This window comes from Rhopalosiphum padi, chromosome 3 (assembly GCF_020882245.1).
Source record: "Rhopalosiphum padi isolate XX-2018 chromosome 3, ASM2088224v1, whole genome shotgun sequence".
NCBI lineage: Eukaryota > Metazoa > Arthropoda > Insecta > Hemiptera > Aphididae > Rhopalosiphum > Rhopalosiphum padi.
Window position 1 is genome coordinate 69517512 of NC_083599.1, and position 69737 is coordinate 69587248.

The 69737-nt window shown below is 30.3% G+C and overlaps 7 protein-coding genes across 7 annotated transcripts; 3 read left to right on the plus strand and 4 right to left on the minus strand.

The window, feature by feature from the left end:
• The first annotated feature begins 2126 nt into the window (after positions 1-2126).
• On the plus strand, positions 2127-4682 carry LOC132925523 (E3 SUMO-protein ligase ZBED1-like). The gene is made up of 5 exons (XM_060989915.1): positions 2127-2169; positions 3098-3493; positions 3602-4017; positions 4078-4497; positions 4575-4682. Exons 1-5 carry the CDS (start codon positions 2127-2129, stop codon positions 4680-4682), a joined length of 1383 nt encoding a protein of 460 aa, XP_060845898.1.
• A 696-nt stretch (positions 4683-5378) lies between these two features.
• On the minus strand, positions 5379-21161 carry LOC132925524 (uncharacterized). The gene is made up of 6 exons (XM_060989916.1): positions 21098-21161; positions 20887-21009; positions 14090-14218; positions 13434-13693; positions 13180-13342; positions 5379-5509 (listed from the first exon to the last, which is right to left on the minus strand). The coding sequence occupies exons 1-6, from the start codon at positions 21159-21161 to the stop codon at positions 5379-5381; spliced, it is 870 nt and encodes a 289-aa protein (XP_060845899.1).
• Positions 21162-22153: 992 nt separating this feature from the next.
• Positions 22154-24168, minus strand: LOC132925525 (uncharacterized). The gene is made up of 3 exons (XM_060989917.1): positions 24080-24168; positions 22888-23991; positions 22154-22818 (listed from the first exon to the last, which is right to left on the minus strand). The coding sequence occupies exons 2-3, from the start codon at positions 23945-23947 to the stop codon at positions 22154-22156; spliced, it is 1725 nt and encodes a 574-aa protein (XP_060845900.1). The 5' UTR covers positions 23948-23991; positions 24080-24168.
• A 5920-nt stretch (positions 24169-30088) lies between these two features.
• On the minus strand, positions 30089-31045 carry LOC132925527 (KRAB-A domain-containing protein 2-like). Its single transcript, XM_060989918.1, has one exon. It carries the CDS (start codon positions 31043-31045, stop codon positions 30089-30091), a length of 957 nt encoding a protein of 318 aa, XP_060845901.1.
• A 654-nt stretch (positions 31046-31699) lies between these two features.
• Positions 31700-33122, plus strand: LOC132925528 (protein CIMAP1D-like). Its single transcript, XM_060989919.1, has 2 exons — positions 31700-31956; positions 32693-33122. Exons 1-2 carry the CDS (start codon positions 31700-31702, stop codon positions 33120-33122), a joined length of 687 nt encoding a protein of 228 aa, XP_060845902.1.
• Positions 33123-37340: 4218 nt separating this feature from the next.
• LOC132925529 (uncharacterized) lies at positions 37341-51467 on the plus strand. Its single transcript, XM_060989920.1, has 2 exons — positions 37341-37732; positions 51148-51467. Exons 1-2 carry the CDS (start codon positions 37609-37611, stop codon positions 51465-51467), a joined length of 444 nt encoding a protein of 147 aa, XP_060845903.1. The 5' UTR covers positions 37341-37608.
• Positions 51468-60480: 9013 nt separating this feature from the next.
• On the minus strand, positions 60481-62271 carry LOC132925530 (SCAN domain-containing protein 3-like). The gene is made up of 2 exons (XM_060989921.1): positions 61405-62271; positions 60481-61335 (listed from the first exon to the last, which is right to left on the minus strand). The coding sequence occupies exons 1-2, from the start codon at positions 62269-62271 to the stop codon at positions 60481-60483; spliced, it is 1722 nt and encodes a 573-aa protein (XP_060845904.1).
• Positions 62272-69737: the final 7466 nt, after the last annotated feature.

Sequence of the window (69737 nt, forward strand, 5' to 3'; positions counted from 1 at the left end):
ATTGTATTCATTTTAATGTCAAGTCAAGCATTTTTAAATAAATAAAGTCTGAATTAATCTTTTTTTATTATTCAAAAAATTGAAATGTCTAATAGCATAAAAGTATGAATATAGTATTTATTTTCAGAATTATTCTAAGTCAAAGAAAAATCATGACCCTTTATAGTTTAGTGGCATATATTTCAGCCACCATATACAGACCTAGGTATTGATATTACAACAATAGTTATTCAAACAAAAATATTATAATTAAATAAAAGAATATTAATCAACCACTAAACTAAACATATTTAGATAAAAATAGTTCTGCTCATGTACCGTCATTTTACAAGTGGCTTCTATAAATGCCACAGTTGCATTCATTTGTGATTCATTCATATTATGCTGCCCATCTACCTACAAACAAAAGTGGCTTCTAGAACAACCACTAACACATAAAGGGTTAACTGGTTGATTCCATAAAACATTTTTTTTTATTGATAAGTTTATATTTATTATATGTATTATGTTTAAAATTAGATTAAAATAAAATAAATTTAAAATAAAGTAAAGAAACTATCTATTTTTTATTGTACTTGAGAATCTACTAATTTCATTTTCATATTAACCTGAAATTAAAACCCACATTCAGTTAATATAATATATAATAAATTTTTAATTATTTAAAAATAAATAAATAACAATGTATGTACATATTGTACTTATAACTTTTGGAACCACTGAAAAGTATCGTTTTCGACATATTTTTGAATAGCTCCTTATAATTTTTCAAAACAATTTTATTGTTGTTTCTTTTTATTGAAAGTATAAAATACCTTTAAAACGATAAGAATGTTATTAAAACTGATTCAATTATCCGGTACTTGGTGATTTTAATAAAAGGTTAATTTAACATTAGTAACATAAGAACTGGTTTAGGATTTTCAATTTTGATTCCAATAAGCGGTTGATTCTATAAACCAGTGACCACATTAAGCGGAACTTACTGTAGGTACTTTATAATTACAATCTTTTGTATTAATTGCCTAGTAAATTCCAACTATTCTTGTGAATTATTATTATTCGTTTAGCAATTAGTTTTACTATCGGTTGTTTTACGCCCCAAGGGACCTCCTAATACCTATTATAGTATTATGTTGTTATTTATTATTGTTATTATTACGAATTAGTAATTACTATTACTATTACTATTCTGAAACGTCAGAGCACGTAACACACTCATCGCAAAAATGTAATATGCCGATCGTTCTCTTTGACTGCTAAAATGGTTGACACGAAGTCTTACGGCCTGAAAATTTGGCGCAGTTAAAATACTAGTATTTATAATCAATGGTAGATTACTATTGCTATTTACTATTACTATCTGAGATGTCAGAGCACGTAGCAGCGGTAAACAAACGAGTAACGACGGCGGTCGTTTTATTGTAACTACGCTGTTTTACTATGTCGTCGTCGATATCCTTCACTATTACCTATTTTTAATAATTTAATTTACGAGCGAGTTTTGAAAATTTTTAAATCGTTAGTTTACAAAAAAACATGAAAAATTGATAGATCATAGATCTAAGATTTCCGCGCGTTTCGTGATTCGTACTAGTGATGGGTCGTTCCTGATCAAATGAACGAGTCCAGTAGAGGAACGATTAGGAACGATTCCACCCGAATGTTCCTACTCGTTCCTTCGTTCCATTTCGTTCCTACATTCCATCCGTTAAATATACATCTACCGTGACTGAGACCGAAACAAGACGTAATATTGTACCGAATAGTGAATACTGATAAAAATTACAGATAAGAATCCTTCGTTATCTCGATTGACGATTATCGAATATTGATTAACACCACGAACATAGATAATAAAGAATACAAAAATAAAAACACTAAAACCTCAGATATATTTATTATTTAATAATATATCATATATTATATCTATGACTTAACAGTAATATAGGTAATCATAGATTAAAATATTATGGAACTATAAGTACTTACTACTTTACACATTCAAATTGAAAATTCAACGCCGGCGACGCGTTTACGCGTCATTCAAAATTATATGTGTAATGCCGATTGCCGGCAACGCGTTTACGCGTCATGTCCAATTCTACCGGAGAGCCACTTGTAAAATGCCTCTGACGCGTAAACGCGTCAGAGGCTTAAAAGAAGAAAGTTCTATTTTTTAAATACTGTTTTGTCTAAACTAAATTTATAGTTTTATGTAAAGTACTAATTCAATATCACTCTAGAATAATAATATATTATAGGGAATATTTAATATCATATGAAACATTAGATACAATATTTTATAAATGAAAATAAAGAATAATACTGTGTACAAATAATGGACAAACGATCAACTTGTAGATAGTGTACGATCACATAATAACAAATATAAAACAGATAACATTATAATATAATCTAGTAAAATAATTAAAAAATATCTATTTTCGTGGATTTAATTTAAACATGTGTTCAAACGCGTCACAGGCGTTGAATGTGTTATTAAATATATTCCCCTTAAATATTTGGTCTGTGCTCTTTGGTGACCGTTCCCTGTCGGCAAATTATGCAAAATACACGGTTTATTTATAAAACATATTATTCGTTATTTTTGTTTATTAGTTTATTCAATACACAATAATAATAGGCATTAATTTGGTCATTTTATTTAGTAACACGTTTTACATTTAACATTACTATTACAGTAACTTTTCATTTCACACGTATCACGTTTGTAACATTCTTTGATTATTTTATTATGTTTTTTGTTAATTTTATATATTAACCAGTAAATTAAAGGCTTGGACTTGAATCAAAAGACATTATTTCGGTAATTATAATATTTATATATAGTCAAATAAAACATTTTGAAAGTTTACCTTGTGTGCATAATATTATATTATAATGGATAAGAAAAAAAGTGATGTTTGGAACCATTTTATGATACTCGAAAATGAAAAGGCTAAATGTAGTTATTGTTCTATTGAATATTCATTTAAAGGGGAATCAACAGCTAATTTAAGTCGTCACTTAAAAAGAAAACATATAATACAGTATGAGGCAAAAAAAAAACGATGTGTTGATTTGGTTAGTGCAGAGCAGGACATTGATGAACCGGATTGTACCATTTCAGCCGAATCTACCATATTTCGTCCTTCAACAAGTACATATATTAAAACAAATAAAATTCGAAATTCTATTCCTCAAAATATTCAAACAAAAATTGACTCGTTCGTATCAAAACCAATTTCGCTTACAAAATCAAAACAAATTGATAACCAATTAGCTATTGTAATAGCAAAAGAGTTTCAACCGTATAGCTTGGTCGAGAATAAAGAATTCAAAAAATTTGTTAAATTATTAAATCCGGGATACACATTGCCTTCAAGAAAAACCATTTCTAAATGTATTATTCCTCAATTGGTAGAAAGGATAAAACAAAAAATAAAAGTTAATATTAAAAATGCCGAACATATTGCGTTTACCACGGACGGTTGGACTTCGGTTAACAACGATAGTTTTGTAGCAATAACTATTCATTTCATAGACAAGGAAGAATGTATTTTAAAAACACATTTATTAGGTTGTTATAATTTTATAGAATCTCATACAGCTGTAAACTTGTCCGATTTTATGAACAAATGTTTTATTGAATGGGAAATACAAGAAAAAATTAAAGTAGCAGTTAGTGACAACGCAGCAAATATTGTAGCTGCAATTAATTTAAATACAAAGTGGCGTCATTTACCTTGTTTGGCTCATAGTATAAATTTAATAGCACAAAGTGGCTTAGGAGAAATTTCAGAGGTTCACAAAAAGGTAAAAAGTGTGGTAGAATTTTTTAAGCGGTCTTCCCAAGCGTATACTAAATTAAAAAATACGCAAATTCAAATGGGTTATCCCACATTGAAACTAATTCAAGATGTCGCCACGCGCTGGAATTCTACATATGCAATGTTTCAAAGATGTATTGATTTAAAAGAACCTTTAGTTTCAACAATAGCAGTAATGGGCAATGTTAATAATTTATTGCAATCAGATTTTGAAATTATGAAATATTACTGTGATATTTTTAAGCCGTTTAATGAAGTTATCATTGAACTCAGCAGTGAAAAAGAAATATCCATATCAAAAGTTCTTATTTTAGTTAACATGTTAATATCTCATTTAAAAATAAAAAAACAAGAAAAAGATTTGCCTCAAAATATTTATCATATGGTTGAAAAAATGGAATCCAAAGCAGACAGAAAATTTCAAAACATTAATATGCAACGGATATTAACAGAAGCAACAATTTTAGATCCGAGGTTCAAGAAAAAGGGTTTTAATTCTATTACATCATACCAACAGGCATATCAAAAATTAATTCTTGGCGTAACATCAATAACATCAAATCAAACACTTCAAACTTCAAATGATAATGTTACCATGACTACTGAACCCGAAAACTGCCGACCTGAAAAAACCTTGGAAATATGGAAAGACTTCGATGCTCAAGTAATTAGAATTTAAAACTAAATATTTGATAAAACATGTACCCATTATATTATATTTTTAATTTATTTAAATTACAGGTAACTACTACGACTACTATTACTACGCCAAGAGCTCAAGCTATTTTAGAAATAGATAGGTATATGAACGAACCATTATTATCCAGAAAATTGGATCCGTTAATTTAGTGGAAAGATCATAAAACAATATACCCGAATTTATTTAAATTAATGCTTTTAAGATTATGCGTACCATCATCTTCGGTTCCATGCGAAAGAACTTTTTCGAAGGCTGGATATACTATAACAGACCGACGCAATCGATTGTCAGTTAAAAATACTGAACAATTATTATTTTTAAATAATAATCTTTAAATTTTTTTTAATAACTTTTTAGTTTTTAATAATTTTTTTTTATTGCATACGAGTTGTAATGTGTTTTATGTTATTATATTAGAGTTATTCATTTTTATTTAATAATGTTTGTAACAAAAATTATTATTAGGTAATAATTATTTAGATACATAAAGTACATCAAAAATGTGCGCAATACACGTTATAAAATTGTTCGGACTATAATATTTTATACAGATATAAAGTATACAATTTTTAAATCATAGGTAGGTATTTATAATATTAAAATTAAATTTTACTTAGTTTCCACATCACACCACGTCTTTTAAAGGTTTAAGCATTTCCTACCTACTAAATGTAATGTCACTACAGAAATTATTTTTAACTTAGCTTTTTATACACGGAGTTATAACGAAGTGTTTTTGTATATTATATACGTCTACACAGTTTTAAATTATAATAGCATAATTAATAATTATACATTGATACTATAATAATACGAGTAAGCGCTAGATACTCAGTAATCACTAATCAGTACGGAGACAGACCACTTTTTGGCTGTGTAGTAGTTAATAAGCGATCAGGTGCATGTTTAAACCAACTTTGAATAGCAGGTTTAACATGATTTTCAGTGGCTGATTCATAAAAGACTCTGACGACTTCTGAAATTTAAACAAAATAAAAAAAGATTGATATAAAATATAGGTACCTAAATATCATTTCAATTTACTATAAGTACTATGTTCAACCAAAGAATTTGTTGATCAAACATTGTTGTAATGAGCAACAATCAAAAATATAGGCCATGTCAACCCTCAGGTAGTACTTATGTCTAAGGCTATGTGATACTCAAAGCAAGAGAATCTGTTAAATCATATTTAAGTTGCTGGCTTTAGATCGAACAGACCATATTTTTTGCATAATATATTATATATATATACTTACAAATAGTGTATAAAACAGGGCTTCAAAACGGTTAAAACCGTTTTTGTTATTAACCGGTTTTATCGGAAAATTTATACGAACGAAAACAAAAACGGAACCACAATTAGTTATTTTATAAAACGAAAACGAAATAGTTAACCAGAAAAATTTTTAATTCTTAAACGGAAAAAATTAAATGTTTAATTATGAATAATAACATTTAATTTTACAGATTTTGTTAAGTTGGTCTGACTGTCGTGTTGTTGTTTGTAATAATATGAAAAATTATAGTGGTATGCACGGACCACGATTTATTAATATTTTAGTCTGGCTCACGCCTCAAAGATATATATAACTATATATATATTATAGTTATTGTGTATATCTGTGGTCTGGCTACAACTAATTTCCCACCACACTATTTATAGAAAATACGCTATCACTTTTAATGATAACCAATAACGCAGTCACGAACTAAGACACCGCCTTTTATTATTGAGTTATCGTCAATAATATTATTCGATAATAAATATTTGAATTTTCAATTATATTGTTCGTTATGACTTTACGAGTGTTATACGTTATACTTTATTCTGTGATCACTGATCGGTTAAGTTTAAGTTTGTTTTCGCGTAAACATTTTCAACCTTTCGATTATTTTTTTTCCTTCATAATTTGGGTCGACATAAAAAAAATCCGGTGTACTCATATTTTTCTAAAAATATTGATAAAAATCGTGCTTAATGTGGAAGGATGTGGTGAATCTTTAGTTGGGTTTCATGCTGGAAATATGAAACGTCATATCAAAAGTCAGCATCTTATCGAATATACAAAACTTATTGAATTAAAAAGTAATGTACAAAATGAACGTGTTGTAAAAAAATTAAGAATGTCCTCAGATATCGAAAAATCAAGTCATTTAATACAAACTAATTTGAATAATATGTTAGTAAAAAAAAAAAATATCTATTGAAATGACAAAACAAAATGTAATTGATGCATGTGTAGAATTAGTTACAATTAATGGCCGTCCATTTACATTAATAGAAGATAGTGGTTTTAAAAAACTATTAGAACCAATTTTAGAAGGATTCAATGACACATTTTCAATAAATTCTCAAAACATACGGAATCAGATTTCACCTACAGCACAAAAAGTTCGTCAAGAGATAACAAACATTGTAAAAAATAGACTTTTATCTTTGAAAATGGACTGCGTAACAAGACATGATCGCTCTATTCTAGGAGTTAATATTCAAATTATACATGATGATGCATTGATTTTAAAAACTTTAGCTATGGTTGAGCTCAAAATTAAGCACACTGGAGAAAACCTTAAAAATGAAGTTTTTTCTATTCTGAAGAGGTATAATATCCTCAAGGAACAAATATATACTGTTACAACTGACAATGGAGCAAATATGGTAAAAATGGTGGACCTTATAGGCAATGAACTTGAAGAAGATATTGACGAAGAAAATGGAAGTGAAATTGAAGCAGATTTAGTTGATTTTTCAAATGAAATTATAAACATTGAAAATGAATTAAATATGCATACAGATAACAAGCCAAATTTAACCACTTCTATACGTTGTTCTGCACATACATTGTAACTGTGTGTGCTGTCTTCATTAAAAACTCAAACTATACAAAACCAAATAAGTAGAGCCAGAAGTGCTGTAAAAAAGTTACGTACACCAAATGTTCTTAAATATATAAAACCATTAAAGTTAAGAAAACCATTTATTGATATACCTACCAGATGGAACTCTACATACGATATGTTAAAGAGTTTGATAAATTTAAAAGCTTTTTATTATGACCATACTGATACTATAGAATTAAATATTAGTGCTTATGATTGGGATTGTTTTTCAAAAATTGTAACTTCACTTGAACCAGCTAAAGTTGCTACTATAAAGCTACAAGATCATAAAATTACATTGGGAGACTTCTATGGTATTTGGATGCAGTGTCTTGCTGAAACAAAAAAAATTAATTCTACAATAGCAAATACTTTATGTGTAGCCATGGAAACTCGTGAAACTGTTCTATTGCAAAATGAAGTTTTTTCATCAGGTATGTTTAATTATCATTATTAAATTAATAAAATGATGAGACAATATTAGAAGATATAATGGTTATCCGTGGGAACAACTAAAAATTAGTTTTTTTTTAATTGCTCAGTTACATAATTTGTTTATTATTATTATTATTATTATTATTACTTAACAAGAGTTACTATGTTATTTAATTATTTTTATTATTATTATAATAAAAGAGTTATTATGTTATTTTTATTTTTTATTTTTTATTTTGTAGTATATTATTATATTATATATTATATAATATTGACAATATTATAATTAAAGATTAAATTTTAAAAATGTGTAAATTATTTCATAATCATGATAACAATTTGTTTGAGGTACCTACCATTTTTTTTTTTCAGTTTGGAATCGTGAAACGGGAAGGGAAATATGGCTGCCCATTGCTGCCTTCTCGCTCACATCGTTTATTATGACAAAATAAGTAATTATAATTTAATTGATGTGTAAAATAAAAGAACAAATAAATTGAGGGCCTCTCCCCCCCTAACCACCCTGGTTTTGGCCGTTCGGCCTACAATATAACACTTAACTACAATATTAAACTCTCGCGATTTGGGCACCTTGTCGCCCTCTTTCCAGCTCTTCCTTTCGGCTCATGATTTTCTCTACCATTTCATTCAATGTACATCCTTTTGGCCGCTTCTTGGACATTTCGACGCCGAGTCGAGTCCGCAGGGAGATCCTCTGGTTTCGATCCGCACACCATGTCCGTGACGTCCTCGGGTCTTGGTTGTCTACGGAGGAACTGAGACAGTTGGCTTCTTGCTTCGCTCCAGAAGGGACATAGGAAAATCGTGTGCTCTGCGTCATCGATTTCCGCCGTACAGTGGACGCAGGCTGGACTCAGTGCTCTCTTCCTTGACCAAAGGTATTTCTGGAAACATCCATGGTTAGTCAGTGCCTGGGCCATGTGGAAACTCACCTGGCTCGGCCCCTGATAACACCATCTGGCCAGGTCGGGAATGAGTCGTTTGGTCCATGCGGAAATTGGGTGACCTAAAAGCATGCTTGCCCGTCAAGATCACGCACTCGGACTTCTCCGGAGCAAGGGCGAGCCCATTTGTTGACATCCAATCGGCCACGTCGGAGAGGACTGGATTGACGAGTTGCTCAATGAGCTCGGCGTTGTGGGCGGTCGCAACTATCGCTACATCGTCGGCGAAAGCTATTAATTTAACGTCTTTGTCGACCGGTAGGCGAAGGATGCCGTCGTAGAACATGTTCCACAACGTCGGCCCGAGTACAGACCCCTGTGGGACTTCGCACGTTACTGCAACACTTGGTCCGTCTGTGGAATGGTTTCCACCATACAACAGTTTCCGATCCTCCATATAGGACCTGAGGATGCCTATCAGGTAGCCAGGGACGTAGGCTTTTTGTAGTGCTTCGTCGATTAGTCCCCAGGGTGCCGTGTTAAACGCATTCTTGACGTCAATCGTCACCTCCGCGCAGAGTTGCCTATATTGGACGGCGCCACTGTTCGCGGCGCGTGCCGTCATCAAAAGCTCTTCGATGGCGTCAATGGTCGAGCGGAATCGTCTAAAGCCGAATTGGAGTTTGCTAAGAGCTCCGGCTCTCTCTATGTGAGCTTCGAGACGGCACAGCAGGAGCCGCTCCAGTAATTTGCCACCGCCGTCAAGCAGGCTGATTGGTCGGAAGCTCGAGGGCTGATCCACCGATTTTCCCGCGCCCTTGTGCAGTAGCACTAACTTGGCGCGCTTCCATCTCCGGGGGAACTGTCCGTCAATCAAGCAGGCGTTGTAGGTTTCGAGAAACGTCTTTGGGCTTCGTTTAGCCGCCAACTTGATCACTTCATTGGGGATAAAGTCGGGACCCGGCGCCTTACCCGAGGGTAGCTTCCTAACAGCTTCGTTCAGCACGTCCACTGTAAACAGTAGAGTCGACTCCTCGTAGTAATCGATGATCGTGGTGGGGACTGTAGGGGAACTTGGCCCCAGTCCACTGCAGGTGGTATGGGGAAGAGTCCTCTCACGACGTTTGTCAGCGTGGGTTCTTCGATGACAGGAAGTCGACGGCCAAGCCGTTTTGTGACGAGTCTGTACGGCACCCCCCAGGGGTCGATGTCCACCGAGCCTCACAGTTCCGTCCTGCGCCTTTCTTATGGCGATCCTCAGCACCTTCCTGTCCTGGCCTGGTTGTACGCTTGGAACGAATCTTCGCGGCTGTTGGAGTTTGCCCTGCGACCCGCGCGCTGGTAGCTCCTGCGCGCAGTTATGGCCGCTTTGCGCAAGTCCGCGATTTCTTTGCTCCACCAATGAACTGCCTTCTTTCCTCTGACCGCAGATCTGACTGGCATTGCTGCGTTGCAGGCCTGTGTCAGAATATCTTGGAGGCGATCCGCATGTTCCTCCGTGGAAGCGTGTGGCGGAAGGGTAGGGGGTGTGCCGACGTGGTCCCAGTGATCGTTGATGGCTGCTGGGGATAGTTTCTTCACCGACCATCCGCCTGGCCGGGCCACTTCTGTCGGATGTCTAGCTTGCCCTGGTTTGTGCGCCGTGTAGACGATGTATTTGTGGTCGCTGCTTTAGTACGGACTAAATTCGCACTAGCGGTCGGTTGTCCGAAGATCGAGCGAGGGTCACGTCGATCACAGATGTGGCGTTCACTCGTCTATACGTTGGGACGGAGCCTTCGTTGCACACCGTTAGGTTTAACGCCGAGGCGAAGCCGGACAGCAGTGATCCTCTGGCGTCCTCTGTCGAGGAGCCCCACTCAGCGGAGTGCGAGTTAAAGTCGCCTGCGACGATGATGTCAAACCACGCGACGGGTAGGTGTTTGACCGATGTCTCGAGACCACTGAGAAAGTTGTCGAACTCTTCGATGGTACAGTTCGGTGTACAATAGCAGCTGTATATCAGTATATCACCCACCATAGCCCAGGCGTAGCCTTCGCCAGAGCCGTGATCCGAGACGGTGACCGCTGATCTGTTCGGAACGAAGACTGCGCATTTGCTGTCAGCGCTATCGATCCATAGCGGTGGGTGCCCTAACGGGCGATAATAGTCGCTGACAAGGACGACGTCGACGTTTAACTCCGCGATTGTTTGCAGGAGTAGCTGCTGAGCTGACCAGCAGTGATTAAGGTTCACCTGCAGAACCTTAATCCCCGGTGTTGGGTCTGCCGCTACAGGCATGACTGGGATGATGGTGGCTTGGCCGGTGCTTCGGTGCTCTGGCCTCGGTCCGACCCTCCGGACTTCACATCCTGACGCTGGAGTGTGCAGGATGCTATCAGATGACCCATCGCCTTGCATCTGAAGCAACTCCTGGTCTCTTCAGCTTTGCACTCGCCGGCCGTATGGCCGGGGGCAGAACACTTTGCGCAGCCTTGTTTCTGCACGAGCTCCCTGATGCGGCATGCAGCTCAACCTACCCTGAGCTTTTTGAGACGAGCTAGTTTGAGCCCGGGTGCCAGTGGGACCCTAGTTATGGCCGTTCTAACTCCATTTGTTCCCTCACGAATCCTTACGTTGTTGATTGGAATCAACTTACTCAGCATCGTGTGCCGCAAGCGTCCGCAACAGTTCCTCTTCGTCGATGGAGTCTTCAATGCCAATGAGCAACAGGGCTACGCTCGGGGAGGGACGCCTGATGTTCCTGGAGTCGCCATACTGACGTCTGAGCGCACCAGCGAGGTTGTCAGCGTGCTCTTTGGTGTGGGTTTCGAGAATGAGACCTCCCGACTTGGCTCTCCTGGTGGAAATCTCGAACTCGAAAGGCTCTTTCCGAATTGCTTCTTTAATTTCCTTCACCGCGTCTGCATACGAAAAGTTCGCCGGCTTCTACAGGACCACCGCCTGTGTTTTGGGAGGGCGCCTCCGCTTTCTGCTGTCTGTCGTCGTCGGTGGACGTGTCCGTTCCAGCTTGGATGACGGAGCGTCCGGTTTGGCTTTTCTTGTTGCCTTCTTGCCCTGAACCACCTTGAATTCTCCCTCGTCAACTGCAGGTGCGGTTCTTTTGGCCACAACTTGGGCACACCGTTGCTGTTTATTTTTGTTCCTCCTGGACTTCTTCTGTGTGTCGGGCATTTGGGTAATCGGCGAATTTGACACCCCGTGGATACGTGAGGAAATGGTCTCCCACCAGCAAGGAGTATCCGTACCGACATTTTTTTGCGTCCTCTTACGCTCCGGGTGTGGAACAGCTGGATCGTGGGTTTGAGTTCCTGCGTCCGGCTGTCGTGCCTTGTATGTCTGGGTTCCTACGTATTTTTGTTGTACCTTTTTCGTAGTCGTTTTGGGAGCCGTTTCTCGTGATTGCGATTCGTACAGCACAACGTTTAAGGCTCTGTTCACTCTCTTTTTCTTCACTGATGACCTCCAACAGGCCATGGATGGCTGAGGCAACGACTGGACTGTGTGTCTTGACGGAAGCAACTTCCAGATGAGCAGCCCGTTCGAATACGCTAGCCAACACACCGTCCTGCGCGATCATCCTTCTTCTCAGCGCCTTGATAGCCTCCCGCAGTTTCTCTTCCCCATCAAGCTCCCCCTGCGTGGCTTGCCGCCTAGTAGTTTCAGCACTGGTGCTGGTTGAACAGGTTGTAGCAGTCGTCGCGTGTTTGTTCTCGATCAATTCTCCGTCTGGGCCATAGTTCCGATGCGTGTCCGAGGACACGACTGTCTCAGCAGTAAATTTGCCGGATGAGAGGGCCATGCTGGGCACTCCCGGTAGGAGGGCCTCACGACGAGACTCAGTGCTTATGTTTTCGTTCATCATCATGTTTGGGTTTGTGACTTTGCCGCCACTGACGACGCCAGCCTCGCGTCGTCTGTCCTTGTTCCGTTGGTTGGCCTGATCTTCCGGGACAACAGGGGTCGATCACTCCCCTGATGGTGGATTTCCGGTTTCCGTTCGTGTCCGTTTGCTGATGTTAGCAGGTGGACAAGACCTGCTGGTGCCAACCAGTGAAGGTCAGCGCCGGCGCTGTAGATGGAACCGCTTAGCACCGACCAAGTGAATGGCCTGTGAGCCCCCCCACCACGTCAAGGTGAGTTCCGTCGGGGGTTGAGGTACCTACCTATAAAGTTGTTATATAAAAAAAAATTATATACCTATATTTTTAAAAGAACAAAATTAACCGGTTTTATTAATTTTAAAAACTATAAAATATGAAACCAATGTTAACCGGTTTTTAAAACCGAAAAGAATAGTAGACGAACTAAAACCATTAACCACAAAAAATCATTACGGTTTGAAGCCCTGGTATAAAATATAATTATTTTAATGCAATAAAGTTGGTAATATTGTAGATAGATTAATATAGGTTAACATACCTAGTAACACTTTAAAATAGTTGGTACTGGCAAACCCTGTTTTTTTTCCTTTATTACCAGTAAATGTAATAGATGTTGATATTTTGTTGCTTAAAAGTCTTATTAGAATATGACAGGTAACATCATTGATGCTTGAACCACCATACATTGATAGTTTCTTTTTCTGAAAATTGATTAAATCTTAGTTAATAATATCGAATGAACATATTATTGTGCATGAACACCATAATATGTACATACAAAATAATATTTACCATAAGAGTGTAGTATGCCTTATTGTTTAAAATCTCATTAATATGATTAAATTGTGTTAATTCTTTTAAAGGAAAATGTTCATTGAAGTGTATTTCAAATTCATCAATTTGTATTGATGTAATATTGGGCAGGCAATTATCAACTGAACGATCATTTGTTAGTAATTTATCCAACTTGTTTAAAATGGCGTTTTGATTCATCAAAAGTTTTTGAACTTTTACCTTTACTTCAGCTAAATCTTCGAGAACAGACAAATCATCTGAAAACATGGTTTAAAAAAATATATTCATAAAAATAATATATTATAATAATATAATTATAGAAAATTGAGCACCTTAGTAAAAATAGAACCTAACAAAATTCCACCATTGGAACAATAAATTTAGAACCAACTAAATGTAAAAAAGATAATAATAAAGATAAAACTAAAACCCAATAATCTACAAAAATAAAAATATAGTCAACTATTATATTCTTAGGTTTAAAAAGAAAAGTATACTAATGACAAATGTCCTATGCAGTTAATTTTAATAATAATTCAGTTAATATAAAAAAAAAACCACACATCATTATAAAATCAATACATTCATCACTCCGTTCAGAATCTAAAATATTGTGCTAGTGTTATTATTGTTGTAATATATATTAAACATACGTTTACATTGACTTCTAGTCTCAACCAATTCATGGCTTTTGTTTTTTGATAAAAATGTTTTATTATTGTCTAATATCACATTATCTAATTCAAAATTATCATTTTCTGCATGACTCATTACATCTGAACCTACAAACAAATTTTGGATTAAATACATAATAATAACCAGTGGCGCCGAGTCCTATGTCCAAGTGTTGCGACCGCAACACATGCTTTGGGTGGGTGGTGGTTCCCGTAAATGTTAGACTTAAAGATAATACCTAATTGGTATATCATGTAATATATTTAAGACTCAAGAGTAATAACTATTGAGTACAGCCACACTGGGATAGTGGGATATATTTTATATAGATCACAGAAAGTCACAATAGTGGGTAATGAACACGGTTTAGAATTGTTCGTTTTGTTCATTGCGTCCGCCGTCCAGAATCGTTGCATGTTGGACATTAAATCAAAGAGAATTGTTTTTTCTCTCTAGCATACGTGCACCATAGACAAAACGCTCATTTCTTTTATGTTTTTGAGTAATCTAAAAGTAAAATTACCCATTGTAAAAATTATAGAGAATAATTTTTTTGAGGGATGGTATGTTATATCGATTTGATTTGTCTGAATATTGTCACAAAACAATTTGAAAATCGTTTATATTTACATTTTTTATTTTTATTTCGAAAATCGAATACGAAGTCCAATAATAATAAAATACAAAACCGATATATTACGCCTTCAAAAATATTATCCTCTATAATTTTTGAAATCGGTGATTTTACTCTAAAATTACTTAAAAATAATAAAAACAATTTTACGCTAAAGCATTATATATTTTATGTTACGCTTGGGTCTAAGAGAGAAACAAAATATATTACACTGACATTCTCACAGTGAAATAATTAGAATTAGAATTATGAATATCAGAATACGTGTGTTCTATTTTGGATTTTGGACGATTATTAAGTCAATACTAATAACGTGGACTCGCGCTCCGTGCTCGTGTGCCGTGTGGTGTGTAACCAGTTTTATTATCTTTATAAATAATAAACTATAATACCATATCCCAAAATATCTATTTATACTCAATTATTTTACAAGGAAGTATAAATATATAGGCGTACAACTAATCTTCTTCTTCTTCTTTCTGTGCCTTCACAACTCTGTAAGAGTTTTGGCTGCCACCGTCACTGCTCTCCAATAATCACGATCTTGTATCATTTCCTCCCATTCTGTTACTTCTAACCTCTCTAGATCTTGTTGTACTCCATCCATCCATCGTTTCTTTGGTCTGCCTCTGGGTCTTCTGCCTGTTGGCTTGTATTCAATTGCTGCTCTGACTTCGTTTATTTTCTCTCGTCTCATAGCGTGTCCAAACCATTGTATTCTCTGTCCCTTTATATAACTTGTTATGGGAGGTACTTTGGTGATTTCTCTTAATTCTTTGTTTTTTCTTCTACGCCACCTGTTTTCTTCGGTATCAAAAAACGGTCCACATATTGTTCTTAAAACTCTATTCTCAAAACTTCTGAGTTTTTGTTCAATTTGTACTGTCGTCGGCCATACTTCACACCCATAGGTTAGCGTTGGTCTTACAATACACATATACAGACGTAATTTTGTTCCTTTAGAGAATAGTTTCGATTTAAAAAATTTTATTAGTGAGAAAAAGGTCCTTTCCGCTTTGAGTAAGCGACTAGTTATTTCAATGTTCCAGTCATTGTTACCGGTGATTGTTACACCTAGGTATTTAAAGCTATGTGCTTTCTCGAATACGTAATTGTCTACTTTAAGGTCTTCCTCATCTTTTTCAGGCAACGTTTCCATTACTTTTGTTTTCTCCTCATTTATTTCTAGGCCAATCTTTTTTGCTTCCTGTATGAGTGTTTTGGTATTTCGCACAATCATTTCCTTATTTTCACCTACTAAATTCAGATCGTCTGCAAAGCCTAGTACATCTAGCGTGGTTTTGTCAATATTAATTCCGAGTTTATTACTCTGTACACTGCGTATTACTTTTTCTAATGCTATGTTGAAAAGTATTGGCGATAGTGCGTCACCCTGCTTGAGCCCTGTTATCACTTCAAATTCTTCGGACAGTGTACAATCCACTCTAACTTGATATCTTGTTCCGGTCATACACATTTTTGTCAGTGATATGAGTTTCCTAGGAAAGCCGAACTCATACATTATATTGTACAAGCTGTCACGATGTATGCTATCATAGGCTTTTTTGAAATCCACAAATACTTGCCATATGTTTTGTCTGTACTCATACTTCTTTTCTAGAAGCTGCTCTATAGTTGCGAGCTGGTCTATTGTGGATTTGCCTTTCCGAAAGCCACACTGATAGTTCCCTATACACTCTTCAGCCAGTGGTTCTAGTCGTCTTAATAAGATTTTTGAGAAAACTTTATATACTGTATTTAGTAACGATATCCCCCTATAGTTGTTGCAGTTCATCTTGTCTCCTTTCTTATGTATCGGGATGACTATAGCCTTGTTCCATTCTTCAGGTATTAGTTCCTCATTCCATATTCGACTGCATAATTCATAGATCGTTTTGTGTAGTTCTAGGCCACCATACTTTATAAGTTCAGCTGGTATCCCGTCTGACCCGGGAGCTTTCCAGTTTTTCAGTCGGTTTATGGCGCTTAATGTTTCATCTAATGATATATCCTTAACTTCTTGTTCCGCTCTCTGATCTTCCCATGCTGGTATTGGTGTGACTGGTATCTCTCCATTCAACAACTCTCCGAAATACTCTTGCCACCTCGATGCTTTCATTTACGTGTCCAATAATATTCTATTATGTTTATCTCTTATGGCTTTTAATGTTGGGTTGTACTTTTGGTGTCTTTTTATTGCTGTAAAGAAATTTCGGACTCTGCCTTGTGTGTAGTCCTGCTCTGTGTTATGTATGATCTCGTTCATATACTTCCTTTTTTCCCTCTGTATAATTTGTTTGCATCTCTTTCGTTCTGCCTCAAAAAGTTCTTTGGATTCTGCTGAAAAATTTCTCAGATACTTTTGACGGCGTACAACTAATAATATAATAAATTGCGATAATATTATAATATTACAATGGAGGCTAAGAACTACGAGCTATTAAATTTAATACTTTAATAGTAATCGTATCTTTCGTATCTGAATGTGGTCTGTATCAGTGAATATTCGTGAATATTGTTTATCGTTTGTTGAATTTTCAAAATGAATTCTTGTGCTTGCGGGAAAATTCGTGGTGAATTAAATAAGACCAATTGGTCTCGGCATTTACTGTCATGTGGTAAAAAAAGGAAAATTTCTAATTGTAATTATACTAGTGTCACAAATACTACAATAACATCATTTTTTAAACCACCAGTCAATACTCCATCAACAACACATCCTTTGCCAACAAGAAGAACAGGTATGTTACTTTATTTTTAATACCTACTTATTCACTTTATAGTTGATTAATAATTAGTCTTAAATAGTCAGTACCTACTTAATATATTAGTATAAAGTATTAAGGTCTATGCCAACTAGTTAAAAATATTATACAATTATTTTTTTAAATAAACTGTTAACACTAAAACATGTATAAAAACATTACTACATATAGAAACCTATACAACCACAGAATAATATATATATATTATTCTGTGATACAACTAGTCATCAAATATTACATTTATATTCAAAGGTTTAAGGGAAATCTGGTCTAGTTGTTAATATTTAACCATTAATTTTACTTTTAAATTTGTTAAAATAGCTTTAAAAGTTAATTTTAAATAAAATTATAAGAAAAGTAATATTTTTATAGAACAAACCAGTGACAATACTTTGGCTATCACTGATATTGATCCTGCAAACCTATGTGAAATAAGTGAGTATTATTTGATATATATTTTAATATGGCTAGTAAAATATACATTTTAATATAAATAGTGCTATAAAATGTCTATAAAAATGTATATTTGTCAAATTTGATAAATTTTTTCTGAAGTTTATTATTTAATTATCAAATTGTGGTACTTTTAAAATTTATAAATAAAATTATAAGAAAAATAATATTTTTATAGAACAAACCAGTGACAATACTTTGGCTATCACTGATATTGATCCTGCAAACCTATGTGAAATAAGTGAGTATTATTTGATATTTTTGATAATTAATCAGCTTGAATAGAGAGATACATCATGTTAGTATAGCCAGTATAGGTATATAATAAATGTTATAGGCATAAATATCACACTTTTAATATATTAATAAATTATTTATTATTTTATTAATAAAAGTATTTTGTAAAAAAAATAATAATGTATAATGCCTACATCATTTTTATATCTGTTTATAAATTTTGTGTTAAAAATCCAATCAAACCTAATCTAATTAATGCTTTCATTTATAAAATGACCAATACATAGTTAAACAAATGTTTGTTCTTTTAATTTTTGTAAAATTGAAAATGTTTCTAAATAACAAAATAATTTAAATTCTGATGGTGGCTGCATTTATGTTATTATAGGTAAAACAAAGAGAGTACACGTCATATTAATTAATAGTAAAACAGAAAATTTAAAATAACCTCCAAGGGCCTACTTTCTTATTTTTAACTTGAAATTAATTTCTTAATAAAAAACAAGTTAGTGTTTTATTATATTCAGTATTATTGTTTTTTAATTGTAGAGGATATTATAACTTCTAAACGACTGAATATTTTGGACAACAGTGATACAGATGAAATTAAAGATATTACTTCTGGTAAGATAACTGATAAATTGTAATTTTTATTCATGGTATTTAAGTTAAATGTATGGTTTAATAAAAATCATTTTAGGAATAGTTTAAATTTAAAAACATAATTTTATTATAGATCCTGTAGTTGGAACTACTGAATTGTCATTTCAAAATGAACAAACTGAGACGGACATGCTGTTTTCTAACAATCAACACGAGTTATTAAATACAAGTGAAGATAATGATCCAATACATTATGCCAGAATGAATCGAATTACTCCTGAACAAAAAAACTTTATTTTGAAGTTAGGCCCATGTCAGCCTTTGCCAGAACATGTTTCTGGTAAATCTTTTCCAATAGATAACCATGGACGTCACTTTAGCCATTTATGGTATACAAGATTTTTACCAGATGGAAGTAAAATACAGCGAGACTGGTTGTCATACTCCATCAGTGAAAACAAAATATTTTGTTTGCATTGTATGTTATACAGTGTAAATACACGTAGCATAGCAATTAAGTCTTGGACAAAAATAGGATTTTCAAACTGGATTAATGGAGTTAGTCGTATAAACAAACATGAGTTATCCTCTGAACATATCACAGCAACAATTAAAGTTAAAATAAAAAATCATTGTGTACCATTACTTCCAAGCATTGAATATCAAAGAAAAATACAGATTGCAACAAACAGACAAATTGTATCAGAACTTATTGACGTTGTCCTTTTTTTGGCTCGACATAACTTAGGTTTTCGAGGACATAACGAACAATGGTCAACCCCATTATCAAGAGGGAATTTCAAGGATTTGATTACTTTAATGTCCAAAAATTCTGTTTCCCTTTCAGAACATATTACAAAGTTACAGTCTAAAGGCAGACAAGAATTATCTTTTATTAGTTGGGAAAGGCAGAATCAACTAATAGAATGTATAGCCAAAGATATTAGCACAACTATTCAATATCAAGTGAATAGATAAATTCTATCAGTGATAGAACAAATATAGAAAACTCAGGAAGTATGAACAAGTTATTTCAGTTATTTTGTATACTTGAGTTAAGAAGTGTATTTCCAAGTCTATATACATTGCTACAAATTGCTGTAACATTACCGGTATCTAGCTGCAGTGTCGAGCGATCATTCTCTAAGTTAAAACTTGTTAAAACCAAATTAAGAAGTACAATGACGGAAGACAGATTAGAAAATTTAATGAAAATTACTTGTGAGCAAGACTGTGAACCAAACACTGAAAGAATTACACAATACTTTTCGACAAAAAGTACATTATTATTAAAAGCTTTAACTTAATTATTAAAAATTTTAATAATAATGTACTTTTTGTCGAAAAGTATCTAATGTTCTAATAAGAATTTAATAATTTATATTCTATTATTAAATCTAAAATATATTATTTTTATTGTTAACTACATCTAAAATATATTTTTTTGTGGTCCAAATAAAGTATCTGTTGAATACATTACACTTATATAAATGGCTTAACTCTCCAAAATCTAAAGTAATACCATGCAATCCAAGGTCAACAATTTTAGCTTGTCCAACTAGCTATAATTAGTAAATATATGAAGATGTTATACATGTGGGTCTCATGGGCGTCCTTAGACATTTTTCTAGGGGGGAGTAAAATTAATTTAAAAAATAAATCATAATTTTTTTATACATTTTATTTATAGTACATTCTTATGTTACGTCATTATTACAATTAGGTATTATTGTTTTACATTATTCTTTTTTAATTTTACCAATTACTGTGGGAATAACATTATTCTAGGGGGGGTCTTACACCCCCCCCCCCCCGGTCACCCATGGTAGGTCTATAAAACAAATTTAGGTGGTGGGTGTCTGTATAAAAAATGTATAATTTCGCAACATGATTAGAAATGAACCTCGGCGCCACTGATAATAACAGTTGTACTATACAAATATACTAGTATTCCACATTAGGCGGAATCCACTGTACTAAAACTGTGGGTCAATGTTTACTTGTACAAGCCTTAATACTACTATACATTTTATATCATTACAATTCTAAAAACAATTCTGTCACAATAGCTACAATAAATTACTTTTTATAGTGGAACGCTGATTAGAAATCTGTATGAATTGTGTTGGAAATAGTGAATCAATTTTAGTTAATTCCGTACTTAAGTTGGAAAGTAAGCTGTCATCTAAATTCTCATTGGTTAAATCTAGAACAAAGATACATAAATTATTTAATTATTATATTATTATAAATTATAATACTATTATACAACCATCAATTATAATAAAAATTACTTTTGTCGAGTTCACTTAAATTAGAAATATTACTGGTGTTGAAAATATCTTGGTCGCAAAACATATCTGGTGCTAAAATGAAATGTATATATTGTATAATACTAATTATTTGAAATACATAATAGGTATTATTATATTAGATAAGTAAAATGAAAGTTGTGATTACCGTCAATCAGGGTGACTTGGAACGATTTTGACCTTTTAACTACTGTAATACATTCATTATTGATAATTAGGTTCTGTAAAAAATCATGCAGTGTCGCACACCTCCAAGGAATAGATTAAGTAAAAAAAAAATAAAGTTTTTGAGTAAATTAAGATAAAAAAAAAATAAAAAGTGCTTGTTCCAAGTCACCTGGGGTGTTGGGTGACTTGGAACATACATTTTTTCAAATGCAGATTGCATTTAATGATTTGTGGAAGGTCACTTGGAACTCTACAATTATTTTTAAAAAAAAAAAAGTGTTTAAAACCATATTTTTATTAATTTAAAAACAATTTAACATTTTTTTAAAACTGTTTATTACAAAATAATACTTTTTCTTATAAGTTGCAGTCTTTGCTCACAAAATAAATTTAACAAACATATTAATAAAATTAAACTTTATATACAACAAAAAATAAAACAGTTTAAACTGACTTGTAAAACAATAGATACAACATAAGTATTTCTTTTTTGAACCTTAAAATTTAATATTTATAACAAAAAACAATATAACAATAACCAAAAACCATATTTTTATTAATTTAAAAACAATTTAACATTTTTTTAAAACTGTTTATTACAAAATAATACTTTTTCTTATAAGTTGCAGTCTTTGCTCACAAAATAAATTTAACAAACATATTAATAAAATTAAACTTTATATACAACAAAAAATAAAACAGTTTAAACTGACTTGTAAAACAATAGATACAACATAAGTATTTCTTTTTTGAACCTTACAATTTAATATTTATAACAAAAAACAATTTAACAATAGGTAACCAAAAATTAATGTTATTGATTTTAAAACTTAACAATTTAAATTTTTACAGTAGATAAGGAACTAATTTTTATTCAAACTGATAGTTGCCTCTTCTTTCTTTTATGACCTTTAATTTTTTTATAACTTGGTCTTTTCCAACATATGCTTCATCTATTATGAAAGGAAAAGAAAAACATCCTCTCATACTTTGGCTCTTTCTAAGGAACCGGCACAGTAAATTATCCTCCTCTATTTCAGTAATTTGTCCTACATATTCTTCAAAGTTGCCTCTTACAGTTTCAAATTTTACCTTAACAAAATCATCAATTATTAGGTTATTAATATTTACAGTCTCATCATTTTTTTCAGTCTCATTAATTTCTTCAGTCTCATTAATTTCTTCAGTCTCATAAATTTCTTCAGTCTCATAGTTATTTTCATTATTTTTATTTAGTTCAGTCACATTAGTGTTAATTTCAGTGGTATCTGTGTTTAATTCTTCTTCATTATAACCTTCTGTGTCTCGGACTTCTTCTTCATTAAACATATTAGCTTCGGTTACACTCCGACCTGGCTCTATATTAAATCTTTTTCTTCTGCATTTCTTTGCTGGTCCATCGTTAGAACCAAATCTTGTTTCTTTAAATAAATCGTGAAGTACTTGTGGAATAATAGAAGAGCTTGTGGATGAGTTTGGATCGTCTGGTAATTTATTTAATACCTTTTCTCGGTCTAACGGGTATATGCCAGTAGCTTTAAATCCAGATTTAATATTATCAGATTGAGAAATTTCAAGTTTTTCTAATGTTTTTTTTAGTATACTTGGAAACACATCTTTTGTAAGTGGTCCTTTTCTTTTTAATTTATGCATCTTCAAAACTTTACGCCATGCTATTTTCATAGGCCGAAAACAACACACATCCAATGGTTGAGTCAGGTGTGTGCTGTTTGGGGGCAGAAATATAAATTTAATATCATGTTGCTTACAGAGCTTAACAATATTCACCGAAATGTGACTTGCCAAGTTGTCTCCAATAATAACTTTAGTTCCAACCAAACGACGGCAATGTGGAATAACTAAAGTTTGAAACCATTCTTCAAATATTGGTTGATCAAACCACCCAGAGGGTGATCTGTTGTATCTGCACCCTTCTGGCCCTCCTAATGTCCAAGGTTCCCACATCTGGAGGGATTTGTATACAACATATGGAGGAAGCATAACACCAGATGCATCGATAGCAAACATAACCGATGTAGCAGACTTTGTAGAATCCATAATTGAATCAGCATGTTTATTTTTTTTTCTCACTAAAACTTTTGTTCTACCCGGATCATCTATAAAATTTGTCTCATCGTAGTTAATGATGTTTTGCGGTGGTACATTTTCTAAACTTAATTCAAGGTTATTAAAATATTCATTGATAGTAGTTCTTGAGACAGCAGCTCGTGATCTTTTGATATTCTCGGAAAGTCTAGGTTTCAAAAGACCAGAATGTCTGGATACAAAACGTGTGTACCAATCATCGCCAGGTTTATTGTTTTTAAATATTTTTATTTTTCGGCCGGAACGATCTAAGTATGACTTGATCAATCTCTTAACTTCTTCCCTATCAAAAGGGTAACCCCAATCAGATGCAAATAATATTGTTTCTACAATATTACCTTCTTCAGTGGAAGTTAAAGCTGTTTGGCCACCGTGGGGATTAAGATTTAGTTGGTTTTTTTTCCTACTTAAAGTGCTTATTGGTATTCCATACTTATCAGAAGCCTGTCGGTAAGTCAATCTATAATTTCGGATTTCGTTCAATGCATTATCTAAAGTTTCTTCAGAAAAATTTCGGTAAGTACGACTGCCGGGTGTTCGTTTATAATAGTTCGGCATGTTCCAAGTCACCCAATTATTTTTTACGGAAAATAAAACCAACCCTGAAAAATGTAAATAATATTATTTCCTAATTCTACTTAACAATTAACACTAATAACACATTAGGAATTCACTAAAAAATAACAATACCTTGAATTTTGAAGCTGAAATACCACTTTTGCAGCTCTTAATTAAGGAGTTGAAAATTTGGATTTTTTTTATTAAATTATGGTTGAATCACATGGCTTATTGATAAGAGATAACACATTTTCGATGATAATGAAACGTTTACAAAACGTTCCGAAAAATATTGCTGTGGAGGCAGAATTTTATTTCCCTTATCTAGTATAAAATTAAACGCTGTTATCAAAAAAAAACACAATTGTTCCAAGTCACCTCCCAGTTACAAGTCACCCGGTTTGACGGTATTTACATTTTGTCCTCATGCATTGAGTTGATGTAGCAAGATTGTCAAATGTTGGAGTTTTAGAGTCATTGCATGGATTATACATTTTTGAATTATTATATTTTGAACATGACACTATAATTTAAAATTTAAGTAATTAATTTAATAAAATAAACCAAGTGAGCATAAAATTCATTAAAATGTTTACAATTGGTTTGAGCACGGGCAGAGCAAACTTTCTTTTTTTTTTGCATTTTGAGTTGGAATAGATGTATTTTTGTAATACAAATTTGATTTTTGGGCCATGTAAGTATTTAAAACTTGCAAGTCTAATACTAAAATTTAACATATATATAATTTCTATATTAATTTGAATAAATAAAAAATATTATAAATTAATTAATTTAAAAATATATTACATTCCATATTTTGGTTAGAAGTTTTCATTTTAAATGTACTTGATGATGCTGAAACATTAGAATATAAAATTAGAATGTTAATAGTTGAATAGAATTTAGAAGTTACCTAAACAATTTCCAATTTTTAACTAATGCAAATATAACAAAATATTTTAGTATAGTTATTAGTAATATTATTATTAATTGATAAATACAATATAAATTAATAAAATAAATAAACATACTGATAGGTTTAGGAGGATCTGGATACTTTAATCGCATTGAAGATGAGACTGTTACTGGATGATGTAGTTGTGACTGAGATTGAGTGCTGGAGTCAGAATCATACATTTTTTTGGCCCTTATGCGACGTTGACTTTTGGCATTATTTATATCAGTATCAGTATTTACATCACTATAGTTTTCTGCAATTTGTAATTTTTTTACAGCCTTTTCAAATACATCTGTAAAACCATCCATCACAAAAGGCAAATGTTTATTAACAATTATTATGTACACTATTATTAACATATCTTTAATATGAATTAATTAAAATTGAGACTTTACAATTATTTTCTTTAAGGTGAGCAATATTATTTATTATTATAATGTCACCATTGTGTAAAGTACAGCAGTAAATTTTAGGATCATTAGGAATTAGAGTGAAAGCTTTGCACTTGATACTTGAATACTGTGGATTCTTTGTACTTAAGAGCAAAGGTCCCTCGTAATGTTGTTTTCCATATGTATAATCTATAGTTCAATCACAGTCACAATTCATATTAAGAGAACAAGAATTTATTTCATTTACTCTTCGACTAATTTGCTGCAGGGGTCTGTCATCTTTTCGGATCATTTTTTTAATTTGTTGCATATAGTTTTCAAACCGAAATGTAGAAAAATTATCTAATGAACCATACATTTCTACATCTTTTGTCAAATGAACATGTATATTATGCGAAACATAGTGAACCCCATAGATATCTTTGAAAGTTTCTACAAAATGGCGCAATAAACTATTACTATATTCCAAATATTCAGATATATGACAATATTTATTTGTACACAGCAATCGAATGGCAACATGTAAACATAAAAAATGTTGAAATATATCATTTTTTAAATGGTTTTTCAGTATAACAGCACCATAATATAACAAAAACATCCTTAGCTCAGTTGATTTCCACTGCCTAAACATATTTAATGCACGTGGTTTTCTTTGGAACTCCAATGGTACATAAGGTATGATATATTTTTTTATACCTGAAGAAATCGCCTCATGTTTTTTGAAAGACAGCCTTACTCCTAGACTACCTGTTAGCCATAAAGTTACAAGCTTTTTAGTGACTCCTAGGCAAATTAAATGTTGGTAGTCAAATGGTACACAAGTTACCAGTCCTAAATTTGGTATTTCAAGTAAGGAAGTTTCACCTAAATGATAGTCTTCATCCACATAATTAGCAAATTGCTCATTAGTTCTAAGACTTGCATTACTATCAGGGAAATAAATACGATTTTCAACATATTCCCCTTCAGTCATACATTTTGTGCAGCTAGAATAACCACCATGACACTTTACACAAAGCATAAAGCTTTTTGCTGAGCTATCTACCGAGAAGCCTTTAATTTTGAAACCGTATGTTTTTCCATCAAAAAATATCCCATTTATAGTCATATCAAAAATTTCATGAATAAAATCTGATAAAAAGTCATTAGAGCTTTTGGGTTTTTTGTCCTTTCCATGATACAAACCAACCATAAAAATATGGTTATATTGAAAAATAGAACATAATATTGGCCATACTTGACTATTGGACGAGGATGATATTGGTAAACCATCAATATTTACCATAATTTCTATTTCACTATGGAGAGATGTAAATTTGCTGTGTGTATTCAAAAATTGCATGATACCTTTATATACCCCAAAATGAAAATATTCACCAGGTGAAACTTCTCTTATTTTAGTTTTTCTAGGTGTTTGGAGTAATGTTCTAGCATCAAGTTTACTGTTTCTGACACATGTGGCTTAACTATTTTTAGAAGGTGAGATAATGCGTTCAACCTTATATTATTTTGAACAGCCCACTCAGACAATTCATCTTTTAAACTTTTATTTTGTACTTCTATATTATTATCAGACTTATGATTACTCATGTTACCCATCTGTAATTCTAAATCACAAAGATTAACATGATTATCCCCATTGAAAGAATTATTAACAAGTGATAATTCTTCATTTCCTTCATCGGTTTCATCATTGCTACATTTCATATTATTAATATTTTGGTGTGGGACTTCTCTTTCACCCATTTGCTGTACTTTTGGTTCACTAATTAATTTTACAATTTTAGAACTGTTAGAAACATTTTGTTTGACATGAACTATTCGTCATCTTAACTGCCTAGCAGATATTTTATTCAATGGCTTACGGTAATTCCTATAGTTAAAAAAAAAAACCATGTAGGTACCATTGGTAGCTCTATAATTTGAAAACAAAAATTATAGAAGGAAATAAGTTTAAAAATATATATAAACTTATAAAAGTAATTGTAAGACTATTATTTATTTAAGTACCTATTTGGCAATACCTAGATACAATTTTTATGAATTTAAACCTGTAGGAAAATTGTATTAGGTTCTTTTTAGAAGTAAGATAAAATCATAATATACCAACAACTACAAGCCTTATTTATACTAAGTATATAAAATATTAACATATAAAAACTTCAATACCTACATCAAAATATTACTGCCTATACTAGGTCAAATTAGTACCTCTTTTTCTTTTATTAAAAAATAATAAGAATATTGGTTTTTATGATTAATAATTTAAGTTATAATACAAAAAAATGAATATCTAAAGTCTATTAAAAATGAGATGATGACTCGGCGGCCAAGTTGTGCGCATGGGCGTGGCCTTTGTTCCATGGTAGCGCTTGACGCGCCGCCGCGGATGGGAGCTTTAATTAGTCTAGAATCGACTGCCGATGTGAGTGGATAACTTAAAATGCATTGCGCGTATTTTTTGTATGTCTGTCGGTCGCGGTCACCAAACTGTTTACTTACACTGTAATATATTAAATATACTGTATTTAATATAGTATTAGTATAGATATTATATTTTGTATTGAATACTCAGTACATGATATGAAGTACAGATAATTAAAATATTCATTTGTTTATTAACAATACTACAATAAGGTATTGTAAATATTATACAAAACAATTACGTATACGCCAGTCATTCATAAATTAAAACTATTTTTATTTACGTTTTTTTATAAGACAATTTATCATATATAAATCACAAACATTTTTAAATGATCGTCAAAATAATAATAGCAAATTTAAATACAATATTAATTACAAAAATGTTAAAGTGATCGTCAAAATAATAATAGCAAATTTAAATACAATATAAATACATAATAGATTTATTTTTTTACATGAGACAATTATATACATTCTACATTACAATTAAAAATCAGAAGAATCTGAAGTCTCGCCAGTTATGGTGAGGACGCATGGTTCCAAATTATCAATAATTTCGTCCATATTGCGGTCAACTTCAGTCATTTTATTCTCCTCCGTTTTGACGTGTTCAATAAAATTTTGCCAATTTTCACTGGTTACACGATCAATTGCAGTATTCAGTAAGTTCTTAACGTCGTCAATTTTAAATGTATTATTGTTCTGCTTGACATAGGTCTTCACCATTGCCCATGCCAATTCAGTTGGGTTTAACTCACAATGATAGGGCGGCAATCTGAGTACCGTATGGCCGGCATTTTTAGCCATATTGTCGACGACGTACGAAATATATTTTCCTTTTATTTTTCTCACCTCCGCCATCAGTTGTGGTTTAAACATACGTTTGTCAACGACAATGCCTTTTGAAGAAAACCATGACAAAATTTCGTCCTTTTTTGAGGAAGCCGTTGGTATTTTTTCTATCCTTACTGAGTGATATGGGGCATTGTCCATCACAATTACTGAGTTTGGTTCGAGACGTGGAATTATCGACTCGAACCATTCACGAAAATTGTCGCCATTCATTTCGTCATGGTAGTCGCTACTATTTTTCTTAGACAGAAAACATAACAGTCCACCTTCTAAAAATCCTCTGTGTGATCCAATATGCAACACAATTAAACGCTGACCCTTACCAGTAGGGTTCGTCGCACCAGTTGTCAAACCTCTGGTAAACGCATCATGTTTGGATTTTATTGATCTGTCAACCCACAACTTATCAACACAATCGCCTGCATTTACCCATGTTTCATCCAGGTAATAGACAGTACGACCTTCTTCACGAAATTTACGAACATCATATATGTAATTTTGTCGCCAAACAAGTAAGTCTTCCCTCTCCGTCAACACACTACATCTCTTCCTTTTAGTGAAGACGAAGTCCAATTTTTTAATAGTAGTGTACAATGTGGTGCGTTTGAAGTTAGGAAGAGCCGGATCATCATTCACTGCTTCCAAAACCTTGTCGATTGTCGGCAATTCCTTTTTCAACCAAAAACTGTGTACTTTTTGACGAAGCGCATTCCTATCCAAGTCGTCAATTTTGTCGAACAGACACTTCTTACTCCGTTTCTTGATAGAAGATGCAACAGTCCCGGTTGATTTGTACTCAGAAATTATTTTACGTACTGAATTCAAGCCAATACCTAAAGTTTGCGAAATCTCGGACATAATTTGCTTGTACGGCATATCTGGAGTCTTCAATTTTAAATCCTTGTACGCATTTACTATCATGGTTTTTTGACGACTCGATATCCACTAAAATAAAAAAAAATATTTATAAAAAAAAATGTCGTAATTGTAAATTATAAAAGTTCTGTGTGCGTAATTATTTTTTTACCTAACTTTTAAAAAAAGCCGATCAAACTTATTTTAGAAGTTATGGTCAAAAAAATTCAAAATACTCAATTTTTCTAAAAACCGTTTTTGAGTTTAAAATACAAAAAAAAAATTATTTTTTTAGAAATGTTAGTATTTATATGCTCAACACTTTCGTGAAATCAGAATTTGCCTATCGTACTTAATTTTTATGTTATTTCTAATAAACATCATAAAACTGAATTAAAAAGTTATTTCAAATATTTGCATATTTGATTTTTTGGTGCTGCTCGGAATAAATTTACTAAATCAGTAATGTTATTATAATTTATAATATTTTACTCACTTTTCCATGTACATTTTTTCTTTTTGGTGAGATAGTATCGTCCACGTTCTCCATTTCAGGAACTTCATCCAAACGATCACTCATTGTTGATTTGTTTTTTTAAAACAAAACGTTCAAACAACGTAAGAAAAAAGATAAAAAAAAACAATTTTAAGTTTTCACAGAGGCAAAAATAACGGAGCAAATACGGAGGTTAGGTCAATACAGAGAGTGGATCGCAAATGTAAAGCATGTGCCGGCAGCTGTCTACGTATATTCTGCTGGAATGTCAAGCAGATGTTCGCTTTTTCCACCATTACTTCATTGCCACAAAGACTACAACGTGAAGTGATCATTTTAATCGTGGAATGTGGATCGTCTGAGTCTCCGGTATACATTAGTAAATCCTCTTCAGTTGATATTTTTTGTAAAACTTCTGATGGTAATTTTGAAGTTGTTAAACCTATTTTCGGGTCACATCCAAATAAAGCTTTATACGGAGATCTATTAATTACTCGATGATGGGAACAATTTTTTTGAAATTGGACGAATTCTAAGCCAATGGACCATTTTTTTGAATTGTTATCGACCATCCATGCTCTCAACATATTTTCGATGTCTTGGTTACTTCGTTCTATACTACCTTGGCTTTGGGGATGTCTGGGTCGACCATGCACTATAACACAGTCAGGCCACAGAGTTTTGAGCTCTGTAATTATAGTGTTGACAAATTCTCGACCGTTATCACTTAGCAAGATTTTTAGAGCCCCAAAAGTGAGAAATAATGAAAGTAAATTTCTTGCTACTTCAATTGCTCTTTTGGATTCCAGAGATCGCAAGGATAAAAATTTTGTACTATGATCTTGATAATTTAAAATCCATCTAAATGTACCATCAGGATTTGATTGAAAATCCACTAAATCGACTTGCCCCCTTTCATTAAAATCTTCACTTATTATGGGTTTGATGACTAATTTACGGTTTACTGGTTTTTTACTGTTGCATGATAAACAAGTTGACAGGAAAGCTTCTATTGCTGGTCTTGGAATCGCGTATTTATTAATTAAAGCCATGCGAAGCTTCACATTTCCCCCATGTCCTGTTCGGGTATGAAAATCTTTTAATTTATCATACATTTCTTCATACGGTACATAATACCTTAAAAATAACAAATAAAAAAAATATAATATAATAGTATACTTTAAAAGTGTATATTCTCATGAAAAAAACAAAAAAAATAATAATAACTAGGGACAAATATGTAACTTATGGGTATAGAATATAGTATATACCATGAAACATGAGTTAAAAATATTAGTATTATTGTATCAAAAAATCAAAATAGATTATAAATATAATTTAAAATTAATGAAAAAACAAAAAATTATAATAATTAGGGACAAATATGCATAAAAATATGTAATTTATAGCTATAGAATATACTATATTCTAGAATACATGGTGTATCAGATAGCTCTGACTAAAAAAAAAAAAATTATGCTAATTAAACGTACAACAAAAATTGTGAAAATTATATAATTAATAAATAATCTAAGAAATATACTCATTTCAGATAAAATAATATTTTGAAAGAAATTAATTAATGCAAAAATTCACAATTTCACAACATATTTTTGTTTATATATCTATTTTATACAGTACTCACCAAAAAAAAACTAATATTTTATTTACGGCGGTCTGGTTACCACGGTAGTTATTTGACGAATCTGTTTTTCAAACCTTTTATTAATATATCTATTAAAGAAATTTAATACGCATACGGTTACGACATGACTGACGTAAATTTTCATAGTGGTCCTGCCTACACGCTGGGCATGCTGCTGCCGCGGAAACAGACTTCACTCCGAGTGCCCGGCCCCAAGTACGACCTGAGCAACTTCACCCGTCACGGACCGGTCAGAGTGATAGGAGCCTCGCTGGCGTCCAAGTTAAAAGTACAGACTACGCGTACTCCCGGGCCGGCCGCGTACAACACAGTGCCCTGCATGTCCGCCACATTGCCCACGATACCGTTGTGTTTCATAGGGTTAGTATATAACAATATTACGCACGAGTATGTAATAATATTAATAATTGGGCAGCCATTAAGTTTTAATATTTTATTAATATATTATAAAATATGTAGTTTAAAAGTTATTCATAACGGTTTTTGGTTTTTTGACTACGTGATTAACATTCAATGTATAAGGTTTAATCGCGGTGTATGCGATGTACGCTTCATTTAGATTTTACTCGGATAAATACTGTATAGCAACTCTGAGATGAAACCCGTGTTATGTTAGTTATGTTTTTCAAAGTTCGAGATAATGGTAAACAATAACATTTATAGATGGCGTCGATGGCGAAATAAATATGATTCGAAACGAGTGCCTATATACCTACTTTTGTATTCTGTATTATAAATTTATAAACTATTACTATTTTTATTATTAATTAATTGGGATCATTATAACTGCAAGGGTTATACGATTTGATTTTTTGTTCTCATGTGAGTTGTGACATAATCGTATACAAAAAACTGTTCAAGACGTCGTATTTGTAACGTTCTTTTTTTACTTTGTTTTTCATTTTTCTGCCTTTTTTCCCCACTTTTATTCTCTTCGATTCGCCCTGTAGCTGTGGCAGAACGTTATTATATAAAAATAATAAATGTTTTCGTACGAGTAAAAAAACGTCCGTATAATATATTATATTATATACCTACTCAATAATGCGATATACAAGTCGTTCACAAACTCATCATCATACTATATACACTGCAGGACGAGACGCGACTGTCTGAAGAAAACCACACGCACGCCGGCGCCGAACGCTTACGCCTTGTCCACTACCATCGGCAACCAAGCGCCCGACATGCCGTCCGCGCCCATGTACACGATTTCCGGGAAGCCGGCCGAACCAGGACGCGGGAGCGTCGGCAGGCGGGGAGCGGCGTGGTACTCGTCACCGGGACCGGCGCGGTACTCGGCCGTCGCGCTGGACCGTTTCAAAAACCAGACGCCCCGGCCCGTGATGCTCGGCAGCGTCAATCAGCGGACGCGCAGAAAACGCACGCCCGCGCCCAACGCTTACTACCCCGCCACCGACACGGCGTCCCGTTACGCCAACGCGCCGCAGTTCTCCATCGGCGGCCGTATAACCCGTGCAAATCCGTACTACACAGCCGCCGACAAGGTACCCGACTGGGAATGACGTACGCGCGCGTGCGGGTCGTACCTCTAACAATAAAACAAAAAAAAAGGTTAACCGGAAGTCACAATATTTTTTTCCTTCGGAATTACTATAATGATTATAAAAATACACAGAATTCAATCATTTTTGTGATCATTTAATTTACAATGATTTTTAACTTCGCAGGTGCAAACCACTGATCTGATTGTATAATACTTTTTACAGCATATTAAAAAATGTTCATCGCATAAAATTATTTTATCATTTTTTAAGTTATAAATACTAGATTCAATTTAAAAAAATTAAATATTTTAATTAAGTAGCCGGAAACAACTTGTTAACATCTCGACTTAGATATAACGAGATCAACAAAAAAATTATTTGCTCAACAATTTACAATAAAAGGGAGGTTTTTTTGGTATCAGCGATCATCGCACAAATCGTGTGTAAAATATCGTACTTGAATATTCCAAAGATCAGAATATTTATCATAGTGGAATAAGAAGGCGAGTAAAAAAATGCGTACATGATTGGTTAATCACCCTAGCTGTATAACATTTGTAGGGAATACGATCTTTTTATGTAATATTATTTTCCCATCATCGAGTAATTAATAGATCTCCGTATAAAGCTTTATTTGGAAGTGACCCGAAAATAGGTTTAACAACTTCAAAATAACCATCAGAAGTTTTACAAAAAATATCAACTGAAGAGGATTTACTAATGTATACCGGAGACTCAGACGATCCACATTCCACGATTAAAATGATCACTTCACGTTGTAGTCTTTGTGGCAATGAAGTAATGGTGGAAATCAACTCTGCTAGTGTTATTGTTTGTGATGTATGCAAAAATAATGAAAAAATCATTCAATCGAGACAACAAGGATTAAAAGGCTTACAAAAGGCTGCGGAAAAAATGTTGAAGGTAAAAACATGTTAAATATTATTTTACTTAAAAGTATTATACAATAATATGACCTACCTGTTACTACCTTAAGGTTACTCAATTTCAAGTCGAAGATTGTGTTATAGTTCCAGTTCCTAAGGTGGATAGAGGTCCATCAGACTCTGCGAATATAATTGCCATAGTCACAGAACAAAAAAATGAGCTAAATCGTCTAGGAACCAAACACGGGTTAATTAAAGGATGGTTCAATTCTTCAACTCTTCAACCAGCTAAATCCAATTTTATTAACATGTTAGAGGTCATTAAAGAAAAATAGTTAAGTCTAAGGGAAATAGTGGCTCTAACAACAGGAGGACAAGGTTTTCATAGTTGTACCTAATTGTAGGGGCAAATGTGAAACAAAAAAATGTGCTTGCTTTAAATTAAGCTTAAAATGTAATAGCCGTTGTCATAATACTACCCCATGTTCAAACAAATAATATACTGCATGCTTTTAGATTAAATAATAATAATAATTTTTTTTATACATAAATTGTTAACAATATAAATTTACCTAAAATTTTATTATAGTTTAAGTCATAATTATTATTATTTTTCATATTTTTTTTTTATATTGATAATCTACAACATGTCAACATACATCACCTAAACTTTAATAGAATGCCATAATTATTATTATTTTTCATATTTTTTTTATATTGATAATTTACAACATACATCACCTAAACTTTAATAGAATGCAATAATTATTATAATTATTACCACAGGTTATTACGACAAGTTGTTTCTATTAATAAAAATCATTCACGTATTAGTTTCGTCATTTGTATGTACAGATTACGGTACAAGTTCCGTATAACTAAAAATCCGTGTCCATTTCGTGAAAAGTTATCCACGTTGTGTAATTACGCGATCTGTTAAAAAATAAGTTCCGTTTCGCGAACTGGATAAAATTTCTATCCATTTCACGAAACGGGTCAGAATGCGAAATGGATGCGATATATATACCTATGTTACGCCGAATTTATGAAATTGCCGATTTCATGAAATCAGCAACGTTGTCACCGAATACGTAAAATCGGCAACTAATTCGTATGGCATTGTATAAAATATCGAAAGCAACAATAATACGTAAAATACCATACGTGTAAAAGCCATGGTACAAATCACCACAAAGAGACGGTCATACGCAGGGCCAGTGCCTAATGTGGCCAGTGGTCGTTGTTGCCAAAACTAAATAAAAAATAATTAATAAAAAATTTCGTTCATAATAATATTGAACAAATTTTATTCTCGATGGGCACATCGATAGTAAATTTAGTGTGAAAATAATACAGCTCTTGTAAATTGTGTATACGTACATAATATAGGAATATACAAAATAATAAAATAAAGATAGTTGTCGGGCGTATCTTATTTTTGTATAGTTTTATGAAATAGAAAGACGCGATATGCGATCATTATCTACGGAATACTGAATATTATTCTCGTAATAACATAAATGTAGATAATTTAATTATTGTGTCTGTGTATATTGTATTGTGCCTATGATATTTAGTTGATAGTTAACGTAGCTCACGTAAGTTCGTAACAGTGACCATATGTTTAATTTATCATTTTTAAACTTTTAAAGTCCCGCTGTGTTTATTCCAAGTGTCTAATTATAATGGAAAATATAAAAAAAAAAAAACAAAGGAAATGCTGAGAAATTACTCAAAAGCATATGATAAGTTGTACTTTGCTTATAAGTTTATCTTTTTCACAAGTAACCTATGAAAGAAGTTTTTTTACTCTAAAGTATATATTAAATATATTGAGAAATTCTTTAAGCCAACTTAATTTAGAAGCATTTATACTCATGTCGCGTGAAAAAGATATATTAACTAAACTTAATAATGATGAAATTATTAATAACTTAGCTATAACTAGTGAACATTTAAAAAAAAAACTTTTGTTTTAATTTTAAGACGCTTTTATAATAAATTAGCTAATAAGTAATAAGGAATAATATGTCAAATAAGTTATGTGTTAAATGTTATAATTTTTAAAAATCTGCAAAATGTAAAAAATGAGTTCTATTTAATATTTTAATGAACTTTTTTATGTGCAATCAAGTATATAGATGTGGCCACTCTAATTTTAAATCCCGGTGACATTTTTAATCCCAGTCCGCCCCTGGTCACACGTTCTATACGCAGAAACTACAGAGATCAATTTATTTTACTTTTCGCCGTATAGGTAGGGTAGAATAAAGAAACGAGAAACCTAAAGAAAACGACAAGGTCTTGCAGTGCACGTGTGTCGTCTACATAATTAATATACCTATATAATATGGTCTCTGACAGGGGTTACAGCTGTCCGCCTTTCTGACGCCGTACTGAGCACCGCATTACTTTTGTTGAAAAAATATATTGTCTGTTGAAATAATATTATAATATAATCATAGATAAAATCATTGTCGCCGTCGTCCGTGTCTATAAATCTTTATATTGTAAAAGGTAGAATACAAAAGTGTCAATTAGTGGTACATTATTATTCATTAGATTAAAATTGAACACAGGGAAAAATAATTTACCGATAGATAACGACTAGACGACTAGTTTGGTGCAACCGGGCAAGTGTTGGTATTTGGTAATATTAAAAAAATGGAATTTTACTTAATTTCAATATTATATCACGTTTTTAAAAGATTTAATCGTTATCTTCTAAATGTAATGTCACTACAGGAATTTTTTTTAACTTAGTTTTTTTTTTACACGGAGTTATAACGAAGTGTTTTTGGTGTGATATTATAATATAATATTATACACATAATAATCGCGTCAGTGACGTACCTACAATGTTTGGTCAATAAACCATAATAATGATGAATTTATATCGCGGAGCCGTGCAATTTCAGTCCATAATTCAGGTGTGCATAATATATATAATAATAATATTAACACAACAACACAATCCTATTATAGTATATAATATATTAGAAAATTCGTGTGAACGATGTACAGTCACGCGTCGAGAAGATAAGCGTTCCGTTTTTCCAAATATTCATATTTCATTATAATATCTTTTCGAATACACCGTAGGTATATTGTAATATTTAATATAGATACACATTCGACATTTGTCGTTCAAGCATCTAACGCCGACGCCACCGCCGTGCAGATGTATATTGTGTGTTAGTGCGAGTGTTTGACCGTGTGCGCATGTCCGTGTTATAATGCACTACTGGTCGGCGGGTGGGTAGGTGAATAATTTGATGGGCTGGCAGATAGAATGATGAGCAGGAACGTCGGAGAGCAGTTTGCCTATAGAATTGCCATTCGCCCGGTACTCCAATATGGGATTTCGACGCCCAACCGGTGGTGGAAACCACCACCACCGACCACCACTCCATCGCAGAAGAAGCCGCCGCCGCCGTCAGGAGCGCCGTTCAACAGTCACCTTTCTTTTCTTTGTACTCCGCGATTTCCGAACATTATTTTTTCTCGTGCCATACTTTTCGGTTTTGTTCGTCGTAAAATACTTTAATTTTTAATTTTATTCCGGACTTTTTCTAAGTATATTTTACGATTTGCATTACTTAGCTCAAACCCACAACATGATGGCGTCCATGGCAAGTTTATTTTTGATACTGACAGTCACTTTCCCCGTACAGGCGATTGACGATACACCCGATATATTTCCACATACAAGACCAGGAGAACAGCTCCCGGATACACAAGGTAAACAATTATATTCTTTATCGTTATAAAATGTATAATATCGTTATTTATTTTTTTGTGCATGTATATTTTTATTTATTGTTAACACTTACCTATTACTTTATCTTACCATTACCTGTTATCATTTAATTTTGTTTTATTATTTTTAAACATAATTTTATTTTATATTTTATTAATTTTATTTTAATTTTTTATATTTTTTTTTTACTGTGGTTGTTACATTCTACTGCTTAAGTACTTCATACAAATCAAATATTTCACACTTTTACTCCACTAATAATAAAAAATAATAATAATGGTAAATGGGTAATAAAATGATGTAATATATGCAAATGATATTAGCTATTATATAGGATTGGTGATATTTAATTTTAAGCTTATATTATACCAAGTAACAAAAAAATATTTTTCAAATGTTAGAAAAATTTTTGGAAAATTGTTTATTCATATTTTATAGACGTTAAGGGGACACCATACCCGTACGTGTTGTCTCTGTCTTACTAACATACATCGTAACAAATTTTTGTTCAGCAGAATACATTTTATGATATTAGATTTAATATTAGAGTAAATTTACCTATTATCAAATTTAAAGGTAAGAATATTTGGACAATGACATGATTTTATTGATATTATCATTTTAAAGTGAGTTATGAACATTTTAAAGTTGTTGTATTTTACATAGCTATAACTCACTTTAAAATAATAATATCAATAAAAAATGTTCAAATGGCCAGTTTTCCACTGAATATATGAGACGCAAATCAAAACAGCACATACATAATACCCACATGACAAGTTAACATTAATTAAATGTTTATTTAAAATTTATAATCCAATATTGAATGTTAATTAAATCTTTAAAATAAATTGATTTTTCATTCTTTTACATTTTCCCAATGTTGCAAGTATATTCTAATTTGAACCAAATAAATGTTTATTTAAATTTAAAATAAAATATTTATTTATTTTATTTTTATTTATCCAATATTTATAAAGTGTTGAATTACAAAATTTTAATTAATATTATAACCAAAAATATTTTATTAATTATAAATAATGTCATTTTAAATAATATAACAAAAAATACATAATTCAGAATATTATAAAATAATAGCATATAATATATTTTGAAGTGTTCTATATTATTATAATATTATATATTAGACTAAGAAAATCACGACTGTTAGTTCAGTTGTTGTTTTAGATTAAATGGAGCTTGAGCCAAAATATATTTGATAGTTTCCTCAGTTTCATTTTGTGGAACATTTTTAAATTTAACTTGATTTTTTACAGCTTCTAAAAAACATAAAGGTATTAATATATTATATCCCTTTCAGTCCCAGACTTTTTTATACATAAATTTTTATTTTTATTTTTTGCTTTTTTATATAAAAATACCTCATTTAAAATAAAATAAAAAAATTTTTTTTTTTTTTTTTCAAAATTAAAAAAGTTACGGAAGTGTCCACTTTAAGAGACACTGGTTTCAAATGGTTGTAGAATTATAATAATTGCGATACTAAGAATAAAATGAAAACCTTTTTATTTTTAACATTACATAATATTTATAAAATAATAATAATCAATCTTTAACTTTTATCATCATCAATAACAATATTAACAATTTTAAAAATATAAAATAAAATAAAATAATACAAACCATAACAACATTTTTGTAATAAATAAAAATGTAAAAATTAATAAAATAAATTTTTTCTGCTAAATAAAACACTAGGGATTTAAAAATTTTAAATTTTAAAAATATACATTTGATAATTATCATTTTTGATGGTAATTCAAAAAACAGTTACTTGTTTTGTCTAAACATAAATGGACGTTACACTTGATGCAAAACACGTGAGTTTTTCTACCTTTTTTCACACAATTTCGGTTCTTACATCTTGATGGAAAGTTTTTTTCGTCAAACCCAGGCAAATGGTCAACTTGGTCAAAGCGAACCTCATCTAATTGACGAGTAGTGTCAATTTTTGCCGCTTTAGAAGTTGGTTCGTCTTCATTTCCATTACTTCGTGGTCGTCCTTTTCTTTTGGGTGTTAAAGGTTTGCCTACTCGAATTAAATTTTCACCTAGATCCATTCTAAAGTGTAAGAGGTCTTTTATATTTTTTTTCGGTATTTTAAAATGCTCTGCATCCTTTAAATATTGTATCCAACAGTTAGTTACAATCAAATCCACAGCGTGGACAATCATCCTCATAGTCCATTTTTTAGATCGAATAAATGTCCTATAATAACTAATCAATTGATCGACTTTATCAACACCACCCATCAATTGATTGTATAATGCTACAATTTCAGGTCTTTCGACATCAACATATAATTTTGTCTTTTTATCCCAACGTTGAATAGTTTCCGAATTTCCCGATCCAACAAAGTTTGAAACTAACGTCACTGCTCGCGTGTCAAACCATTTGACTAAACACAAATTGCAATTTTCCATATTCGTAGAAATTTCATACGCAGTTCCTCTACCCATTCGGGACATTTGTTTATCAGACAAAAGCGGAGGTTTTACAAAACGGTTTGTTCTGACAGTTCCAATAGCATAAATTTGTTTTTGGCTTAATTGTTCCATCAAATTAAATGTCGAAAAAAAGTTATCAAAAAATAAAAAATGTTTATTTTTTTCAACATATTTTGTCAAATGTAAGACTACACTTGCACCCAATCCAAATTTTTTAAGTATATTTTGATCTATCTCTGTCGTATTACCTTGATACAAAAGAATATTATAAACCATGCCACTAGAACCACAAAGAAGAAATGCTTTTATGCCCCAAGGACATGGTTTTCCTTTGACATACTGTTTCATTTGTAAATGACCTTTAAACGGTATCATCTGTTCGTCAACACTCAAATTTCTTTCTTTGGATATTGACTTAATTTTATTGTTAATTGCGTCATAAATAGGCCGAACTTTAATAAATTTGTCTGTGTTATCGCGAGGAATATTACTATTGTCAATTAAATGGAAATTTGATCGTAATGAAAAAAATCGGTTTCGCGCCATACTATCCCTAACGAGTTTGACTTGGTAAAAATCTTCCCAGTACATTCGAATTCGTGGGTATTTGAGACAACCCATTAAAATATGTATACCGATAAATCTTTTTATTTCAGATGAATCAGTTGGTTTAAATCTACTTTGCTGTTTCTGAACAGAATATAAATTAGTAAAATAAGCCATATTTGAAAAATCTGTGTCATCGAGATATTCTGTGAAATAATCTAATACACTAGGCATTTCAGAAGGATATATCATGTCTTCTAAATCATCTAAACTAATGTTAGGTTGTTTAAAAGGGCTTGCCTGCCATTTAATTTGATTTTTATTAGATATGACAAATGGTTCGGGTGTAATATTAGCAATATTAGGTTCTGGTGATGGTAAATTAAATTCTAATTGTTCCGGCAAAACGGAATCATGATCTATAATAAAATCTTCCCACTCATCAAACTGTCCAAGTAAATTATTTAGTTCTTCATTCTGAAAGTTTTCAATTATTTCTTCGTCTGACTCATCAAGATCAGATACGGTTCCGTCACCAAGTAAATTTAAAATGTCGTTTTCACTCAAACCATTTGCCATTATAAAAAATATTTATATAATTTTTAGTAATATATTATTGGTATATATGATATTATTATATTATAACAATACTTTACAAATAAATAAATTTATATTTTATTACCTATTGTAATAAATAATTATAATTACTAGTTACTACCAAATTACGACATACCACATACGTGTTGTCCAGCCGTTCGGCGCATAAATACGTATGTATAATATAATATTGTGATATGCGATACGTAATACTCGTAATAGTATTGGTATCACACTATCGAAGCAGACTGTTGGGACCCGGTGTCTCTTTAAAGAGACATGCAGTTAAACAGCTGTTTTTCACTATTCAATCGGAATTTAGCGTTGGAAACGGTTTAAATATTATTTGTCATATGTAGGCCATGGAAGAAAAAATAATACGATGTGTAAATTCTTATAAACGACAAATTATACATGATAAAGATATTCCAAATACCGATTTTTTTCATAGCCAATTCTTGTCAAATATAATCGTTTATAAAAACGTGTATACTGATTGTGTACCAAAATCGATATTTTTATTCGATTCTACGTAATATTATTTACAAGAATACACTGTTATCACATTTATTTAAAATATAACGCTTTAGTTATGAATTACGTAAGCCGATGTCTCTTAAAGTAGACAAGGGGACTGAAAGGGATATATATATTATATTATTGTATTAATAATATTGAATACAATTTTCAAATTGACATGATATCCATCATATCTTCCAAATCATGGATCTATTATTTAAAGATAATACTTTGTGAACTATGGTACACAAAGTTTACTCATACAAAAATTACTCTTTGAAATTTTGATTCTAAAACATCAACAATTTAAGACAAATTATCCATTAAATAATTTACAGTAGAAAAGTAAAGTTCTTATATAAAAACTGACATTTTTGTTTCTATACAGGACATTCTTCCTTAAGTAGTACAAAAAATCTTATGAATTTGAGGTGGTTTTGAAGTATATTTAAATATCCCAAATATCGGATTTTGAACAACTGTATTATTAAAGAAAAATAAGTGTGAGAGAGTGCTTTATAAATCACCCTGGAATAAAAATTATATTCAAGTAGTGTGTTATAGTCTTAAAAATAGACATAATATTATATATATATTTTTTATTATAATTATAAATAAATACTACCTATTATGTAGTACTTAACAAAAGAAAAATATGTTTGCACAAGAACTTAAACTTACCAAATATTATTGGACAAATTGCCAAGAAGAGAATGGAGTTTTGGCTTTTTTATCGCTATTTTTTTTGTAAATTTTATCATAGCTTTCGTGTGCTTTCCTCCGATGTATGCAAATTCTTTAATCTATAATTCTAATTTGGAAAAAACATATTGTTGATTATATAATTGTAATATTTCTAATATTGATATTTTACCAATTGAGTTCTAGAGTTTTGGTCCTCAATTAAATTATCTTCAAACAGGGTCGGCCAGGCCGGGATTCCTGCCTGGGCCCTTGCCGTATTATAGTTATATAACACAGTTCCTGTGCCCCTGTACTGGCTGTACTGTGTTACCCCAAAATACAGTATAAAATTATTATTGGGCTCCAGAAAATAATTCCTGCCCTCAGGTACCCAGGCCGACCCTGTCTTCAAATGTATTTAAGTCTATTACATTAACTATCAGAAACTGATAATTAGCCATCTTATTTATTGAAGAATTTGTATCATTTATTGGTTGATCTTCTAAATGAGACTGGATTGATTCTAGTTGCTTCGAAATAATTAATTGGTTGTTTTGAATATTTCTAATTTCAACTTTTAAAAATGATATGTTTCGGTTCATATGTTTTTGAAATTAATGGTCTATCACATACAAAAATATGAAGTTATAAATTAAGTAAAAAAAAAAATATAAATACAAAATATTATTCAATATTCTACACATTTTTTCAATACCTCCGATAAAATATTTGTTTGCTTTAGATAAAGACATGTCAGTTTGTTCTCTCAGAGATTTCAGAGATGATGTTGCAAAAATATTATTATTAATATATTATATTAATTAATTAATTACATTATTAAACTATAGAATATAGATGAACAAATATTTGATGACATAAAATAATGATTATAAATAACTAGATTTATGTATATTTTATTAAAGTGTATCAATGACAAATTTAAATATAAATTTAATGAAAGTTAATGTTATTTAAATTTTATTTCATTATTATTTTTCAAGTACGGTTGTAGAAGGCCTACTTGCAGCATGTTTTTCAGTTGAGAAAAGTTTTCTTACAATTAAACTTTTATCTGATAAAATAGCAATAGTTTAAAAAGTTAGAAGCAAAAGGTATTAATTTTATAACACAATAAATCATTATATATAAACATAAACATAATTAAACATGAATTATATCATTTAAATTTTATTTAGTATATAAAATATAATTTAAATTATAAAATAGTACTTTTTATTTTTTTTTTGGTTACGGTGACCAGCCAGGCTGCAGTTCAGCTTCACAATAGTGTACAATTTTTGTTTGTGGTGAAATTGATTTTTTTGATTTTTTTTGTTCATATTATAATCAGAGTCAGATTTTTCTACATTATATTATTAGTTAAACATTGCAATTGTTCAATTAATTTATATATTAATATAAAAATAAACAAATGTATAAATTTACCGGAATATACAGGAATAGATGATATGGATTGAGTTAGTAAGTTTGGAATCAGTTGATTTAAGTAATACATTATTGTCATCAATGATTCATCATCAATAGAAAAATCGAAATGATATCTAGCCTCATTGGCTTTATCTCTTGCTTTTATTAAAAATTCTATTTACAAATTAGTTTAATATAATAAATACATCCTACTACATCTCACTTTAATGAATAGTAGGAAAATTTTTGAAATTTTTTATTCAAATTACATTTTTATAATTAAAATATAGATTTTTATCTTCAACTTGACTTTTTTTTAACCAAATAAGATTTTCAATTCATGGTTGTTTTTTATTCGAGTTAGATTGTTTTACTTAACATAGAATCATTTTTTTTTATTTATTTAATTAAGAATAATTTATGAAACATAGATTTTTATCTAACTAGAATAAAAAACTGAATAAATCTAGAAAAAAATTAAATAAAAAGTTCCAAATTTAATAAAAAGCCTAAATTAATAAGTCTATAATTCAAAAAAAAATTGAATAAGTAGATAAAAAAAACGTTAAATAAGAAATGCTAAATTTAGTAAATAACCTAAATTAATAAAAAACCTAATTTATAAATAAATACTCTTTATGAAATAAAAAGCCTAAATAATTAAAATATTCATTATTTCATGAAAAGTTCAAATTAATAAAAAAATGTATTATAAATAAAGTATATATTCATAAAAAAATATTCTTAATTTAAATAATCCTATTTTAGGTATTTTTTTTCTTAATTTGGAAAATTTTCTAAATTCTGGAATTTTTTTTAACTTTTTTCTAGATTTATTCAGTTTTAAATAAAAATCTATGTTTGATAAATTATTCTTAATTAAATAAATAAAAAAAATTATTCTATATTAAATAAAACAATTTAACTGGAATAAAAAACGACCATGAACAGATCTTGTTCTGTTATATACACTTGACCTTACTTATTAACTTGTATGCTTCTTTCAACAGTGAGTACTGAATTATAGTTTGCAATTAAAAAAACAAAACATATGTCTGTATTTTCTAATGTCATAGGTAATTTCACCCATGGACTACATTGTAAGTAGGCTAACTTATGATACAAACTGTCTTCATATTAATTATTATTATTATTTTGTATATTACATATTATGTTTAAATTAATGAATTCAACTCATTCATTTTCAAGCATTATTGCGTATATAGAATGAATTTTTTGCAATAAACTATTAATATCATTATTCATTCTTTTATTTAAATTTAGATAGTTTTTAAGTAGATTTCATATACAGGGTGATTCTTAAAGCGTAAAACATTTATTACCGCAACAATTAGGATTTATATGTCCTAGGGTAAAACATATTAAATTTTTCAGATCAATTCAGTAAATAATGTAAACTTAAGTTATGCCTCTAAATGTTCGATCACAGATCGCCCCGCTGTAGGTGTTTGCAGCACTAGTCATAGTAATACCATTGATTTTAGAATAAACAGATAAGCCATGCTGTATAAAATATCGGGGACTATTCCGCGCCGTCAGCTGCTATAAGGCGCTGTAGTAGTCGGCCGTCAATAAGGGGGTATACCACCTCACCCATCATAGTTATGGTACGCTATTGTATTGTTTAAACCCTTGATTATAAATATCTCCGTTCAAACATATTTTAAATGATTTGAATAATAATTCGTAGTTTGTAGTGGTTTGTGTAGGATAGAGTGTAGACGTATTGTGGTATCCCTATTGGCACTTCTATAATTTTATATTTTGTTTATATTTTATTTTAAACGTTTTTTTTAAACATCGATAATGCCTGGTAACACGTGCCAATATTATAACTGTGGTAAATCATCCAGTAAATTTAAAAATTTAAAAATGTTCAGATTTCCTAAAGATAAAGAAAGATTGGAAGTTTGGAAAATGAATTCAGGTAGGGTTCCATATCATATCAAATTGTTAACTCAGAATATTAAAAATGTTGATGTAAAATGTTTTACGGTTTTAGTGTACACATACCAAATTATAAACAATACAATATTTACGTTTAAAAAACTTTTTTTATAGGAAACATAAAATTACTGTCACTTGATGTTGATAAACTTTACTGTAGATATCTTTGTCAGGAACACTTTTCTTTGGAGTCGTTCATGAATTGTAATAAGCAAAAATTGACCATTTCTGCTGTACCTTATAATTATAATGAGTTGAAACAAAATTCAACTACTAATGGTAAATTTATATTTTTTTCCTGTGTCAGTAAATTACAAACGTTTTTAGTTATTTACCAGTAAAAATTGTATAAACAGCTTTTAATATTATAAGAATATACTACACAATAATTAAAATCTTTATTTTTACCGCGTTTTTTAGATTCTGAACGGAATAACAATTTACTATCAAACGATTTTAGATATAAAATAAATAAATAAATTATCCTAGGCTGACAAATTATCTCCGTTCAGAATCGTTTTCTTTGTATGTACAATGATTTATCGTTTAATTCAAATTTAACTCACTTCTCACTTCTCACTGTGACCTATACAATGACAAGATTCACTCGACACCTACTCTATACAGTCGAGCGAGTTCTCAGTTTTTTTTTTATTTTTATACAATTTTCTAAAAACGTTTTTAATCAGCCTAATTTTTGTTTTCAATATTTACAATTTAATTTAATTTTTGTAGATATTAATATTAGTCCTGTTACATTATCACCATCAACTCCATTCAACAATTTATCTTTAAAATCGTATACAAAATCAAGAACCACCGAATCAGTAGAATTACTATTTCCCAGTCCATCTACATCTGATACGCCAAAACGTAAAAGAATAAATAATTTAATAAATATGCCAAGTCCTGTTTCGAAAAGAAATATTTTCGCCGATACACTTATTGAAACTCCAAGAAAAAAAATATTGAACAAAACAATTCAAAAGCAAAAAAAATTATTACACAATAAGATAACACACATTTCTAAATTAAAAATAATATAAGCAAATTCAAGAAACAAAACACTTTAAAAAATTTGATGTATGACTATAAATTTCCATCTTGTAATTCGAGAGCGATTGTTACGATGCAATTACGAAACAAACGTCGGCCATGGACAATTGAGGAGAAAAATTTGGCTTTATCTTTATTTTACAAATCACCTACATCATATAATTTTCTACGTTTACAAAGAGTAAATTTACCAAGTCCAAGCACAGTTCGCCGGTGGATTGGCCTGTCTAAGTATTTACCAGGTTTTAATAAATTATTTTTGAGTCATTTAAAAAGAAAGTTTGAGTTTAAAACATATAAAGATAAAGTATGTAGTGTTTGCTTTGATGAAATTTCAATTAAAGAACTTCTTGAATATTCAAAAAATTTTGATTTCATTGAGGGATTTGAAGATTTAGGGAGGCTTGGGAGAACAAGTAAAACTGCTAATACAGCTTTAGTATTTATGGCCAGGGGCGTTTATACTTCATGGAAGATTCCAATTGCCTATTTCTTAGCTCATTCAGCTGTCAATCGAGATATATTAAAAACACTTATAATTGATGTTTTACAAGTATTATTTGATACAGGTCTATTTCCAAAACTTATAATATGTGACCAAGGAACAAATAATCAAAGTGCTTTGAAATTGTTGAATGTTTCAGAAGATAAACCCTTTTTCTACGTGGGTGAAAATAAACTATTTGCTTTATTTGACACACCTCATCTATTAAAAAGCATACGAAATAATTTTATTGGAAATAATTTTAAAAAAGGTGACATTATAATATCTTTTAATGACATTGTACAAACATATAACATAGACAAAAGAAATCAAAAAAGCAGAGCATTATTGAAAATTACAGATGCACACATAAGACCAAATTCTTTCCAAAAAATGAGCGTTAAGCTAGCTGCGCAAGTATTAAGTCATACGATGTCGTCAACTATACGAACTTGTATATCTACAAAAGAATTAAAAAGTGAAACTGCTAATAATACAGCAGATTTCGTTGAATTTATAGACAAACTTTTTGATTGTCTTAACAGTAGAACACTATATAACAGTAATCCATATAATTGTGCTTTGACAAATAATAGTATAGTAAAAGAATTTTTATCAAAAGCTTGTGATTATTTTAAAAATCTAGTTAAATTAAAAAATGAAAAAGTAACTCGACCACCCTGTTTCAATGGATTTATTCAAACCATAAATGGAATATTACAATTTTTCGAAGAAGAAAAGAATAATAATATAATATTTTTATTGACAAACCGTTTAAACCAAGATGTAATAGAAAATTTATTTTCAATATTCCGTCAAAGAGGAGGTTATAATAAAAACCCAACGTCAAAAACATTAAGAACTTCCTTTAGAAGTACGTGTGTATTTTCGTTATGTCAATCAAAGGGGACGAACTGCGAAGAAGACAATGATATTGACGATATTTGCGTAGTGTTTAGTGATAATGATGTGATAAGGTCTGAAATGATGAATGATTCAATATCTGATGCAGAATCTGGTTCTTCATTACCTTTCATTTCATCACCCGAAAAGTTAAAAGTAAAAGCACATAAAACAGAAAAAAACGAGTCAATTACGTTAGAAGATTGTGCAGTTACGTACTTTTCGGGGTATTTAGCATATAAATGCATAGAAAAATTTAATTGCAAAATGTGCAAAAAAAGTATAGTAACAACGAAAAATATGAATAGTAAAAATCAATTGCTAATTTTATTCAAAAATTACCCAGATACAAACAAAGATGGGGGTCTTAAAGCACCAACTGAATATTTTAACAGCATCATTGATCGTGCATTATACATTTTCGAAAATATTTTTTCAAAAATTCAGCATCAGAAAAAAATTAAAATTAAATTAATCAAATACTTAAAAGAAGATCAATTAATTTCAACATGGATAAATGAAAATGACAACGCTTGCTATGAACATTACATATTTATTCTCGAAAAACTCATCATATGTAAAATATTTAAAAAGGCAAAACATTTTTCAACAACATCCTGTCAGGCAAAAATAGCAAAATTGAAAATTCTTAATCATATTTAAAATTAAATTTAATCTAATATTATAAAGTATAAAAGTATTCTTATTTAATTTTTTTTTATTATTACGAAGTACAATAAACTATAAAGTAGTGTACAATTATATAAGTATAAATATTTAATTGATAAAGTTAACATTTTACAATACCTACCTAATAATATTTGCCTATAAAGTAATAACTTTCATTTATTTTTTATTATTATGTTTCTATTATTTTATTATTTAATAAATATAAATATTCATGTTTTATTTCAAATATGAATGTATTATGATTTATGACTTATGTAATTATGTATAATAATTAATAATATGTCTATTTATTATAGCTGTTGTTCACCGGCACTGCTTAATGCTAGCAGTTTAATCTATTTTGGGTGTTTTATCGATTTTATCGTATTCATCAATGGGAATCTAATATTATTTACGGGAGCGCATAAAATAGCCGAAACGTCAAGACTAATTTTAGTTGTCGGCTAAAATACGGTCGGCTGTAATATTTGTCGCCTAAATTATAGCCCCTCTTATTTACGTGTACGCCGTACGGTCAAAATTATCAACCGGTTACGTCACGATCGATCACGGATATTAATAACTAAACTAATAAATGTAATAAAATTGAAAAATATTCGTTCATTGATACAACTACGCCATCCATCGGCAACCCATATAATCATAATTTTAGTCGCCGAAAACCCCTATGCTATGGCTTATCTGTTTATTCTAAAATCAATGGTAATACTTATCAATTACAAAGACCAGAAGCTATAAGTAATAAATTTGATATTGTTTGACTACGAGATATATCGGTGATAACTGATAATCATTGTGCCTACTCGCTACAATAACTTAATATCACATTATAAGTACCTTATTTGACCATTACTGTTACTTTTCATATGATGCAATGACGTATATTTGCGTGTCATCTCCTTGTCTCCACTACAAAATACTTATGGGCACGGAAAAATACGGTGATGCCTGATTAGGCTGATTCATGATAATATAAAAATCATAAAGTAATTTATATTACTCTATGGACATTTTATTTGTATTGTTCTGTGCACGATTACAGATATCATTGTTCACGGTTACATGTAATATATAAGTATACCTTATATCAGGTTATCGTGAAGCACATAGGTTATAAACTTACAAGATTATAAGAAATAATTGAATCGTCATCGTGCCCGTGTCGTTAATGTAAATAAAGTTTTATTTTTTAATATTACACGTGTTTAAATTTTAATGATGCACTTATTATATAAAAAAGCTCAAATAAAACGTTTTTGTATATATTTTTTCTTCTGCCATATAATATATTTAATAATTTAATAAAATAAAAAAATACCTAAATTAGTTAATCACATATCAATTGGATACTTGGCGAATAGGATAGGTTATGTTGTCATATTATGTACAATTTGTTGGTAAGTTTTACTAGTTGGTAGTTTCTACTATTAAAAAAAAATATAGAATATGTCATTAAGTTTAAACATTTTACTACATGATATATAATATTATTATTAAAAGTTTACCTTCTATAAGATAAGATCCTTGTTTTATTGAACAATTATTAATACAATCTTCAGCATTTTCATCAAATGTACTTATTGGTGTAATTACATGACAAACAGCAGGCAACTTCTGATGTCTTCTTAAATTAGATAAATATGAAGGACCCAGAAAAATTGAACGTTTTGTTCCTCTTTAAGCTCCGCTTAGTATATGATACCTATAAAAAATAAATAAATATTATCATATAAATACCTTCACTGAACCAGATTCACAATACTTAATGACATCTTCTTTCTTGAAATGTGTGTTGCACACATATACTTACTTAACCTTTCGGAAGTCTCGATTAAAATAATCAAACGAAATTTGACCGGCGCAATGATCGTCCGTGTGACGACGATTCACTGCTGTCATAATAATATCTAAACATTATAAATACCTATAAAGCTATAACCTAATCATCGTATTGCTTAGACGTCCATGTATAAAAGCGCAATAACAATATTGTATAACCAAATAGTATAAAATCCTTAAATTTAATGTGGTATTCGTCTTCTTGTGTGTATAGTCATCGTGGATAGAACCAAAGATTACTGTCCACCGTTACCAGACAAATATCTTAAAGTGATAGTGTTGGGCAGATTCAATCCACCGGCAGGCGGATGTGCTATTATGCAAGCATACAATGGTAATATTGTAACGGCGTTTGAAATGTGGCTGGGCTATCTCGATTACAGCTTTGGAAGTTACGATCAAGAGGAAGAGGGTACGTATAATGAATTATTATATTGTTACAGTACAATGGTGAGGGTGCGGATCCTGTGCTGCGTCCGTGACTTCAGAAAGCTGCTCTCCTTATCTAAAATCGTGTTTTTATTAAATATATAGTTAACATCTCTCTTACATAATGAAATACACGCACAATTACCTTTTGATATCACCTCAACTTGTATCACGTCCGTGCCGACAGGAGTTTCCGAAAATACATCTAAGCATCTTTCTAAGCTACTTTCTTTCTTTCTTTTTCGCAATTTTGGCCTTCAAATTTTAGGGCTTTTATGTGGTTCGAAATTTCGTCTATCATTGGTTTAGGACATTTTTCTCTATTCGGTTCTTTATTCCCAAAATGGAATAGATTAATGGGTTCCTTGCAGTTCCTACACATAACACAAATTTGACAAATATATATTGTATGTAAAATTTCCATGTGTGTGTTTAGGTATACGTTTGTCATTATCAATGTAACGAGATATGTATGTAATAAAATATAAGTAAAATCGAACGGGTTTATATTTACCTGTCATGTGAAGCGATTGATTGTCCTCTTCGTTTTTCGCCTCATATAATTCATTTGTAAATTTGTTTTACTTAATACTGCAGTAGTGTCACTATATCGACATCATTAAGTTCATCCACTCATCCATAATAATACATACAAAACATATAATAACAATAAAAATCTAAAATATTACTCAAAATATATTTTTAATGTATTTTAAAATATTTTCATCAATCGTCTGCAGCTCTTATACATAATTAAATTTTTCTTACTAGATAAAATATCTTTTGTAGGAATAAAAATCTTTTTCGGAAAACATGTGTAGTATACATATGCAATATACATTATATTTTATTCGAATGCTAAGTATAAATTAAAATTCATTGTACATTTTACCATCAATTGACTTATAAATATCCTCAAATAATATATATCATTTACAATTTTTCAGTACATTTTTATAATTTAGTAATATAAAACCATGCAGGTATAATACTATAATAGTAGAAATACCAAAACACTATAATATCACAAAAACAGATCCCATAAAAATTAAATATTAATAATAGATACTATTAAAATCATTATTCTCATTACCAGTCTTATAAAATATTCGAATACCAGTATTTGGATACTAATATTTAAATACATTTTGAAGTATTTTTATGGTATTCCAAATACATTTTTTTAAAGTATGTTTTTTAGTACTCTGAATACATTTTAGAAGTATTTTTAACAAAATTTGAAAACATGTATCTAAACATTATAAAGAAATCAGTTTTATCAATTTCTTATAAAAATAAATTTTAAATATTATTAAAAAAAAGATCAGATAACAATTTTGAAAAAAAATTACTATAAAAGAACATTTTTTAACTGTTTTGACCAACATTTTTTAAAAATCTTCAGACTAAAATTGATTATAATATTTTTTAAATTTACAGTATTAGGTATCATTTAGGTTTACCTATGTATAGGTATTTGAAAAAATTAAAAAAAATTACATATATTTGTATTTTAATAGTTGGTGAGTATTCGTAACATACATTGTTTTATAAGTATTTAAAAATATTTTTTACAAGACTTTTTTACTCATGTATTTGTTTTGTTTTAGTACTTTCGGAAATGGAGCATTATGTGTTCAAGTGTTCATCAAAACATCCATTCATTGAGAATGAAAATATTAAAGGCTGGTATATACAGCTATACAACCAAGATGCCAAAAAAAATAACTACAGATGTAGTGTGAGTATACTATGTTTAGGCTTTAGGCATACCTTAAAGTTTCGATTAATAAATTAGGGCAGTAGAATGACGCATACAAACGACAACACGATTTCTCATACATGCACCTGTCATTTGTACGTGGATAGTTGGTGATACAATACATTATATGTATACATAGATAATTCTAAAACATTTCGTACTTTTAGAGATCAAAATGTCCACGTTAAAAATTAAATTAAAAACCAAAAATACGTCTAACAAGCGTATTATTCTTATCATAAATTCGTAAAATTAAATACTACTAACCAACAATAACAATGTCCAAATTTACCTCCCTATACTTTACTTAACTATAAACTTTAGACACCTATAGGCTATAATCCACGCCACGAGAAAACTACCGTAAAAACTTATCTCGCTTTTATGTACCGAACCACACCGAACCGAAGCCAACCAGACACGATCACTGAGAAACATCATTGACATTAGTCTATACATAGTGGTAATAATACCATTGATTTAAATATTTGTTTTTGAACTAGCGTATTTTTTGACGATTATACAAAACGAGCAGAACGCTGCACTTTCCCTAACAACAAGGTTAACAGTTCGCATATTGTAAAAGAATACTGAAAGCATTTGACCGTTTGATGGAAGCTTGGAACCGTGAATTTGTGTCTTTTCAGACCCGATTAAAAATATTTGATGATCACTTCTCAGTTTTTTTGACATTTTTTTATTTATAATAATAAAAAACGGGATCAATTTGAAATCATACGTAGGTTGTCCGATAAATAAAGTACAAAGTTATTTTTAGCGTAAACAATGAACCATATCGGCCGGAAATTTCCATAATTGATAATTTAGGTAACAAACGACATATTCTATGTGATATAACTATTATGGTTTAGTGTTCCGTCAGCTACGTAATTATAAACATGGAAAACCAGTATCTATTTTGCACAAAAGAAGAAGTCCGCGCCGTCATTCGGTTTTTTAATTTTCAAAATATTTCTCCGACTGAAATTCATCGAAAAATAACCGAAGTTTATGGCCCACAAGTAATGTCTCGAAAAAGTGTATCGGTTTGGTGTACAAAATTTAATTCAGGTCGAGAAAGTGTTGAAGATGAGGCAAGAAGTGGTCGACCAATAAGCACGTCCACCGCCGAAACCATTGATGCAGTCGAAAAACTGCTACGATCGGATAGACGACTCAAGATTAGGAAAATGGCCACACAACTTGATCTCCCAAAGACTACTGTGCATGAAATTGTTCATGAGAAATTAAATTTTCGTAAGGTTTGTGCTCGCTGGGTACCGAAAATGCATGACAATGCAACCCCACATTCAGCCGGAAAAACCAAAGCTTGGCTGGAAAAATACAAGTGGGAAGTATTGGAACATCCATCATATAGTCCTGATCTGGCACCTTCGGATTTTTTTTTGTTTGGTCCGTTAAAAAAACACTTAGGAGGAACTCATTTTCAAAATGAGGAGGAGGTCATGAACGCAGTTACCGAGTACTTCGATGGAAAATGTGCTGCGTATTTCCGAGATGGAATTTTCAAATTACTCCATCGTTGGGAAAAATGCATCAATTTAAATGGTGACTATGTAGAAAAATAGAAAAATATGTCTAATTTATTGTGTAAAAATTTTAAAGTAATAAATTGATTTTTCATTATTCAGTATATTTTTGTACCTTATTTATCGGACAGCCTACGTACAACGACAAACGACGGTAAATGTTAGATCTTCACTAAACAGATATTACGATCAAACTAACATTAATAATAAGGTACAATTGTACCAAAATAAGAACCAGACTTATCTTGCTATTAAAACGTAATATCAAAATAATTAACCATACGAATAGGTACTATCTAATCTATTGATATTTAATTTTTATGTACGGAAATATAGAGAAATAATTAGGTGAAAGAGATTAGATTAATATATTATTATTGTGAACATTATACTTGTATTGTGATTGTTATATTACCAGCGATAATATGAAGGCAAAAATACATAAAAATAACTTTATAGAAAATTTCATATAGGAGTTTTGTAAAAATTATTTTAGCCCGCACAATAATTCATAATTATGAAAAAATACCTAAATTGTGTTTTTTTGGAGTCAGTCGAAATACTTCACGAACCATTGGAGATATGAAAAAATGTAATAAAATAAAAGTTATAGCAAATTTAATTTACTTTAAAATATGTAGTATTAAAAATATCGATATTTCTAAAGGTTAACGAAATATTTACGAAAATGTCGAAAATTTTCGTAAATATTGAAAAATGTAGTAAGTTCAAACTTAAATCACAAGTCGGCACGGGTTAACCTTATCTGATCGAACCAAAACTTTTTGTAATTCATTTTTATACATATAGGCACAATATTAGGGGGTGAGACCAAACATTTTATGATATTTTTTTCTCATCATCTATAGCTAAGGAACACCCTAGAGCAGGTATTATAATATGATCATAACTTCAAAAAATTTCAGGTAAATTTTTAATTATTTACAAAATTTTTAGAAGTGTTATGAATTTATAAATTACGCGGAAACGCATTGCATTTGCTATATTTTTGTGAATCATTGAATACACGCTGCCAAGTAGTGGGAATGGAACTATGGTGGAAAAAATCCGGCTAGCAGTGCTCGTGATCGACAGTTGATTACGGTCGTTCTCTCGTGGCGTGAAGTATAATTAAATTTTAAAGACTCGTGTATAAAAACAAACAAGCTCAAACGTTATTTGAGAGTTTGATCGTTTACATTACATATTTATATATATTTTTTAATTAATAAACGTATGCGTCATGTAAGATATTTTGATGTCCAATAATCAGCTAATTTTTAACAAACACTATTCACTTATTTGGTAATTTAGCCTTTAAAAAAGAAATATTTAACAGGAAAATACTTCAAATTACTATAAATTATATAATTGATCAATGGTCATTATTCGTCTTTGTCATTATACTTATATCACTCACAATTTAACTTACGCCAAATCTTAGTGTATACAATAAAAACTGCTGTTGTCCTAAACATAATGATGTTAATGATTGGTGATAGAGTTGGTTCTCGGAGTGCTTATATATATGATATACGTTACGATGGTTAATCTATTTTTAACTTTTTCTTCACTTACTGCAGCTGTACAAAATACTCGATGATAAACTACAAACAATCAAGATTGCGATTAGTGCAGACGAATGGTGTGATGGTCTGTCAGAGATGTTGGGAAGAGACGAACACGAAGTACCAGATGGACATCCAACAAATGGTTCTCTTGTTCTTTTATTTGCTAAGAGTAGGGTACCGAATCCATTTCCAGAATATCCAGAATATGATATCTTAAGTGACATGTGTATAGAAAGATCATTTTAACATTTCAAAGATTGTATTTTTAAGTTGTAAATGGGACATCACATAGCTACTACTATGTGAATATATGATTTCCAATAGATGTTACTAATATAAAAATTTGTTATAAGTAATAACTAATAATAAATATATTATTTTTTAACTAGTATTTGACTGCTATAGCTTATGAGTGTTATTGTATGCGGAGTCGTATCAATTTATCAATTTGCAATAATGAATTTGCCGAATGCGATATTCCAGATACCTTGATATTTTGTCATTGTGAGATAATCATCGTTATAATCTAAAAGCATTTAAAAATGGCTGCGTACGAATAATTCCCGGGTACCTGTTTACCTATACCGATACCGTTGAGTTGATTCCCGAGTCATTATATATTGTTTTTGAATATTTAGTAAAACAGTATATAACAAAGAGAACAAACGTTTAAAACAATTTATTTTAATTACACACTGTATAAGTTTATATAGCTTATAATTGCATCCTGTATATAGACAAATTAACTTTGATCTCAAACTTGATCAACTGATTCAAATCATCCCCACAACACTTTACTCGGCTGCTAACAATACATGCAATAAAATACGATACAGTATACCGTTAGTTATACTATGATTGCACAAGAATTTTTAAATTTGAAAATAAACATAAGGTTAGGTTAATTTTAACAAACCATGGTTGATTGCCGCATTTGCGATTTCAAGGATATTTGTAAAAGGCTACTTTTTAATTTTGGCAGTGTATATTATAAGAAAATTACATTGTATCTCTGAAGTACGAGAAAAATACTTGAAATATATACTGACTGCATTGAATATTTCCCACCCGATGCATTCACTACTCACCAGTTCTCCATGAGCTCAGTCTTTCAACGCTAGCCGTTAGAAGAGTTGACAGTAACTTCCGCATAAAAATGTATGCTTGCGTTGTATCACTCGTATACAGTATTTTCATGATTTCACAATAATGCAGTCACACTAATACCTATCAAGCACTATTTCTAGTTAATAGTATTGATTTTATAATATTATGAATGTTAATAGTATAAGAACATTACTACAATAACTGTACGTTCATCTTCGTCCACCCCGGTTCGACTGCGTATGTGTATAATGTAGGTATTTGAATTTAACTCATTTAGATCTACTATGATAAAAAATTTAAAAAAATATATTTTATGTGGTTTATTTCGAAAACTTATAAATGTTTAACATAATCATTTGGTTAATTTTATTTGTTGAGTACTTTACAATTTTCCTTTTCGGTATATTTTTGACTGATTTTTGTTTTTGTGTGATTACATATATGCAGTTTTTATTTTTAGGTGAGTATTTATTTGAAATAGTTGGAGAATTACAATAACTACTAATAAAATATTATATTAAAATGTATGAAAATCAAGTGTATTATGACATTTTTATTTTTTTATGACAGTATCATCAGTTTAGTAAATGTTTAGTTTGATAACTTATATTATATAAAATTAAGTTTATTATTTTTACATACGTACCTGTCTTTCGCTGTGTGGGAATTAACACACGTACCGTTTTTTTACTGTGTAGAAACTTACATGGGCGCAGCACATTTGGGTGTATAGCATAATTTTTATCTGTAAATGTGGATCACATTTGGGTACATAAACGCATAACACGTTTGGGTATACAGGGGGATTTTTTTATCGAATAACACTCATTATTTCTGAAAGTATAGACTTTTTACCAATTTTTTTTTTTAAATTTTAGTTGCATACTTTTCTACATTTGTATAACACTTTAAATTTTTTCGCCCTTATATTTATTGGTCAAACTATTATCAACTTTTGATTTTCAAATGGCAACCTATACTTAAAATCGCATAAAGTAGTAGGGCTATTTTTTATGATTTTGAAAACGTTCAAATTATTATTTTTCGTTAATTAGTTTGCGAGATATAGCTTTTCAAAGTTGGGCGGTTTCAGTTTTTATAATACTTCTTGTTTTTGAAGACCAGTAGTCACATAGGTAATAAATAATAAGAGATACATATTTCTATATGTAATAATCTCGTTATTGACTATGGACGCAGTGATAAACTTTGTACCTGTAGTTACTATGTCAAACCAGTAATTAAGTAATAACAAAAACATTAAAAATATTGTTATAATATCTAATTTAGATAATAACCAGGTGTATACCAAATAACCAATATTTTTTATAAGAAATTTAATAAGTCCATAGACCTTGTACTAGTATAAGATCTATAAATAAGTCGTCATTTTACGTTTGTAATGAACGCGGTATAGGTAAATACAGTGACCATGCGTAGAGAGATAATGAATATCAAAGACGGTGGAGATGGTACCACATTTTTTGAATTGAAATAATATAAACGTTTAATGCCTAAACTTTACGTCATACTCGTAACTCGTACATCACAACTCTATCCATTTGGACAGCGGTATTCTATTGATGGCAAATCCGGATGAAGATAATTTTAGACCCGGGGTCAAGCTATTTTAGGGGCCCATAATCATAATCAAAATATTGGTGACCAACAAATAAAAATATTTCAAACAAAAAAAAATTATATTTATAAATTTATTTCTTACTTTTTTTAAATACAAATAGGGTGGGCAAGTGGGTATCGCTCTGCCGTTTAGTAGAGATAGAGAGTAGGTCACTATAATGGATGTGTTAAATTTGAATGCAATGACAGGTATCATTGTATAGGAAAAACGATACTGAACGGAGTTGATTTGTCAGTTTAAGATATATTATATAATTACCTGTATTTAAATTGTAATACATATATCGTTATTTTACGTGATTTCGTAAACCTTGTATTAAATTTTAAAGATTTTTTGGATAGCCAAATTTTTTTTGATGGCATTTTAAGAAAAAAAACAGAAAAGTCGAAAATTTCAATTGTCTATAAGTAGCTTAAAAAACTCAAAATATTTTGAAAATTTAATCGTAAATAGATAACCATAATATAAACATTTTGTGAAAATTTGAAGTATTTACAATGATTCGTTTTTGAGTTATAGCAAAATCAAAAAATCGATTTTGTCAAAAAGTGATTATGCGTAAAAATTCCCGTTTTTTCCGTTATTTTTCAGGGTTTTTCCCGACGCTTTTGAAAACTACTGGACATTTTTTACTTTTGACCCCCCAAAGTATCAACTAGATGGACATCTCATCTTTTCAAAGAAGGGCTGGAGTCAAAAATCAAAGCATTATTTCTAATCCAAAACGTAAAATCAATACATCCATCACTCCGTTCAGAATCTAAAATAAAAATATTATTTGTATAAATAACTGAATATGTTTCTTTTGATATACGAAATATAGTATTATTATTATATCCAAATATTTTTAATTTGATAAAAAAAAAAAACGTACTATTCGCCAAGAGCCCACTATTCTTTGATATCTGTTGTGGGCCCGTGGCCATGCCCCCCCCCCCCCCCATTAATCCAGGTTTGACTTATGGAATAAATTATATTTTAATATCATCTATTTACCTAGGTATATCCTACCTGAACTTTTTTCAAAGTATAGCGACTACCATGAATAATTAATAAAATTTTACTTTGTGGTAATCATTAGTAGTTCAATCTACAACCATGCTTTAGGCTTACCCGGTTTTAAATATTATTGTTTTGTATTTCTTTAATGATATTAATTTTTATTATTTGTTTATGTATAAATCTATGTGAATGTGTTAAAGCAGTGGTTCCCAAGCTATTCTATTCTACGCCCCCTTTATATATTTTCAAAAATCTCGCGCCCCCCCTTTTTTAAATTGAAAAAAAATTGATCATATTTTTTTGTGTTCTTTAAAAATAAACTTTAAATTATTCAGAATGACTACTTTTTTATTGATGTTAATAATAATAATAATAATGGTAAATAAAAAAATACATAATGAAATTAGATGTTAATAATAATAATAATAATAATAATAATAATAATGGTAAATAAAAAAATACATAATGAAATTAATAAATAATGTTAATGCTGACAACACTTTTCCTTGGACAGTTTTTTTATGTTCGGCTCAATATTTGATAATGAACACCTTAAGTCAGATGCGACATCTAAACGATTTCTATGTTTGTTTTTTATAACTGCCATGCTGGAGAACCCAGATTCGCACAAATATGTAGATGAAAATTGTACAAGGACTTTTAAAGCTTCATTTGAAATTTCAGGATAAATAGGTTGGTATTTTACCCAAAATTCTTCCAAAGAGCTACCACTGTTAAAATCAATTTTCGCCCGTGAATCGTTCTTCAGCTCGATTGCCTGTTCTTGAATTATATCTGGCAATGTGTCTACGTTAGTACTGAATGGAGAACTTGTTAACATATATTGCCAACTTTTGTTCGAAAAATTTGGAAAATATCGAGTGAATTCATCAGTCAAACTGTCGAGATGTTTAATCACTATATCTTTCAATCCAGTAGGACAAAATGGTTCTTCTTCATCAGAGAGAAGTTCGTTCAGTCGACGGAAAGACGAAAAATTAGGAGTCTCTTTGTTTACTCGGCGTTTCCACAGTTGTATCTTTTCTAGAAATGAGTTGATAGTATCGTTCGCGATTATTACGTTTATATTCCTCCCTTGTAATTTGAGATTTAGGTTATTAATAGTCTCAAAAAAATCTGCTAGATATGCGAAGTAGAATGTGAAATTTTCATCAGTAAAATTTTCCCGAAGATCGTCTTTTCCTAATTGTAAAAGCATTATTTCGACTTCAGACTTTAATTCGTACAAACGCTCAAGCATATTTCCTTTGGATAACCAACGAACCTCGGTATGGAATAATAAAACAGAATGTTGGGCTGATAGCTCAGAACAAAGAATCTTAAAAAGACGTGAATTAAGAGCACTACTTTTGATGGTATTAACAATTTTTATACATACTTCTAGTACATTTTTAATTTCAAATGGCAGCGTTTTTGCAGCTAAGGCTTGGCGGTGTATTACACAATGAGAACCAATTATTGATGGATTTTTATCTTTTGCAAGCTTCACAAAACCCGATCGTGATCCTAGCATAGCAGGGGCACCGTCTGTACATACACCTACAACATTTTTCCATGAGAGGCCATTCTGATCAAAAAATATATCGATGGCAGACAAAACGTCACTGCCTTTTGAGGTAGAACTTAAGGCCTGGGAAAACATAAGCTCTTCTGCAATAGTCTTTTCATTTATAAAACGGCAGTAAACTAATAGCTGACAACAATTGGCCACATCAGTTGATTCATCACACTGAATTGCAAAGAATACGGAATTTTTTAATTTATGAATCAACTGATTTTGTATGTCCAAAGCTAATTCATCAATGCGTCGTTTGATTGTATTGTCTGAAAGAGATATTTGAGAAACTTTCCTTTTACTTTCTTCACCAAGTACTATTTCAACGGCTTTAAGTATGCTAGGCTTAATTAATGTTTCACCCAATGTATGTGGTTTCTTTTGCTGAGCCACCATAAAGGCGATGTGATATGAAGCTTCAATAATTTTTTCATTATTCTGTTGAAATTCTCCGGTTCTGTCAAGTTTAATTTTATTTAAAGAATTTTTTTTAGCAACAAAAAACTCTTTAGGTTTTTCTTTTAGCATCGGATGAGCTGTGGTTAAATGTCGTTCTAGTCGACTTGGTCGGAGAGCATCGTTACTTAACACAACGTGACAAATAACACACTGTGGCATTTGGATACCATCCTTTTGAATGAACGTGAAACCAAACTTTATATAATCGTCGTTATACAATCTTATTTTCTGTGGAGCCATTATTTTTACGTATGTACACTCGCGACGACTACGTACTACGATACTACGTGCAGTATGCGACTGCAAAACGAAACTAAATCGAGTTTAAACTAATCTAATAGCTTTTCCCTAACATCCTTTTATCGTTCCGATTAATTTACAGATAACGTAGCATAAAACTATTTATAGTTATTATCGGTTATCCATTATTGATACCCGAGAACCGATAAAGAGAACCAGTCTACTAATTTTATTTCTCTACGTTTTAAAATAAAAAAAATGTAATCAATAAAAATTGTCTTTCGTAAAAACTGCTTGCGCCTCCCCAGCAATGTGTACACGCCCCCCAAGGGGGGCGCGCCCCCCAGTTTGGGAACCAGTGTGTTAAAGTAATAAGTATAAGCTATAAAAAAATTGTATGTATATGTATGTGGATTGTAGGTTTACTAGGTTTAAACCAGTGTTGAGGTCTGAGCTAAATTTTTATACCATATTTTTGTTGAAAATATGATAATTTTAAAGCTTTTATACAACTTACTCCTTTTGAAATTCTGGCATCATTGGTTTAAAAACTATAAACTGTAGAGTAATAAAAGATAAGTAAAAAATATTATACGTATATTTCAATAGTATTACTACTATCTATGTAGTATTAATATTTAATGATAAAATATATTAATACGATTTGAAAATATTTGTAATTCTCTTTATAGTAAGCATAGAAAAAAAATATTTCACAATAATTTATTGTATAAACTCAAATTATACATACAGGCCATACAGGTACAAACAATTTAGTAATAATTATAATTTGTAAAAAAAAAAAAATATAAAAATCATAATCTGTTTAAGTATAATATAAATTAATTTTTTATTAAAATAATAAAAAAAAATTCTATCTACTAAAATACTAAATGTTATTGTTTAGCAATCAGCAACATTTTGCATTATACAAATTAAATTATTTGTTTTTGTATATTAGATGTTCATGGATATAACCTATAACTTATAAGTTATAGTACCTAATCTACATAATTAAGTTTTGAAGTAGATTATGTATTGTAATGGCCAAATTTAATCAATAAAAACTATAATATTTAGAAGCATATTTCACTGAGTTTTTTGGAATAGGTTAGAAGAATTCATGTAGATTTTAGTTAATTTTGGAACAAGACATATTTATAAACTTAATGATTAGGCAATCCGTGAGTTAAGTATACATAAAAGATATAACCATTATTTGTTAAACGCCTTATTTCAAGTCATAAGGGCCCGATTTTTAACACAATGTATTTTATACTTAAAATAAGTCTGATTAAATATATGATCAACATTTCCTAATACATAGATTCTATTTCTATAGCTAATATAATCTTATTGCATATTTAAGTAAAATATAATATTGTAATGATAGTTACAATACCTGTTAGATACAAATTCAATATGTTATAATGTTATAAACATTACCTAAGTAAAATAATTTTAACTTAACTCCTCAGTAATATAATTATAAATTTTAATTCCTTGTATTGATGACATTTTAATTTTTTATAATAAATACATCTTTAAATACTTTATATAATTTTTAAAGTAATTATATGCATTAACATACTCACAGACAATATATCTATTTTTAATACATAAATATGTTCATATTCTACAATTAATTGTTTGCATTAAAACCGGGCCCTAGTCACAAATGAACCCCTACTTAATTGTATTTATATTATTAGTGACCACTTTAAAATGTTAATATCATTTATAAGTCCAGGATTATGAAAAATCTATTCCAAATTTTATGACACAGTTTAATCAAAATTTTCGTTTTGCAATTATGCAATATATAAGTAATGATAAACATGTGTTCAAGAAATTCAGAACAAATTCTCCATTAACCCCAGACTTAGAACAATAGTAACATTTAAAAGTGGCACTTATAATATATTAACTTGGATATATAAATTTAATATTAATAACTACCAATAAATAGGAAACAACATCAACCATTCACAAAAAAAATGTCAATATTTTGTATATTGTTAAGTAATAAATATAATTTTAAAAATATATATATATTAATATTTTATACTAAAATTAGGTATAAGTATATGTAAACAAGTACTTAGTGATAATCATAATATACATATGTGATAAGTTCTTTTTTTATTTTTAATATTAATTTAATTTACTCTATTTATACATATTATAATTATACATACCTATTAATTATTTTCTTTTAATTATTATTATTATTAAATACATAAGAGTTACCTATTATTTAAGTTTTAATGATTGATGTTGCTGCTCCATATTAAATTTAACTACATATGAAGTATTAAAATTACAGTACATTAGCACTTACAATATTTTTTATCATTTTTAATTTTCTTTACATATTAATTGTTAGTAGATTAGTTTTCCTCAGGAACATAGTTGGGCAGGTTTGATTATTTTACACTTCTTTGAAAACTAGATTATCTAAAAAAAAGACAGTAAAAACCTAATAACTTGCCTGTAAAATCTATTAATGTAAAAAATATTTATACAAACCTATGTCCTATAATTGATGTTATTCCATGTTGAAATATTAAAATCCAATATAGTATTTTAACTGTATTTTTTTTAGTTTTCACATTGTTCACAATTTTTCTGAATACAATTGTAGTATAATATGTATATTCTTCAAGTCTCCAAGAATATTCTTAGTACATGCATGTAAATATGTAATTATCTTAGAATTTTAGTATACAACAAATATTCTGGATTAATTGGAGCCAATAGCTGTATAGTTACAATGCAACTTGATTTTAAAACAAGCTATGCATTATCAACTCTGTTGGGCCCCTTTTTAACAGCAAAAGCTATTATGTAAATCTAAATCATTGTTTTTAGATCCTAAAAAATTTACTTATTTGAAAATCTCCATATTTATTTTCCTAATCAGACATTTTTTTTAACAATAAGTATAACTTGTAGTTTAGAAACAACATAAAAATTTAATAATTTTAAATATAAATGTGGGTAAATAAATAATAGAATTACAACTCTTAGGTAGGTAATGATTTATATTTTTCTTAATTTTCTTAATAACTTGTTTTAAACAAATGCATAAACAATTATTTAGTAATTATTTATTCAATTAAAGGCTGAAGTAAACAGAGATATAGAAAAATAGCTTGGGTATATGCTACAAATTTACTCAAAGCATCTTGTCATGTGTTTAATGAATAGTACCTATGTAAATAAACAAAAGTTGTCATCGATACATTCAATTAAAACTTAGAAATTAATTTAATTATAAACTTAATAAAAGAGGTACTTACTTGAAGTAGATGCCACAGGTTCAATTTTATACTTATCCAAAGATACTGTTGATTTTTTTATTCGTATTTAAAATATTATTTTCAAATATGACATTATTAACAAGATGGTAAAATCTTAAATATTGATTAACTTGATAATGATATTTTTGTTGAACATAAAATCTTATGCGGTATAATACTATGGTCTATCTCTATGGTGTTGTGTATGTGTCTATAAAAATAATATGTAATTCGTTATCGTGCAGTTGGGAAATTGTCAATACCTACATCTATTTTTAGTTTCGTTCACGTCGCGCCGACCGAAACGCGATGTAGACACGTAGACACGTAGTAGGTACGTAGACGTAATCGAGTATTGGTATATGATTTATATGAATAATGTGTAATATACATTATAATATACACTGTAGACCTTAGATAGTTTTTAATAATTTTCAGTTTACTAAAACTTCTTTCTCAAGTGTTTCCTCTCATGGACTGATACAAAAAGACTAAATATTAAAATAGGAGTAGTTATCTACCACCCATAACATAAATATGAATAAATTGATGAAGGTCTTTAAAATATAAAAATAAAACATTTAGAATCCTAATTTTAAATTAAACATGCAACTATGAGTTAATAATAATAATCGATTTTGAAAATCATTATATTAACAATTACACAAAACAAAACACATTATCGGCTACTAACAGTTCTTAAAATATCATTCGGGCACTCAGTGTCTCGGTGTTACATTATAATGATATATTATTTTGTAAACACTTGTAAATTGTAATATTTTTGTACACAATACGCCATAATAAAGTACTATTGCGTAGCTAGTCTAGTATAATTATTTTTCCCATATTCTAAATAAAATTTGTGTTATTAATAATTGGTATAATATATGGTATATTTTATTCTGGATTTTGCGCCCCTGGCCTGGGCCAGTTTCGCCAAGCCCTAGCTACGGCTCTGCATACGAGTTTTATCAGAACAGTAAATTTTATGTTTACAAAAATCCATTTTACCCTGTTATTTTTAAAATTAGAGTGATTAATCCCTTATGCAATTTGAAACGTAAAATTTTATATGTTTCACGTTTATAAGACGAGTTAAAACATGTCAGTGTGGCATCCTTTCAATTTAAACAGAGTATTCTATACCAATTAATATTATATATTTTTAGATCAGCGCACACAGTATACATTCCAAAAAATTCAACCAAAAGCTGTAAGTGTTGCAGCTGTGAATCATACACAAATTCTTCAAAACCATCATTAATATCCAACTATATGGCTGAAATTGAAATACTTCAAGCCTCTAAGAGAACAATGATGATGACGTTTATGAATTTTATGCAAAACTCACTCATTAGTGCGATAAATGAACCTATTCCATCATGGGATCATCGGCTTCCTATGTCAGATCGTTATGAGCCGATAAAACAAATGCTATGGAATGAGATTTATGTCACACTGAATGGTTAGTTTTAATTCATCTACAATCTATACTCTAATACTTCATTATAATTTTGATATGAATATTGAATATATCTAGTTATAAATCGAATAGAGGTTTTAAAGAAAAAATGAAAATACTCAAGAGAGAAGTAGGTCAGAGAAAAAAGCGAACCAGCAAGTGGTGCTCCAGGAGGGAAAAAAAATTTGGTGCCATGTGCAGTCATTGCATTTTTTAAACGATGTCATTACCAGCAATTATAAGTAGGATAATATTGAAAGGAAAATTATTTTTTTTCTTGTACAACATATGTAATGTTCTGTAATAATTGTCAAATGTGAATAACTAAATTTTTTTTTTTTTTAAGAACTACAAGCAATATTCCATCATTGACTGAGAAGATCTCACGTATAGACAAAGAAGACGACAATGGACAAAGCACTAAGCCTACTAAAAGTAATTAATACTTATATATTTATTGCATATTATAACAATTACTAACTATGAATTTTAAATCTTAAATTTTCAACTTATTATATTATTTTATGTAGTTCTGATTAATATTTGTATTTAGGATCAAATCATGACACTTTTGAAGATTCGATTTTGAAGGGATCGTACAGTCTAGACCTGTTGCTCCGTTAAAGAAGACAGGGACTTCTATTATTGTAAATACATAGCATCACTAATGAAGAATATAACAAAAAAAAAAAATTAATAACTTTGCAATAATGTTGCAATGTACCTAACCTCACACTCTCATGTTTCCGTTCATGTACGCACTCTGCTGTTGTTGTCGTAATGTCGTTATATACTTTTTGTTAACTTTTAAAAAACGTGCTTATAAAAATGTTTTTTGTCTTTGTAAATTAAAATAAAGTTCATAATTAAATAATGTGACTTAAATAAATACAACCGTATCCTAAGAACAACTTAAAAATAAAACAAAACCTACTAGGTATTTGTTATTATTATTTTTATTTAATTTGTATTGTACTGGAAAGTTCTACAAGTTCAATTTTATAGTTTTGTTTTTGTTTATTTAACTAATCAGAAAAAGAGTAAAGACTGTATGATTATTATTTGTTTTGAAATTTTTCTTGTACTTAAAATTCTACGAATTCAATTACGTAGTTAATATGTTTATGTTTTTGTTTTTATTTTATAATAAATGGTTCAACTAGTTATAAATTAATTAATGTTTCATAGTGGAAGAAAGCCGCACCTTAAGCTGAAAAATAGTCTTTAAGTTTGTCTCATATTGTTTTAGCGTCTGCTGTATAAGTTCCTAATCGGTGGACTGGTCCTAAAGCTCCCATTTCCTGTGGTTCCCACTGATCGCTTTATACGGTGTCAAAAGTTTCACTATAACACCCATGATACATATACATTCAGGTTAAAAAAATAATCAAATAGTATTAATTATTTTTTACAATAAGTACCAGCATTGTTTTCAGACAGTTTTACTCAATTTTTTTGAATAAATCTGAAGAATATTCATCATCAAAACGATTGGGAGAAAAATATGCTAATGATTTTAATATATCTTCAGTATGATTATACCTTTTATTAATCATAACAATAGTTTTATCTAGTGTTATATTATAAATTTCATTTATGAATATATCTTGCAGTATATTTGACCTTTCATCCTTTGAAAGTTCTCCATCCATTTTTTTTTTTTGAAACTTGTTCGTTTAAATTTCTATGTCTGTTCATCTAATTCATACTTTATACAGAACAAATTATATTTATTAAAAAGGCATTTAGATAATTTATCTTTTTCCATACTTCTTAAGCGACTTAGTTCATTTTTTGTTGCATTAACTAGTCTTATTGCCTCAATGAAGTCTAACTTTGGTGATTGCAAGTAATTAGACAGCGGAGTAGTGCAACTAAAAAATTGTCTCATCATATGCATTATTACAACAAATTCAAATGAGTTTAAAGATTTTAATAAGCCTTTAGCCAATGTCTTAGATTTCACATCAATTTCATTACACTTTGGTTTATTATTTTTTGTAGTGTTTTTAAAATAGCACCATATGTTAAATAAATTGCATCAATAGATCTGTCATGGTACGTCCAACGTGTGTCTGAAAAATGTTTAAGACGTCTTATTCTCTGAGTTGTAGGATACAATTCTTTTTGATATTCTACAAATAAATGTGTTCTTTTTCTTGAACCAAAAAAAGTAACTAACGCTTGAATTGTTCCAAAAAAATCTAAAACTCTCCGTGGCCTTACAAGCATCATCAACTGCTAGATTAAGACAGTGTGCAAAACACCAGATATTAATAGCTCTTGGATTCTCAGTTTGTTCATAATATCTAAGACCTTTAAATTCACTCTGCATATTCGAAGTACCATCATAAGCTTGGCCTATTAATTGAACTTTCTTTATGTTTTGGTAAAAAAATTAAAAAATGTATTTTTTTATTTAATTATTTAAAAAAAATTGAATATACCCATTTTGTAGTTTTTTTTTCTGAAAATATTGACGTTTTAGCATTTTAATTTCATCAATTTCCTGATTTTTAATATTTTTTCTAGTTTCGAAAAAAATTGCGAATTATTTAATACGATAGTGCCAATCTGTTTATCAATGTTATAATCAGTTTTCCCCGAAAATTGTAGTTTATTTATACATGGATATTATACTATTATATATTTATAAGATTATATCTATTATCTAATAATTAATATTTATACTGGGAAAA

Coding starts and splice junctions, on each gene's coding strand:
- LOC132925528 (XM_060989919.1), top strand. CDS start 31,700: ATGACTGACGTAAATTTTCATAGTGGTCCTGCCTACACGCTGGGCATG. Junction 31,957..32,692: donor ATACCGTTGTGTTTCATAGG/GTTAGTATATAA, acceptor TATACACTGCAG/GACGAGACGCGACTGTCTGA.
- LOC132925523 (XM_060989915.1), top strand. CDS start 2,127: ATGCCTCTGACGCGTAAACGCGTCAGAGGCTTAAAAGAAGAAA. Junction 2,170..3,097: donor CAGAGGCTTAAAAGAAGAAA/GTTCTATTTTTT, acceptor TGGTTAGTGCAG/AGCAGGACATTGATGAACCG. Junction 3,494..3,601: donor TATTGCGTTTACCACGGACG/GTTGGACTTCGG, acceptor ATAATTTTATAG/AATCTCATACAGCTGTAAAC.
- LOC132925524 (XM_060989916.1), bottom strand. CDS start 21,161: ATGTTTTGCGACCAAGATATTTTCAACACCAGTAATATTTCTAATTTA. Junction 14,219..20,886: donor TCAGCGTTCCACTATAAAAA/GTAATTTATTGT, acceptor ATTTGTTTGTAG/GTTCAGATGTAATGAGTCAT. Junction 5,510..13,179: donor CTATTTTAAAGTGTTACTAG/GTATGTTAACCT, acceptor TTTAAATTTCAG/AAGTCGTCAGAGTCTTTTAT.
- LOC132925527 (XM_060989918.1), bottom strand. CDS start 31,045: ATGTATGATAAATTAAAAGATTTTCATACCCGAACAGGACATGGGGGA.
- LOC132925530 (XM_060989921.1), bottom strand. CDS start 62,271: ATGGCTCCACAGAAAATAAGATTGTATAACGACGATTATATAAAGTTT. Junction 61,336..61,404: donor TGCCATTTGAAATTAAAAAT/GTACTAGAAGTA, acceptor CGTCTTTTTAAG/ATTCTTTGTTCTGAGCTATC.
- LOC132925525 (XM_060989917.1), bottom strand. CDS start 23,947: ATGCCGAACTATTATAAACGAACACCCGGCAGTCGTACTTACCGAAAT. Junction 22,819..22,887: donor TACAAAAGATGTGTTTCCAA/GTATACTAAAAA, acceptor CTGGATTTAAAG/CTACTGGCATATACCCGTTA.
- LOC132925529 (XM_060989920.1), top strand. CDS start 37,609: ATGATGGCGTCCATGGCAAGTTTATTTTTGATACTGACAGTCACTTTC. Junction 37,733..51,147: donor ACAGCTCCCGGATACACAAG/GTAAACAATTAT, acceptor TTGTGTGTATAG/TCATCGTGGATAGAACCAAA.